Genomic DNA, 58,988 nt, shown 5'->3' with positions numbered 1-58,988 from the left:
TTCACTGTCTTGCAAGTGAACACTCCCCTGGATGAATTCTAGTCACCATCATCTGCCTGTTGTCCTCTCCAAGTAAGCCAGAGCTCCCGTCTTTTCCTCGGGCTTTAGGACGCGCGCGTGGTTGCCCTGCAACCTCAAATCCCTCACGAGTTAGTGACAAATTGTGAATTCAAAGGCTTTGTTTTCGGCTCTCCTTCTTAACTGCAAAGTGGGAGTGACACTCTTTCTGGCTCTTCACATCCTCAAGAGACCTCCTGGATGTAAAGGCTCCGGTGCCGGCAGGTGGTGCCCCAGGACGCAGTGGGCGGCACGCTCTCGGGGATCTCCTGGGCATCGTCTGGCAGATGTCGGCCAGGAAAATGGCCAGAGACACGGACGGGGGCTGGAGGACACCGACCCGACCTCCGCCGAGGCGGCTGCTCGGTCTCCTGGACTCCCTGGCTCAGGGCTAGTCGTGGGAGGGCGGGACCGCCCAGAGCCCCTCCCACCGCCTTGCCCCTGATTGGCAGGGCCTTCCTTGGGGCCAAGGTCCGGCACGTAACTCCACTCCCGGGGGTGGAGCTCCCGGTGAGTCAGGGCACAGGTGCCTGGCAGCAGGCGGCAGGCCAGGAGCCGCTCTGCGCCTGCGCCGCCTTCTCGCCCGCGCCTCCCGGCGGCGGCCCTAGGGGGCGTATTTCCGCCAGCCACGAGCCGGGCCACTGCGGGGACTCGCGGACTCGGACCTCCAGCGCCTTCCCTCACAGCGGCCCAGCTCCCTACAGGCCCGTGGCGGGGGGGGCGGGGGGGCGTTGGGAACCGGGCCGGGGCCCCATGGAGAGCGAGACGGGGTCCCGGGAAGCCGGGCTTGCCCCGGCATCCTGGCCCTGCTTCGTGCTGCAATGGAGACTTCAGGCAGCCGGGGCCCGCGGGGACGTAGGCACCCCGAGGGATGAGGGGACGCTGCAGTCCCTAGGCGTTGGGACCGTGCAGGAGCGTGTGCATGAAGCCAGCGCCGGGAGGGAGACCGAGCAGGCCCCGCTGCTTGTGGAGTTGGTGCTGGCGGTGGAAGACGCCATGGTGCTGGTCGAGGTCGTAGACGGGGCGGCGGCTGACAACCGTGAGGAGGCAGAGGAAGAGGGGCAGAGGGAGGGGGAGTCTCAGGCGGTGGGAGAGGAGGAGGAGTGTGAGCATGAGGAGGACTCGGGGGAGGAATCTGAGCAGGGCACGCAGTTTGAAGCGGACGACCAGGAGGCCGATGAGATGAAGACTGACCCCGAGGAATCTGATGAGGAGACCGGGACTGACGACGACGAGGAGACTGAAGACGACAGGCCTGAGGTGGACGATGACTCCGAGCAGGACGACGCCGAGGATGTGGCGATGGCTCACGAGGAAGAGGGGGAGGCTGAGGAGGAGGCCGTCATGTCTGAGACGGAGTACATGCTGGAGGAGGAGGCGAATCTTCAGGAAGAGGCACATAAGCCGGAGGAGGCCATGGAGGAGGGCCAGGGAGAGGAAGGCGCCAGGGAGCTGCAAGAGCAGCAGCAAGGGTCAGAGCATCCAGAGGCAGGGCCGAGTCCGTTGGAGTGCCCGCTGGAGGCTCTCGAGGCGCTGCGGGCAGACATGGAGCCCACCAATGGAAGAGGCAGGCGCTCCTTTGCTCCGTTCCAGCTCAGGCTGGGTCAGAGAAGGCACCATCGCCTGCAACAGCGAAGCGCCCACATGCAGGGCATCCGTGGCTTCTGGGCCAAGGCTGTATCCTTGCTGCTGTGGGGCAAGGACCCCAAGGTGACGGGGGTGGGGGGGACGTGGGGGGCTGGGGGTGGGGGGGCCGGAGCCAAGCGGGCCGTGAGGAGGGCAGGGGCGCTGTGGGGTATGGGCATCCCTCGGACAGCATTGGTGAACGCTCCCCGCCCGTCCCGGGGTGGGAGTGGCGACGACGCTCATGCCCCGGTGATCGCCACAGCCTTGGGAGCCCGCTTGAGGGTGGGCTCCTCCTGGGCTGGATCGTCCCCAGAGGCAGCGAGTGTCAAGTGCGCGGGACGACATGCGGTCCGGGTCACACGTGGGAGTGGCAGCAGGGTCTCCGCACTGGCCGCGGCTCCCCGCAAAGCCCCTTTTCGCCTCGGCACACTGCTGCAGCCAGGGGGCTGCGTGTGCCCACCTCTGACCTGGTCGCCCAGAGCCAGGGACGTGCGCCGTCCCGGGAGCAGCCCACTGTGCCTTGCCGTGGGGCCACAGGCATGTGCGGTGGACGGGGTGCGGGGAGGGGCGTGTCTCGGGATACACAGCTCCCGTCCCGTGGCAGCGCGCACATGGGCAGCAGCCCGAGGCCCAGCGGGCCGTGCTCGGTGCAGCCTGTGCGGATGGCCCGGGAGCCGGCGGGAGGGCAGGGGCGCCAGGGCCACGCTGCTGTGCGGGCCTGCGGTGTTGTTGTAGCTCTCGCATCTCCAGCCCCGGAAGGCTCCTTGACCTAAAGCAGTTTGGGAACCACCCCCAGCTGTCAGCCGTGATCAGTGAGCAAGATCTGCGCATGCTTCGCTTCATGACGAACCTGAAGGTCAGGCCCAGGGCGCGGAAGAGGGTCCTGGGTCGGGAGGCGACAGGCTAGGACACGTGATTGGCGAGCTGAGGCTGCAAGGGGGAGGCCTCAGCACAGAGGTGTCACCACGCTCCCCGGGAACCCCCAACCCCGTCCCCGTGTCCCCCATTTGTCGGCAGGTGCAGGAAGTCACCTTTCCCAGTGCCTGCCGCAGGATCCTGCTGTTCTTTGGCAAGAACTCCTACTTCCAGAACGAAGTCCTCGTGAAGGAGTATGTCGTCAGTGCTGCTGGTAAGACAGCTCGGCATGACTGCCTGCCGGCCTGCCTGCCTGCCTGCCTGCCGGCCTGCAGGCCTGCCTGGAAGCGGCGGGTGGACGGTGGAACCGGGTTCACCGTGCAGCACCGTCTCACGTGCCGGTTGCCCTGCAGGCTACAGAGCGTCGCACTCCACTCCCATCCAGTGGTCGCAGCACTACGAACGGGAGGCCTACCGCCGCCAGACCCACGACAACGGCCTTAACTTCTTCAACTGGTTCTGTGGCCACCACCTTGCCGGGTCAGGCAGGATCGCTGAGGTGGGGCCCTGTGACAGACTGGGTCAGTGAGCTCGCTGGGTCCCCCAGCTGCTCCGGGTGGGGATGTGAGTCCCGCTCTCTCTTTCCTGCCAGCTCATCATGGATGACCTGTGGCCCAATGTCCTCAAGTACTACGAGAGGAAGAAGGCGCCGGGAGAGGGAAGCCACAGGAGGACAGGTGAGGAGCCGAGGGTGTGGGCGTGGAAAGGGGGGATCTCGGGGGACTTTGGCTGACACACTGAGGCTGCGGGTGGCCCTGACGGGGAGTGACCCCAGGTCAAGTTGGCATCATCCCCCTGAACCCGGGAGGCTGGGGAAGGGCCGTGCCAAAGGGCTCGTGCCTGGGGAAGCTCAAGACATTGGGAAAGGGCTCTGTCATTGCAATGAGCCGTGCCAGAGAAACAAAGCCAGCCGAGCCGCACCGCCTGTGCGAATGGTCCTGGCGGGGCCCTGAACCCCGTCCTCCGGTGCCCGAGTACCGCCAGACGTGTGGGCACGGCCAAGGTGTCCCTGCCGCCCTTGACACCGTGCGTAGGCGAAACTTTGCAACGAGGCGCTAGGCGGGGGTGGAATCACTGCAGCGATCCCCTCGGTCTCCATTGGCGTCCCCTCCGCCGCCCAAAAGGCACACAGAGAACCCTGGCCAGCATGCCGACATTAAGGAGCACGAGTTTGAATTCCGTGGGCGCGTGCGTGGAGGAAACCTAAAGGCAGAACCCCCCGTGCTCGGGGCGGGGGCGCTGCGGGGGCCAGGAGAATCATAGCCATTGGAGCCAGGCCGAGAATCACTCGTGCGTCGGCCCCTTGGCCCAGAGACCATACAGACTTGTGTCATGGCCGCCTGGCTGTCTGTGTCTCTGCGTGTACCTGAGGCCCTGGGTGTTTCTGTCCCTGCCAGGGAGCTTCAAGATGCCGAGATGAATATGAGGCGACGGCACACTTGTCCACAGCCGTCGCACACATACAGATGGATGCCAGCGGTCAACACGGCTCTCCTGCAGAGGAGATCACTGAGGACGACGCTGTGGTGCTGACACGTCAGACACATGATGGGGCTCCAGGAGCCATGTAACTTTCATTAAAAGTTAGAAACACAAGATCCTGTGTGTGTTTGTGTTTGTGTGTATGCATCTCACTAATCAATCAATCAATCAATCAATCAATAAACAAACGAACGAGAATTTGAGTAAATAAAAATAACCAAGATGAGCTGGGCGTCTGAGTCCGTCTGCCTCTGAAGGAGACCCCAATTCTTTCCTTTCGGGACCCAGTGCCTGTACTGTTGCAACGGGGTGCACTACTTGTTTGGTGGCGGCCCGAGGCGTCCCATATGGTTCCAGTCAAGGAGGGGCAGGGAGCATAGAGGCCTCAGGGACTCAGCAGACCTCGCAGAGCGCACGAGGTCTGGCCCCCGATCCCCCTGAAGGTCCGCACACTCCACACCACCCTGGCTGTGTGGCTGAGGGTGGTGAGTGGCAGGAGAGCCTGTGGTGGATGGGGGACTGTGTCCGTGGGAGCCAGATCCTACCTGGCTCACTTAGGACTGCCTGCCCCATCGTGCAGGTCCAGGAGGGATACACAACCGCACAGCGTGGCGCAGGGGCCGGGGCACCGCCCAGTGAATGCGGGGCCCTCCCCCAGGCCTAGTAAGGAAGGGCTCCTGCATGGCCTGCCGCCTGCCTCCGGCCAGACTTCCTCGATTGATTGACTGACTGATTCATTGATTCATTGATTGATTTTTCCATTCATTCATTCATTCATTCATTCATTCATTCATTCATTCATTTTTTGGTAGATGAGTGCTTTTATTTCCAACAACAGAGAAAGAGCAGGTAACCTGAACAGCCACCCTCTATAAAACATAAAAAAATGCAAGGCAGAATCAACCCAAACCCTTGAAATACATAGCTGAGACCACAAGGTACTGCATATGGTCGGGATGATTTTCAAAGTACAGACTTGTAAACGCAGTGCAGAAAGTTTCTGTACACCCTTCATCCGTCTCCCTCAGAGGTGAACATCTCCTGACCACGCTCCAATGATAAAAACGAAGAGACCCACATGTGTACACTAGGACTAAACTACAGACGGCACTCAGATTCCGCCAGGTTTTCCAAGGAAGGTGCTTCTTCCGCTGGACACCTGTGTGTGATAGCACATTACACTTAGTTGTCACATGGCTTTCGTTTCCGTGACACTTCTTTTGTCTTTCCTAATTGTTGAAGATGTTGACAATTTTGAAGAATACTAGCAACCGATAAGTGTAGACTGTCTCTCAGTTCACTTGTATCTGATGCTTTCTCGTGTGTAGATAGGAGTTGTGCTCTCTTTTTGGGCAAAAACGCCAGGGATGGGAAATTGATCACGTCATACCCTGCTCTGTGCCTCCCAGGCAGACAGCGTGGTCAGCTCTCAAGGCTCTGGACTGAGAAGTCTCCTGATTCTTCCTCCAACGTTCCTCCAACAACGGCACTCATGCCTGTCCCTCCCGCTGAATAGATTTTTTTACAAAATCTCTTCCTTTTCTCCAACAACAACACATTTTCACCAATGCCCTAAGTTTCAGTGCGCTATTTATCTTTCGGCCCAGACGGAAGGATGTTATTCAATATGGATAATAGGGGTCATGATCTGAGCCTTGCTCCGGCTCCTCTCGTGGTGGCTGCTGTTCCTTTGCTCCTGGTGTGCACCGTCAAGGGAACTTTCCACGGCAAGGACTCTGTCCAATGCTGTCTGTGATGCATCTTGTAAGGTCGAGGCGAGAAAAGCCCTCAAGATGTTTCAGACTTCCCCAGGTTTTGTGGTCATCATGGGATTCACTGTCTTGCAAGTGAACACTCCCCTGGATGAATTCTAGTCACCATCATCTGCCTGTTGTCCTCTCCAAGTAAGCCAGAGCTCCCGTCTTTTCCTCGGGCTTTAGGACGCGCGCGTGGTTGCCCTGCAACCTCAAATCCCTCACGAGTTAGTGACAAATTGTGAATTCAAAGGCTTTGTTTTCGGCTCTCCTTCTTAACTGCAAAGTGGGAGTGACACTCTTTCTGGCTCTTCACATCCTCAAGAGACCTCCTGGATGTAAAGGCTCCGGTGCCGGCAGGTGGTGCCCCAGGACGCAGTGGGCGGCACGCTCTCGGGGATCTCCTGGGCATCGTCTGGCAGATGTCGGCCAGGAAAATGGCCAGAGACACGGACGGGGGCTGGAGGACACCGACCCGACCTCCGCCGAGGCGGCTGCTCGGTCTCCTGGACTCCCTGGCTCAGGGCTAGTCGTGGGAGGGCGGGACCGCCCAGAGCCCCTCCCACCGCCTTGCCCCTGATTGGCAGGGCCTTCCTTGGGGCCAAGGTCCGGCACGTAACTCCACTCCCGGGGGTGGAGCTCCCGGTGAGTCAGGGCACAGGTGCCTGGCAGCAGGCGGCAGGCCAGGAGCCGCTCTGCGCCTGCGCCGCCTTCTCGCCCGCGCCTCCCGGCGGCGGCCCTAGGGGGCGTATTTCCGCCAGCCACGAGCCGGGCCACTGCGGGGACTCGCGGACTCGGACCTCCAGCGCCTTCCCTCACAGCGGCCCAGCTCCCTACAGGCCCGTGGCGGGGGGGGCGGGGGGGCGTTGGGAACCGGGCCGGGGCCCCATGGAGAGCGAGACGGGGTCCCGGGAAGCCGGGCTTGCCCCGGCATCCTGGCCCTGCTTCGTGCTGCAATGGAGACTTCAGGCAGCCGGGGCCCGCGGGGACGTAGGCACCCCGAGGGATGAGGGGACGCTGCAGTCCCTAGGCGTTGGGACCGTGCAGGAGCGTGTGCATGAAGCCAGCGCCGGGAGGGAGACCGAGCAGGCCCCGCTGCTTGTGGAGTTGGTGCTGGCGGTGGAAGACGCCATGGTGCTGGTCGAGGTCGTAGACGGGGCGGCGGCTGACAACCGTGAGGAGGCAGAGGAAGAGGGGCAGAGGGAGGGGGAGTCTCAGGCGGTGGGAGAGGAGGAGGAGTGTGAGCATGAGGAGGACTCGGGGGAGGAATCTGAGCAGGGCACGCAGTTTGAAGCGGACGACCAGGAGGCCGATGAGATGAAGACTGACCCCGAGGAATCTGATGAGGAGACCGGGACTGACGACGACGAGGAGACTGAAGACGACAGGCCTGAGGTGGACGATGACTCCGAGCAGGACGACGCCGAGGATGTGGCGATGGCTCACGAGGAAGAGGGGGAGGCTGAGGAGGAGGCCGTCATGTCTGAGACGGAGTACATGCTGGAGGAGGAGGCGAATCTTCAGGAAGAGGCACATAAGCCGGAGGAGGCCATGGAGGAGGGCCAGGGAGAGGAAGGCGCCAGGGAGCTGCAAGAGCAGCAGCAAGGGTCAGAGCATCCAGAGGCAGGGCCGAGTCCGTTGGAGTGCCCGCTGGAGGCTCTCGAGGCGCTGCGGGCAGACATGGAGCCCACCAATGGAAGAGGCAGGCGCTCCTTTGCTCCGTTCCAGCTCAGGCTGGGTCAGAGAAGGCACCATCGCCTGCAACAGCGAAGCGCCCACATGCAGGGCATCCGTGGCTTCTGGGCCAAGGCTGTATCCTTGCTGCTGTGGGGCAAGGACCCCAAGGTGACGGGGGTGGGGGGGACGTGGGGGGCTGGAGGTGGGGGGGCCGGAGCCAAGCGGGCCGTGAGGAGGGCAGGGGCGCTGTGGGGTATGGGCATCCCTCGGACAGCATTGGTGAACGCTCCCCGCCCGTCCCGGGGTGGGAGTGGCGACGACGCTCATGCCCCGGTGATCGCCACAGCCTTGGGAGCCCGCTTGAGGGTGGGCTCCTCCTGGGCTGGATCGTCCCCAGAGGCAGCGAGTGTCAAGTGCGCGGGACGACATGCGGTCCGGGTCACACGTGGGAGTGGCAGCAGGGTCTCCGCACTGGCCGCGGCTCCCCGCAAAGCCCCTTTTCGCCTCGGCACACTGCTGCAGCCAGGGGGCTGCGTGTGCCCACCTCTGACCTGGTCGCCCAGAGCCAGGGACGTGCGCCGTCCCGGGAGCAGCCCACTGTGCCTTGCCGTGGGGCCACAGGCATGTGCGGTGGACGGGGTGCGGGGAGGGGCGTGTCTCGGGATACACAGCTCCCGTCCCGTGGCAGCGCGCACATGGGCAGCAGCCCGAGGCCCAGCGGGCCGTGCTCGGTGCAGCCTGTGCGGATGGCCCGGGAGCCGGCGGGAGGGCAGGGGCGCCAGGGCCACGCTGCTGTGCGGGCCTGCGGTGTTGTTGTAGCTCTCGCATCTCCAGCCCCGGAAGGCTCCTTGACCTAAAGCAGTTTGGGAACCACCCCCAGCTGTCAGCCGTGATCAGTGAGCAAGATCTGCGCATGCTTCGCTTCATGACGAACCTGAAGGTCAGGCCCAGGGCGCGGAAGAGGGTCCTGGGTCGGGAGGCGACAGGCTAGGACACGTGATTGGCGAGCTGAGGCTGCAAGGGGGAGGCTTCAGCACAGAGGTGTCACCACGCTCCCCGGGAACCCCCAACCCCGTCCCCGTGTCCCCCATTTGTCGGCAGGTGCAGGAAGTCACCTTTCCCAGTGCCTGCCGCAGGATCCTGCTGTTCTTTGGCAAGAACTCCTACTTCCAGAACGAAGTCCTCGGGAAGGAGTATGTCGTCAGTGCTGCTGGTAAGACAGCTCGGCATGACTGCCTGCCGGCCTGCCTGCCTGCCTGCCTGCCGGCCTGCAGGCCTGCCTGGAAGCGGCGGGTGGACGGTGGAACCGGGTTCACCGTGCAGCACCGTCTCACGTGCCGGTTGCCCTGCAGGCTACAGAGCGTCGCACTCCACTCCCATCCAGTGGTCGCAGCACTACGAACGGGAGGCCTACCGCCGCCAGACCCACGACAACGGCCTTAACTTCTTCAACTGGTTCTGTGGCCACCACCTTGCCGGGTCAGGCAGGATCGCTGAGGTGGGGCCCTGTGACAGACTGGGTCAGTGAGCTCGCTGGGTCCCCCAGCTGCTCCGGGTGGGGATGTGAGTCCCGCTCTCTCTTTCCTGCCAGCTCATCATGGATGACCTGTGGCCCAATGTCCTCAAGTACTACGAGAGGAAGAAGGCGCCGGGAGAGGGAAGCCACAGGAGGACAGGTGAGGAGCCGAGGGTGTGGGCGTGGAAAGGGGGGATCTCGGGGGACTTTGGCTGACACACTGAGGCTGCGGGTGGCCCTGACGGGGAGTGACCCCAGGTCAAGTTGGCATCATCCCCCTGAACCCGGGAGGCTGGGGAAGGGCCGTGCCAAAGGGCTCGTGCCTGGGGAAGCTCAAGACATTGGGAAAGGGCTCTGTCATTGCAATGAGCCGTGCCAGAGAAACAAAGCCATCCGAGCCGCACCGCCTGTGCGAATGGTCCTGGCGGGGCCCTGAACCCCGTCCTCCGGTGCCCGAGTACCGCCAGACGTGTGGGCACGGCCAAGGTGTCCCTGCCGCCCTTGACACTGTGCGTAGGCGAAACTTTGCAACGAGGCGCTAGGCGGGGGTGGAATCACTGCAGCGATCCCCTCGGTCTCCATTGGCGTCCCCTCCGCCGCCCAAAAGGCACACAGAGAACCCTGGCCAGCATGCCGACATTAAGGAGCACGAGTTTGAATTCCGTGGGCGCGTGCGTGGAGGAAACCTAAAGGCAGAACCCCCCGTGCTCGGGGCGGGGGCGCTGCGGGGGCCAGGAGAATCATAGCCATTGGAGCCAGGCCGAGAATCACTCGTGCGTCGGCCCCTTGGCCCAGAGACCATACAGACTTGTGTCATGGCCGCCTGGCTGTCTGTGTCTCTGCGTGTACCTGAGGCCCTGGGTGTTTCTGTCCCTGCCAGGGAGCTTCAAGATGCCGAGATGAATATGAGGCGACGGCACACTTGTCCACAGCCGTCGCACACATACAGATGGATGCCAGCGGTCAACACGGCTCTCCTGCAGAGGAGATCACTGAGGACGACGCTGTGGTGCTGACACGTCAGACACATGATGGGGCTCCAGGAGCCATGTAACTTTCATTAAAAGTTAGAAACACAAGATCCTGTGTGTGTTTGTGTTTGTGTGTATGCATCTCACTAATCAATCAATCAATCAATCAATCAATAAACAAACGAACGAGAATTTGAGTAAATAAAAATAACCAAGATGAGCTGGGCGTCTGAGTCCGTCTGCCTCTGAAGGAGACCCCAATTCTTTCCTTTCGGGACCCAGTGCCTGTACTGTTGCAACGGGGTGCACTACTTGTTTGGTGGCGGCCCGAGGCGTCCCATATGGTTCCAGTCAAGGAGGGGCAGGGAGCATAGAGGCCTCAGGGACTCAGCAGACCTCGCAGAGCGCACGAGGTCTGGCCCCCGATCCCCCTGAAGGTCCGCACACTCCACACCACCCTGGCTGTGTGGCTGAGGGTGGTGAGTGGCAGGAGAGCCTGTGGTGGATGGGGGACTGTGTCCGTGGGAGCCAGATCCTACCTGGCTCACTTAGGACTGCCTGCCCCATCGTGCAGGTCCAGGAGGGATACACAACCGCACAGCGTGGCGCAGGGGCCGGGGCACTGCCCAGTGAATGCGGGGCCCTCCCCCAGGCCTAGTAAGGAAGGGCTCCTGCATGGCCTGCCGCCTGCCTCCGGCCAGACTTCCTCGATTGATTGACTGACTGATTCATTGATTGATTGATTGATTTTTCCATTCATTCATTCATTCATTCATTCATTCATTCATTTTTTGGTAGATGAGTGCTTTTATTTCCAACAACAGAGAAAGAGCAGGTAACCTGAACAGCCACCCTCTATAAAACATAAAAAAATGCAAGGCAGAATCAACCCAAACCCTTGAAATACATAGCTGAGACCACAAGGTACTGCATATGGTCGGGATGATTTTCAAAGTACAGACTTGTAAACGCAGTGCAGAAAGTTTCTGTACACCCTTCATCCGTCTCCCTCAGAGGTGAACATCTCCTGACCACGCTCCAATGATAAAAACGAAGAGACCCACATGTGTACACTAGGACTAAACTACAGACGGCACTCAGATTCCGCCAGGTTTTCCAAGGAAGGTGCTTCTTCCGCTGGACACCTGTGTGTGATAGCACATTACACTTAGTTGTCACATGGCTTTCGTTTCCGTGACACTTCTTTTGTCTTTCCTAATTGTTGAAGATGTTGACAATTTTGAAGAATACTAGCAACCGATAAGTGTAGACTGTCTCTCAGTTCACTTGTATCTGATGCTTTCTCGTGTGTAGATAGGAGTTGTGCTCTCTTTTTGGGCAAAAACGCCAGGGATGGGAAATTGATCACGTCATACCCTGCTCTGTGCCTCCCAGGCAGACAGCGTGGTCAGCTCTCAAGGCTCTGGACTGAGAAGTCTCCTGATTCTTCCTCCAACGTTCCTCCAACAACGGCACTCATGCCTGTCCCTCCCGCTGAATAGATTTTTTTACAAAATCTCTTCCTTTTCTCCAACAACAACACATTTTCACCAATGCCCTAAGTTTCAGTGCGCTATTTATCTTTCGGCCCAGACGGAAGGATGTTATTCAATATGGATAATAGGGGTCATGATCTGAGCCTTGCTCCGGCTCCTCTCGTGGTGGCTGCTGTTCCTTTGCTCCTGGTGTGCACCGTCAAGGGAACTTTCCACGGCAAGGACTCTGTCCAATGCTGTCTGTGATGCATCTTGTAAGGTCGAGGCGAGAAAAGCCCTCAAGATGTTTCAGACTTCCCCAGGTTTTGTGGTCATCATGGGATTCACTGTCTTGCAAGTGAACACTCCCCTGGATGAATTCTAGTCACCATCATCTGCCTGTTGTCCTCTCCAAGTAAGCCAGAGCTCCCGTCTTTTCCTCGGGCTTTAGGACGCGCGCGTGGTTGCCCTGCAACCTCAAATCCCTCACGAGTTAGTGACAAATTGTGAATTCAAAGGCTTTGTTTTCGGCTCTCCTTCTTAACTGCAAAGTGGGAGTGACACTCTTTCTGGCTCTTCACATCCTCAAGAGACCTCCTGGATGTAAAGGCTCCGGTGCCGGCAGGTGGTGCCCCAGGACGCAGTGGGCGGCACGCTCTCGGGGATCTCCTGGGCATCGTCTGGCAGATGTCGGCCAGGAAAATGGCCAGAGACACGGACGGGGGCTGGAGGACACCGACCCGACCTCCGCCGAGGCGGCTGCTCGGTCTCCTGGACTCCCTGGCTCAGGGCTAGTCGTGGGAGGGCGGGACCGCCCAGAGCCCCTCCCACCGCCTTGCCCCTGATTGGCAGGGCCTTCCTTGGGGCCAAGGTCCGGCACGTAACTCCACTCCCGGGGGTGGAGCTCCCGGTGAGTCAGGGCACAGGTGCCTGGCAGCAGGCGGCAGGCCAGGAGCCGCTCTGCGCCTGCGCCGCCTTCTCGCCCGCGCCTCCCGGCGGCGGCCCTAGGGGGCGTATTTCCGCCAGCCACGAGCCGGGCCACTGCGGGGACTCGCGGACTCGGACCTCCAGCGCCTTCCCTCACAGCGGCCCAGCTCCCTACAGGCCCGTGGCGGGGGGGGCGGGGGGGCGTTGGGAACCGGGCCGGGGCCCCATGGAGAGCGAGACGGGGTCCCGGGAAGCCGGGCTTGCCCCGGCATCCTGGCCCTGCTTCGTGCTGCAATGGAGACTTCAGGCAGCCGGGGCCCGCGGGGACGTAGGCACCCCGAGGGATGAGGGGACGCTGCAGTCCCTAGGCGTTGGGACCGTGCAGGAGCGTGTGCATGAAGCCAGCGCCGGGAGGGAGACCGAGCAGGCCCCGCTGCTTGTGGAGTTGGTGCTGGCGGTGGAAGACGCCATGGTGCTGGTCGAGGTCGTAGACGGGGCGGCGGCTGACAACCGTGAGGAGGCAGAGGAAGAGGGGCAGAGGGAGGGGGAGTCTCAGGCGGTGGGAGAGGAGGAGGAGTGTGAGCATGAGGAGGACTCGGGGGAGGAATCTGAGCAGGGCACGCAGTTTGAAGCGGACGACCAGGAGGCCGATGAGATGAAGACTGACCCCGGGGAATCTGATGAGGAGACCGGGACTGACGACGACGAGGAGACTGAAGACGACAGGCCTGAGGTGGACGATGACTCCGAGCAGGACGACGCCGAGGATGTGGCGATGGCTCACGAGGAAGAGGGGGAGGCTGAGGAGGAGGCCGTCATGTCTGAGACGGAGTACATGCTGGAGGAGGAGGCGAATCTTCAGGAAGAGGCACATAAGCCGGAGGAGGCCATGGAGGAGGGCCAGGGAGAGGAAGGCGCCAGGGAGCTGCAAGAGCAGCAGCAAGGGTCAGAGCATCCAGAGGCAGGGCCGAGTCCGTTGGAGTGCCCGCTGGAGGCTCTCGAGGCGCTGCGGGCAGACATGGAGCCCACCAATGGAAGAGGCAGGCGCTCCTTTGCTCCGTTCCAGCTCAGGCTGGGTCAGAGAAGGCACCATCGCCTGCAACAGCGAAGCGCCCACATGCAGGGCATCCGTGGCTTCTGGGCCAAGGCTGTATCCTTGCTGCTGTGGGGCAAGGACACCAAGGTGACGCGGGTGGGGGGGACGTGGGGGGCTGGGGGTGGGGGGGCCGGAGCCAAGCGGGCCGTGAGGAGGGCAGGGGCGCTGTGGGGTATGGGCATCCCTCGGACAGCATTGGTGAACGCTCCCCGCCCGTCCCGGGGTGGGAGTGGCGACGACGCTCATGCCCCGGTGATCGCCACAGCCTTGGGAGCCCGCTTGAGGGTGGGCTCCTCCTGGGCTGGATCGTCCCCAGAGGCAGCGAGTGTCAAGTGCGCGGGACGACATGCGGTCCGGGTCACACGTGGGAGTGGCAGCAGGGTCTCCGCACTGGCCGCGGCTCCCCGCAAAGCCCCTTTTCGCCTCGGCACACTGCTGCAGCCAGGGGGCTGCGTGTGCCCACCTCTGACCTGGTCGCCCAGAGCCAGGGACGTGCGCCGTCCCGGGAGCAGCCCACTGTGCCTTGCCGTGGGGCCACAGGCATGTGCGGTGGACGGGGTGCGGGGAGGGGCGTGTCTCGGGATACACAGCTCCCGTCCCGTGGCAGCGCGCACATGGGCAGCAGCCCGAGGCCCAGCGGGCCGTGCTCGGTGCAGCCTGTGCGGATGGCCCGGGAGCCGGCGGGAGGGCAGGGGCGCCAGGGCCACGCTGCTGTGCGGGCCTGCGGCGTTGTTGTAGCTCTCGCATCTCCAGCCCCGGAAGGCTCCTTGACCTAAAGCAGTTTGGGAACCACCCCCAGCTGTCAGCCGTGATCAGTGAGCAAGATCTGCGCATGCTTCGCTTCATGACGAACCTGAAGGTCAGGCCCAGGGCGCGGAAGAGGGTCCTGGGTCGGGAGGCGACAGGCTAGGACACGTGATTGGCGAGCTGAGGCTGCAAGGGGGAGGCTTCAGCACAGAGGTGTCACCACGCTCCCCGGGAACCCCCAACCCCGTCCCCGTGTCCCCCATTTGTCGGCAGGTGCAGGAAGTCACCTTTCCCAGTGCCTGCCGCAGGATCCTGCTGTTCTTTGGCAAGAACTCCTACTTCCAGAACGAAGTCCTCGTGAAGGAGTATGTCGTCAGTGCTGCTGGTAAGACAGCTCGGCATGACTGCCTGCCGGCCTGCCTGCCTGCCTGCCTGCCGGCCTGCAGGCCTGCCTGGAAGCGGCGGGTGGACGGTGGAACCGGGTTCACCGTGCAGCACCGTCTCACGTGCCGGTTGCCCTGCAGGCTACAGAGCGTCGCACTCCACTCCCATCCAGTGGTCGCAGCACTACGAACGGGAGGCCTACCGCCGCCAGACCCACGACAACGGCCTTAACTTCTTCAACTGGTTCTGTGGCCACCACCTTGCCGGGTCAGGCAGGATCGCTGAGGTGGGGCCCTGTGACAGACTGGGTCAGTGAGCTCGCTGGGTCCCCCAGCTGCTCCGGGTGGGGATGTGAGTCCCGCTCTCTCTTTCCTGCCAGCTCATCATGGATGACCTGTGGCCCAATGTCCTCAAGTACTACGAGAGGAAGAAGGCGCCGGGAGAGGGAAGCCACAGGAGGACAGGTGAGGAGCCGAGGGTGTGGGCGTGGAAAGGTGGGATCTCGGGGGACTTTGGCTGACACACTGAGGCTGCGGGTGGCCCTGACGGGGAGTGACCCCAGGTCAAGTTGGCATCATCCCCCTGAACCCGGGAGGCTGGGGAAGGGCCGTGCCAAAGGGCTCGTGCCTGGGGAAGCTCAAGACATTGGGAAAGGGCTCTGTCATTGCAATGAGCCGTGCCAGAGAAACAAAGCCATCCGAGCCGCACCGCCTGTGCGAATGGTCCTGGCGGGGCCCTGAACCCCGTCCTCCGGTGCCCGAGTACCGCCAGACGTGTGGGCACGGCCAAGGTGTCCCTGCCGCCCTTGACACTGTGCGTAGGCGAAACTTTGCAACGAGGCGCTAGGCGGGGGTGGAATCACTGCAGCGATCCCCTCGGTCTCCATTGGCGTCCCCTCCGCCGCCCAAAAGGCACACAGAGAACCCTGGCCAGCATGCCGACATTAAGGAGCACGAGTTTGAATTCCGTGGGCGCGTGCGTGGAGGAAACCTAAAGGCAGAACCCCCCGTGCTCGGGGCGGGGGCGCTGCGGGGGCCAGGAGAATCATAGCCATTGGAGCCAGGCCGAGAATCACTCGTGCGTCGGCCCCTTGGCCCAGAGACCATACAGACTTGTGTCATGGCCGCCTGGCTGTCTGTGTCTCTGCGTGTACCTGAGGCCCTGGGTGTTTCTGTCCCTGCCAGGGAGCTTCAAGATGCCGAGATGAATATGAGGCGACGGCACACTTGTCCACAGCCGTCGCACACATACAGATGGATGCCAGCGGTCAACACGGCTCTCCTGCAGAGGAGATCACTGAGGACGACGCTGTGGTGCTGACACGTCAGACACATGATGGGGCTCCAGGAGCCATGTAACTTTCATTAAAAGTTAGAAACACAAGATCCTGTGTGTGTTTGTGTTTGTGTGTATGCATCTCACTAATCAATCAATCAATCAATCAATCAATAAACAAACGAACGAGAATTTGAGTAAATAAAAATAACCAAGATGAGCTGGGCGTCTGAGTCCGTCTGCCTCTGAAGGAGACCCCAATTCTTTCCTTTCGGGACCCAGTGCCTGTACTGTTGCAACGGGGTGCACTACTTGTTTGGTGGCGGCCCGAGGCGTCCCATATGGTTCCAGTCAAGGAGGGGCAGGGAGCATAGAGGCCTCAGGGACTCAGCAGACCTCGCAGAGCGCACGAGGTCTGGCCCCCGATCCCCCTGAAGGTCCGCACACTCCACACCACCCTGGCTGTGTGGCTGAGGGTGGTGAGTGGCAGGAGAGCCTGTGGTGGATGGGGGACTGTGTCCGTGGGAGCCAGATCCTACCTGGCTCACTTAGGACTGCCTGCCCCATCGTGCAGGTCCAGGAGGGATACACAACCGCACAGCGTGGCGCAGGGGCCGGGGCACTGCCCAGTGAATGCGGGGCCCTCCCCCAGGCCTAGTAAGGAAGGGCTCCTGCATGGCCTGCCGCCTGCCTCCGGCCAGACTTCCTCGATTGATTGACTGACTGATTCATTGATTCATTGATTGATTGATTCATTTTTCCATTCATTCATTCATTCATTCATTCATTCATTCATTCATTCATTTTTTGGTAGATGAGTGCTTCTATTTCCAACAACAGAGAAAGAGCAGGTAACCTGAACAGCCACCCTCTATAAAACATAAAAAAATGCAAGGCAGAATCAACCCAAACCCTTGAAATACATAGCTGAGACCACAAGGTACTGCATATGGTCGGGATGATTTTCAAAGTACAGACTTGTAAACGCAGTGCAGAAAGTTTCTGTACACCCTTCATCCGTCTCCCTCAGAGGTGAACATCTCCTGACCACGCTCCAATGATAAAAACGAAGAGACCCACATGTGTACACTAGGACTAAACTACAGACGGCACTCAGATTCCGCCAGGTTTTCCAAGGAAGGTGCTTCTTCCGCTGGACACCTGTGTGTGATAGCACATTACACTTAGTTGTCACATGGCTTTCGTTTCCGTGACACTTCTTTTGTCTTTCCTAATTGTTGAAGATGTTGACAATTTTGAAGAATACTAGCAACCGATAAGTGTAGACTGTCTCTCAGTTCACTTGTATCTGATGCTTTCTCGTGTGTAGATAGGAGTTGTGCTCTCTTTTTGGGCAAAAACGCCAGGGATGGGAAATTGATCACGTCATACCCTGCTCTGTGCCTCCCAGGCAGACAGCGTGGTCAGCTCTCAAGGCTCTGGACTGAGAAGTCTCCTGATTCTTCCTCCAACGTTCCTCCAACAACGGCACTCATGCCTGTCCCTCCCGCTGAATAGATTTTTTTACAAAATCTCTTCCTTTTCTCCAACAACAACACATTTTCACCAATGCCCTAAGTTTCAGTGCGCTATTTATCTTTCGGCCCAGACGGAAGGATGTTATTCAATATGGATAATAGGGGTCATGATCTGAGCCTTGCTCCGGCTCCTCTCGTGGTGGCTGCTGTTCCTTTGCTCCTGGTGTGCACCGTCAAGGGAACTTTCCACGGCAAGGACTCTGTCCAATGCTGTCTGTGATGCATCTTGTAAGGTCGAGGCGAGAAAAGCCCTCAAGATGTTTCAGACTTCCCCAGGTTTTGTGGTCATCATGGGATTCACTGTCTTGCAAGTGAACACTCCCCTGGATGAATTCTAGTCACCATCATCTGCCTGTTGTCCTCTCCAAGTAAGCCAGAGCTCCCGTCTTTTCCTCGGGCTTTAGGACGCGCGCGTGGTTGCCCTGCAACCTCAAATCCCTCACGAGTTAGTGACAAATTGTGAATTCAAAGGCTTTGTTTTCGGCTCTCCTTCTTAACTGCAAAGTGGGAGTGACACTCTTTCTGGCTCTTCACATCCTCAAGAGACCTCCTGGATGTAAAGGCTCCGGTGCCGGCAGGTGGTGCCCCAGGACGCAGTGGGCGGCACGCTCTCGGGGATCTCCTGGGCATCGTCTGGCAGATGTCGGCCAGGAAAATGGCCAGAGACACGGACGGGGGCTGGAGGACACCGACCCGACCTCCGCCGAGGCGGCTGCTCGGTCTCCTGGACTCCCTGGCTCAGGGCTAGTCGTGGGAGGGCGGGACCGCCCAGAGCCCCTCCCACCGCCTTGCCCCTGATTGGCAGGGCCTTCCTTGGGGCCAAGGTCCGGCAGGTAACTCCACTCCCGGGGGTGGAGCTCCCGGTGAGTCAGGGCACAGGTGCCTGGCAGCAGGCGGCAGGCCAGGAGCCGCTCTGCGCCTGCGCCGCCTTCTCGCCCGCGCCTCCCGGCGGCGGCCCTAGGGGGCGTATTTCCGCCAGCCACGAGCCGGGCCACTGCGGGGACTCGCGGACTCGGACCTCCAGCGCCTTCCCTCACAGCGGCCCAGCTCCCTACAGGCCCGTGGCGGGGGGGGCGGGGGGGCGTTGGGAACCGGGCCGGGGCCCCATGGAGAGCGAGACGGGGTCCCGGGAAGCCGGGCTTGCCCCGGCATCCTGGCCCTGCTTCGTGCTGCAATGGAGACTTCAGGCAGCCGGGGCCCGCGGGGACGTAGGCACCCCGAGGGATGAGGGGACGCTGCAGTCCCTAGGCGTTGGGACCGTGCAGGAGCGTGTGCATGAAGCCAGCGCCGGGAGGGAGACCGAGCAGGCCCCGCTGCTTGTGGAGTTGGTGCTGGCGGTGGAAGACGCCATGGTGCTGGTCGAGGTCGTAGACGGGGCGGCGGCTGACAACCGTGAGGAGGCAGAGGAAGAGGGGCAGAGGGAGGGGGAGTCTCAGGCGGTGGGAGAGGAGGAGGAGTGTGAGCATGAGGAGGACTCGGGGGAGGAATCTGAGCAGGGCACGCAGTTTGAAGCGGACGACCAGGAGGCCGATGAGATGAAGACTGACCCCGAGGAATCTGATGAGGAGACCGGGACTGACGACGACGAGGAGACTGAAGACGACAGGCCTGAGGTGGACGATGACTCCGAGCAGGACGACGCCGAGGATGTGGCGATGGCTCACGAGGAAGAGGGGGAGGCTGAGGAGGAGGCCGTCATGTCTGAGACGGAGTACATGCTGGAGGAGGAGGCGAATCTTCAGGAAGAGGCACATAAGCCGGAGGAGGCCATGGAGGAGGGCCAGGGAGAGGAAGGCGCCAGGGAGCTGCAAGAGCAGCAGCAAGGGTCAGAGCATCCAGAGGCAGGGCCGAGTCCGTTGGAGTGCCCGCTGGAGGCTCTCGAGGCGCTGCGGGCAGACATGGAGCCCACCAATGGAAGAGGCAGGCGCTCCTTTGCTCCGTTCCAGCTCAGGCTGGGTCAGAGAAGGCACCATCGCCTGCAACAGCGAAGCGCCCACATGCAGGGCATCCGTGGCTTCTGGGCCAAGGCTGTATCCTTGCTGCTGTGGGGCAAGGACCCCAAGGTGACGGGGGTGGGGGGGACGTGGGGGGCTGGGGGTGGGGGGGCCGGAGCCAAGCGGGCCGTGAGGAGGGCAGGGGCGCTGTGGGGTATGGGCATCCCTCGGACAGCATTGGTGAACGCTCCCCGCCCGTCCCGGGGTGGGAGTGGCGACGACGCTCATGCCCCGGTGATCGCCACAGCCTTGGGAGCCCGCTTGAGGGTGGGCTCCTCCTGGGCTGGATCGTCCCCAGAGGCAGCGAGTGTCAAGTGCGCGGGACGACATGCGGTCCGGGTCACACGTGGGAGTGGCAGCAGGGTCTCCGCACTGGCCGCGGCTCCCCGCAAAGCCCCTTTTCGCCTCGGCACACTGCTGCAGCCAGGGGGCTGCGTGTGCCCACCTCTGACCTGGTCGCCCAGAGCCAGGGACGTGCGCCGTCCCGGGAGCAGCCCACTGTGCCTTGCCGTGGGGCCACAGGCATGTGCGGTGGACGGGGTGCGGGGAGGGGCGTGTCTCGGGATACACAGCTCCCGTCCCGTGGCAGCGCGCACATGGGCAGCAGCCCGAGGCCCAGCGGGCCGTGCTCGGTGCAGCCTGTGCGGATGGCCCGGGAGCCGGCGGGAGGGCAGGGGCGCCAGGGCCACGCTGCTGTGCGGGCCTGCGGCGTTGTTGTAGCTCTCGCATCTCCAGCCCCGGAAGGCTCCTTGACCTAAAGCAGTTTGGGAACCACCCCCAGCTGTCAGCCGTGATCAGTGAGCAAGATCTGCGCATGCTTCGCTTCATGACGAACCTGAAGGTCAGGCCCAGGGCGCGGAAGAGGGTCCTGGGTCGGGAGGCGAGAGGCTAGGACACGTGATTGGCGAGCTGAGGCTGCCAGGGGGAGGCCTCAGCACAGAGGTGTCACCACGCTCCCCGGGAACCCCCAACCCCGTCCCCGTGTCCCCCATTTGTCGGCAGGTGCAGGAAGTCACCTTTCCCAGTGCCTGCCGCAGGATCCTGCTGTTCTTTGGCAAGAACTCCTACTTCCAGAACGAAGTCCTCGTGAAGGAGTATGTCGTCAGTGCTGCTGGTAAGACAGCTCGGCATGACTGCCTGCCGGCCTGCCTGCCTGCCTGCCTGCCTGCCGGCCTGCAGGCCTGCCTGGAAGCGGCGGGTGGACGGTGGAACCGGGTTCACCGTGCAGCACCGTCTCACGTGCCGGTTGCCCTGCAGGCTACAGAGCGTCGCACTCCACTCCCATCCAGTGGTCGCAGCACTACGAACGGGAGGCCTACCGCCGCCAGACCCACGACAACGGCCTTAACTTCTTCAACTGGTTCTGTGGCCACCACCTTGCCGGGTCAGGCAGGATCGCTGAGGTGGGGCCCTGTGACAGACTGGGTCAGTGAGCTCGCTGGGTCCCCCAGCTGCTCCGGGTGGGGATGTGAGTCCCGCTCTCTCTTTCCTGCCAGCTCATCATGGATGACCTGTGGCCCAATGTCCTCAAGTACTACGAGAGGAAGAAGGCGCCGGGAGAGGGAAGCCACAGGAGGACAGGTGAGGAGCCGAGGGTGTGGGCGTGGAAAGGGGGGATCTCGGGGGACTTTGGCTGACACACTGAGGCTGCGGGTGGCCCTGACGGGGAGTGACCCCAGGTCAAGTTGGCATCATCCCCCTGAACCCGGGAGGCTGGGGAAGGGCCGTGCCAAAGGGCTCGTGCCTGGGGAAGCTCAAGACATTGGGAAAGGGCTCTGTCATTGCAATGAGCCGTGCCAGAGAAACAAAGCCATCCGAGCCGCACCGCCTGTGCGAATGGTCCTGGCGGGGCCCTGAACCCCGTCCTCCGGTGCCCGAGTACCGCCAGACGTGTGGGCACGGCCAAGGTGTCCCTGCCGCCCTTGACACTGTGCGTAGGCGAAACTTTGCAACGAGGCGCTAGGCGGGGGTGGAATCACTGCAGCGATCCCCTCGGTCTCCATTGGCGTCCCCTCCGCCGCCCAAAAGGCACACAGAGAACCCTGGCCAGCATGCCGACATTAAGGAGCACGAGTTTGAATTCCGTGGGCGCATGCGTGGAGGAAACCTAAAGGCAGAACCCCCCGTGCTCGGGGCGGGGGCGCTGCGGGGGCCAGGAGAATCATAGCCATTGGAGCCAGGCCGAGAATCACTCGTGCGTCGGCCCCTTGGCCCAGAGACCATACAGACTTGTGTCATGGCCGCCTGGCTGTCTGTGTCTCTGCGTGTACCTGAGGCCCTGGGTGTTTCTGTCCCTGCCAGGGAGCTTCAAGATGCCGAGATGAATATGAGGCGACGGCACACTTGTCCACAGCCGTCGCACACATACAGATGGATGCCAGCGGTCAACACGGCTCTCCTGCAGAGGAGATCACTGAGGACGACGCTGTGGTGCTGACACGTCAGACACATGATGGGGCTCCAGGAGCCATGTAACTTTCATTAAAAGTTAGAAACACAAGATCCTGTGTGTGTTTGTGTTTGTGTGTATGCATCTCACTAATCAATCAATCAATCAATCAATCAATAAACAAACGAACGAGAATTTGAGTAAATAAAAATAACCAAGATGAGCTGGGCGTCTGAGTCCGTCTGCCTCTGAAGGAGACCCCAATTCTTTCCTTTCGGGACCCAGTGCCTGTACTGTTGCAACGGGGTGCACTACTTGTTTGGTGGCGGCCCGAGGCGTCCCATATGGTTCCAGTCAAGGAGGGGCAGGGAGCATAGAGGCCTCAGGGACTCAGCAGACCTCGCAGAGCGCACGAGGTCTGGCCCCCGATCCCCCTGAAGGTCCGCACACTCCACACCACCCTGGCTGTGTGGCTGAGGGTGGTGAGTGGCAGGAGAGCCTGTGGTGGATGGGGGACTGTGTCCGTGGGAGCCAGATCCTACCTGGCTCACTTAGGACTGCCTGCCCCATCGTGCAGGTCCAGGAGGGATACACAACCGCACAGCGTGGCGCAGGGGCCGGGGCACTGCCCAGTGAATGCGGGGCCCTCCCCCAGGCCTAGTAAGGAAGGGCTCCTGCATGGCCTGCCGCCTGCCTCCGGCCAGACTTCCTCGATTGATTGACTGACTGATTCATTGATTCATTGATTGATTGATTCATTTTTCCATTCATTCATTCATTCATTCATTCATTCATTCATTTTTTGGTAGATGAGTGCTTCTATTTCCAACAACAGAGAAAGAGCAGGTAACCTGAACAGCCACCCTCTATAAAACATAAAAAAATGCAAGGCAGAATCAACCCAAACCCTTGAAATACATAGCTGAGACCACAAGGTACTGCATATGGTCGGGATGATTTTCAAAGTACAGACTTGTAAACGCAGTGCAGAAAGTTTCTGTACACCCTTCATCCGTCTCCCTCAGAGGTGAACATCTCCTGACCACGCTCCAATGATAAAAACGAAGAGACCCACATGTGTACACTAGGACTAAACTACAGACGGCACTCAGATTCCGCCAGGTTTTCCAAGGAAGGTGCTTCTTCCGCTGGACACCTGTGTGTGATAGCACATTACACTTAGTTGTCACATGGCTTTCGTTTCCGTGACACTTCTTTTGTCTTTCCTAATTGTTGAAGATGTTGACAATTTTGAAGAATACTAGCAACCGATAAGTGTAGACTGTCTCTCAGTTCACTTGTATCTGATGCTTTCTCGTGTGTAGATAGGAGTTGTGCTCTCTTTTTGGGCAAAAACGCCAGGGATGGGAAATTGATCACGTCATACCCTGCTCTGTGCCTCCCAGGCAGACAGCGTGGTCAGCTCTCAAGGCTCTGGACTGAGAAGTCTCCTGATTCTTCCTCCAACGTTCCTCCAACAACGGCACTCATGCCTGTCCCTCCCGCTGAATAGATTTTTTTACAAAATCTCTTCCTTTTCTCCAACAACAACACATTTTCACCAATGCCCTAAGTTTCAGTGCGCTATTTATCTTTCGGCCCAGACGGAAGGATGTTATTCAATATGGATAATAGGGGTCATGATCTGAGCCTTGCTCCGGCTCCTCTCGTGGTGGCTGCTGTTCCTTTGCTCCTGGTGTGCACCGTCAAGGGAACTTTCCACGGCAAGGACTCTGTCCAATGCTGTCTGTGATGCATCTTGTAAGGTCGAGGCGAGAAAAGCCCTCAAGATGTTTCAGACTTCCCCAGGTTTTGTGGTCATCATGGGATTCACTGTCTTGCAAGTGAACACTCCCCTGGATGAATTCTAGTCACCATCATCTGCCTGTTGTCCTCTCCAAGTAAGCCAGAGCTCCCGTCTTTTCCTCGGGCTTTAGGACGCGCGCGTGGTTGCCCTGCAACCTCAAATCCCTCACGAGTTAGTGACAAATTGTGAATTCAAAGGCTTTGTTTTCGGCTCTCCTTCTTAACTGCAAAGTGGGAGTGACACTCTTTCTGGCTCTTCACATCCTCAAGAGACCTCCTGGATGTAAAGGCTCCGGTGCCGGCAGGTGGTGCCCCAGGACGCAGTGGGCGGCACGCTCTCGGGGATCTCCTGGGCATCGTCTGGCAGATGTCGGCCAGGAAAATGGCCAGAGACACGGACGGGGGCTGGAGGACACCGACCCGACCTCCGCCGAGGCGGCTGCTCGGTCTCCTGGACTCCCTGGCTCAGGGCTAGTCGTGGGAGGGCGGGACCGCCCAGAGCCCCTCCCACCGCCTTGCCCCTGATTGGCAGGGCCTTCCTTGGGGCCAAGGTCCGGCACGTAACTCCACTCCCGGGGGTGGAGCTCCCGGTGAGTCAGGGCACAGGTGCCTGGCAGCAGGCGGCAGGCCAGGAGCCGCTCTGCGCCTGCGCCGCCTTCTCGCCCGCGCCTCCCGGCGGCGGCCCTAGGGGGCGTATTTCCGCCAGCCACGAGCCGGGCCACTGCGGGGACTCGCGGACTCGGACCTCCAGCGCCTTCCCTCACAGCGGCCCAGCTCCCTACAGGCCCGTGGCGGGGGGGGCGGGGGGGCGTTGGGAACCGGGCCGGGGCCCCATGGAGAGCGAGACGGGGTCCCGGGAAGCCGGGCTTGCCCCGGCATCCTGGCCCTGCTTCGTGCTGCAATGGAGACTTCAGGCAGCCGGGGCCCGCGGGGACGTAGGCACCCCGAGGGATGAGGGGACGCTGCAGTCCCTAGGCGTTGGGACCGTGCAGGAGCGTGTGCATGAAGCCAGCGCCGGGAGGGAGACCGAGCAGGCCCCGCTGCTTGTGGAGTTGGTGCTGGCGGTGGAAGACGCCATGGTGCTGGTCGAGGTCGTAGACGGGGCGGCGGCTGACAACCGTGAGGAGGCAGAGGAAGAGGGGCAGAGGGAGGGGGAGTCTCAGGCGGTGGGAGAGGAGGAGGAGTGTGAGCATGAGGAGGACTCGGGGGAGGAATCTGAGCAGGGCACGCAGTTTGAAGCGGACGACCAGGAGGCCGATGAGATGAAGACTGACCCCGAGGAATCTGATGAGGAGACCGGGACTGACGACGACGAGGAGACTGAAGACGACAGGCCTGAGGTGGACGATGACTCCGAGCAGGACGACGCCGAGGATGTGGCGATGGCTCACGAGGAAGAGGGGGAGGCTGAGGAGGAGGCCGTCATGTCTGAGACGGAGTACATGCTGGAGGAGGAGGCGAATCTTCAGGAAGAGGCACATAAGCCGGAGGAGGCCATGGAGGAGGGCCAGGGAGAGGAAGGCGCCAGGGAGCTGCAAGAGCAGCAGCAAGGGTCAGAGCATCCAGAGGCAGGGCCGAGTCCGTTGGAGTGCCCGCTGGAGGCTCTCGAGGCGCTGCGGGCAGACATGGAGCCCACCAATGGAAGAGGCAGGCGCTCCTTTGCTCCGTTCCAGCTCAGGCTGGGTCAGAGAAGGCACCATCGCCTGCAACAGCGAAGCGCCCACATGCAGGGCATCCGTGGCTTCTGGGCCAAGGCTGTATCCTTGCTGCTGTGGGGCAAGGACCCCAAGGTGACGGGGGTGGGGGGGACGTGGGGGGCTGGGGGTGGGGGGGCCGGAGCCAAGCGGGCCGTGAGGAGGGCAGGGGCGCTGTGGGGTATGGGCATCCCTCGGACAGCATTGGTGAACGCTCCCCGCCCGTCCCGGGGTGGGAGTGGCGACGACGCTCATGCCCCGGTGATCGCCACAGCCTTGGGAGCCCGCTTGAGGGTGGGCTCCTCCTGGGCTGGATCGTCCCCAGAGGCAGCGAGTGTCAAGTGCGCGGGACGACATGCGGTCCGGGTCACACGTGGGAGTGGCAGCAGGGTCTCCGCACTGGCCGCGGCTCCCCGCAAAGCCCCTTTTCGCCTCGGCACACTGCTGCAGCCAGGGGGCTGCGTGTGCCCACCTCTGACCTGGTCGCCCAGAGCCAGGGACGTGCGCCGTCCCGGGAGCAGCCCACTGTGCCTTGCCGTGGGGCCACAGGCATGTGCGGTGGACGGGGTGCGGGGAGGGGCGTGTCTCGGGATACACAGCTCCCGTCCCGTGGCAGCGCGCACATGGGCAGCAGCCCGAGGCCCAGCGGGCCGTGCTCGGTGCAGCCTGTGCGGATGGCCCGGGAGCCGGCGGGAGGGCAGGGGCGCCAGGGCCACGCTGCTGTGCGGGCCTGCGGCGTTGTTGTAGCTCTCGCATCTCCAGCCCCGGAAGGCTCCTTGACCTAAAGCAGTTTGGGAACCACCCCCAGCTGTCAGCCGTGATCAGTGAGCAAGATCTGCGCATGCTTCGCTTCATGACGAACCTGAAGGTCAGGCCCAGGGCGCGGAAGAGGGTCCTGGGTCGGGAGGCGAGAGGCTAGGACACGTGATTGGCGAGCTGAGGCTGCCAGGGGGAGGCCTCAGCACAGAGGTGTCACCACGCTCCCCGGGAACCCCCAACCCCGTCTCCGTGTCCCCCATTTGTCGGCAGGTGCAGGAAGTCACCTTTCCCAGTGCCTGCCGCAGGATCCTGCTGTTCTTTGGCAAGAACTCCTACTTCCAGAACGAAGTCCTCGTGAAGGAGTATGTCGTCAGTGCTGCTGGTAAGACAGCTCGGCATGACTGCCTGCCGGCCTGCCTGCCTGCCTGCCTGCCTGCCGGCCTGCAGGCCTGCCTGGAAGCGGCGGGTGGACGGTGGAACCGGGTTCACCGTGCAGCACCGTCTCACGTGCCGGTTGCCCTGCAGGCTACAGAGCGTCGCACTCCACTCCCATCCAGTGGTCGCAGCACTACGAACGGGAGGCCTACCGCCGCCAGACCCACGACAACGGCCTTAACTTCTTCAACTGGTTCTGTGGCCACCACCTTGCCGGGTCAGGCAGGATCGCTGAGGTGGGGCCCTGTGACAGACTGGGTCAGTGAGCTCGCTGGGTCCCCCAGCTGCTCCGGGTGGGGATGTGAGTCCCGCTCTCTCTTTCCTGCCAGCTCATCATGGATGACCTGTGGCCCAATGTCCTCAAGTACTACGAGAGGAAGAAGGCGCCGGGAGAGGGAAGCCACAGGAGGACAGGTGAGGAGCCGAGGGTGTGGGCGTGGAAAGGGGGGATCTCGGGGGACTTTGGCTGACACACTGAGGCTGCGGGTGGCCCTGACGGGGAGTGACCCCAGGTCAAGTTGGCATCATCCCCCTGAACCCGGGAGGCTGGGGAAGGGCCGTGCCAAAGGGCTCGTGCCTGGGGAAGCTCAAGACATTGGGAAAGGGCTCTGTCATTGCAATGAGCCGTGCCAGAGAAACAAAGCCAGCCGAGCCGCACCGCCTGTGCGAATGGTCCTGGCGGGGCCCTGAACCCCGTCCTCCGGTGCCCGAGTACCGCCAGACGTGTGGGCACGGCCAAGGTGTCCCTGCCGCCCTTGACACCGTGCGTAGGCGAAACTTTGCAACGAGGCGCTAGGCGGGGGTGGAATCACTGCAGCGATCCCCTCGGTCTCCATTGGCGTCCCCTCCGCCGCCCAAAAGGCACACAGAGAACCCTGGCCAGCATGCCGACATTAAGGAGCACGAGTTTGAATTCCGTGGGCGCGTGCGTGGAGGAAACCTAAAGGCAGAACCCCCCGTGCTCGGGGGGGGGGTGCGCTGCGGGGGCCAGGAGAATCATAGCCATTGGAGCCAGGCCGAGAATCACTCGTGCGTCGGCCCCTTGGCCCAGAGACCATACAGACTTGTCTCATGGCCGCCTGGCTGTCTGTGTCTCTGCGTGTACCTGAGGCCCTGGGTGTTTCTGTCCCTGCCAGGGAGCTTCAAGATGCCGAGATGAATATGAGGCGACGGCACACTTGTCCACAGCCGTCGCACACATACAGATGGATGCCAGCGGTCAACACGGCTCTCCTGCAGAGGAGATCACTGAGGACGACGCTGTGGTGCTGACACGTCGGACACATGATGGGGCTCCAGGAGCCATGTAACTTTCATTAAAAGTTAGAAACACAAGATCCTGTGTGTGTTTGTGTTTGTGTGTATGCATCTCACTAATCAGTCAATCAATCAATCAATAAACAAACGAACGAGAATTTGAGTAAATAAAAATAACCAAGATGAGCTGGGCGTCTGAGTCCGTCTGCCTCTGAAGGAGACCCCAATTCTTTCCTTTCGGGACCCAGTGCCTGTACTGTTGCAACGGGGTGCACTACTTGTTTGGTGGCGGCCCGAGGCGTCCCATATGGTTCCAGTCAAGGAGGGGCAGGGAGCATAGAGGCCTCAGGGACTCAGCAGACCTCGCAGAGCGCACGAGGTCTGGCCCCCGATCCCCCTGAAGGTCCGCACACTCCACACCACCCTGGCTGTGTGGCTGAGGGTGGTGAGTGGCAGGAGAGCCTGTGGTGGATGGGGGACTGTGTCCGTGGGAGCCAGATCCTACCTGGCTCACTTAGGACTGCCTGCCCCATCGTGCAGGTCCAGGAGGGATACACAACCGCACAGTGTGGCGCAGGGGCCGGGGCACCGCCCAGTGAATGCGGGGCCCTCCCCCAGGCCTAGTAAGGAAGGGCTCCTGCATGGCCTGCCGCCTGCCTCCGGCCAGACTTCCTCGATTGATTGACTGACTGATTGATTGATTGATTGATTTTGCCATTCATTCATTCATTCATTCATTCATTCATTCATTCATTTTTTGGTAGATGAGTGCTTTTATTTCCAACAACAGAGAAAGAGCAGGTAACCTGAACAGCCACCCTCTATAAAACATAAAAAAATGCAAGGCAGAATCAACCCAAACCCTTGAAATACATAGCTGAGACCACAAGGTACTGCATTGGTCGGGATGATTTTCAAAGTGCAGACTTGTAAACGCAGTGCAGAAAATTTCTGTACACCCTTCATCCGTCTCCCTCAGAGGTGAACATCTCCTGACCACGCTCCAATGATAAAAACGAAGAGACCCACATGTGTACACTAGGACTAAACTACAGACGGCACTCAGATTCCGCCAGGTTTTCCAAGGAAGGTGCTTCTTCCGCTGGACACCTGTGTGTGATAGCACATTACACTTAGTTGTCACATGGCTTTCGTTTCCGTGACACTTCTTTTGTCTTTCCTAATTGTTGAAGATGTTGACAATTTTGAAGAATACTAGCAACCGATAATTGTAGACTGTCTCTCAGTTCACATGTATCTGATGCTTTCTCGTGTGTAGATAGGAGTTGTGCTCTCTTTTTGGGCAAAAACGCCAGGGATGGGAAATTGATCACGTCATACCCTGCTCTGTGCCTCCCAGGCAGACAGCGTGGTCAGCTCTCAAGGCTCTGGACTGAGAAGTCTCCTGATTCTTCCTCCAACGTTCCTCCAACAACGGCACTCATGCCTGTCCCTCCCCCTGAATAGATTTTTTACAAAATCTCTTCCTTTTCTCCAACAACAACACATTTTCACCAATGCCCTAAGTTTCAGTGCGCTATTTATCTTTCGGCCTAGACATGAAGGTTGTTATTCAATATGGATAATAGGGGTCATGATCTGAGCCTTGCTCCGGCTCCTCTCGTGGTGGCTGCTGTTCCTTTGCTCCTGGTGTGTACCATCAAGGGAACTTTACACGGCAAGGACTCTCTCCAATCCTCTCTGTGATGCATCTTTAAGGTCCATGCCAGAAAAGCCTTGTTCCGACTCCTCTCACAGTTCTGGAGTAGAAGGAAACTGAACCACTCTCTTTCAGCATACACAAAGATAAACTCAAAACGGATGAAAGATCTAAACGTGAGAAAAGTTTCCACCAAAATCCTAGAGGAGAATACAGGCAACACCCTTTTTGAACTTGGCTACAGTAACCTCTTGCAAGATACAACCATGAAGGCAAGAGAAACAAAAGCAAAAATGAACTATTGGGACTTCATCAAGATAAGAAGCTTTTGCACAGCAAAGGATACAGGTAACAAAACTAAGATACAATCTACAGAATGGGAGAAGATATTTGCAAATGACCTATCAGATAAAGGGCTAGTTTCCAAGATCTATGAAGAACTTATTAAACTCAACACCAAAGAAACAAACAATCCAATCATGAAATGGGCAAAAGACATGAAGAGAGATCTCACAGAGGAAGACATAGACATGGCCAACATGCACATGAGAAAATGCTCCGCATCACTTGCCATCAGGGACATACAAATCAAAAAACAATGAGATACCACCTCACACCAGTGAGAATGGGGAACATTACCAAGGCAGGAAACAACCAATGTTGGAGAGGATGCGGAGAAAAGCGAACCCTCTTACACTCTTTGTGGGAATGTGAACTGGTGCAGCCACTCTGGAAAACTGTGTGGAGGTTCCTCAAAGAGTTGCAAATAGACCTGCCCTACGACCCAGCAATTGCACTGTTGGAGTTTACCCCAAAGACTCAGATGCAATGAAACGCCGGGACACCAGCACTCCGATGTTTCTAACAGCAATGTGCACAATAGCCAAACTGTGGAAGGAGCCTCAGTGTCCATCGAAAGATGAATGGATAAAGAAGATGTGGTTTATGTATACAATGGAATATTACTCAGCCATTATAAACGACAAATACTACCCACCATTTGCTTCAACGAGGATGGAACTGGAGGGTATTATGCTGAGTTAAATATGTCAATCAGAGAAGGACAAACAGTGTATGTTCTCATTCATTTGGGGAATCTAAATAATAGTGAAAGGGAATATAAAGGAAGGGAGAAGAAATGTGTGGAAAATATCAGAAAGGGAGATAGAACATAAAGACTCTTAACTCTGGGAAACAAACTAGGGGTGGTGCAAGGGGAGGATGGAGGGGGATGGGAATTAATGGGTGACTGGTTCTGAGGGGGGCACTTGATGCGATGAGCACTGGGTGTTATTCTGTATGTTGGTAAATTGAACACCAATAAAAAATTAAATTATTAAAAAAAATAAATAAATAAAATAAATAAAAAAATAAAAAAATAAAATAAATAAAAAAACCTTGAATCCAAAAAAAATATTATACCTGAATAGACAAAAATGTATATATATGGACTAACTGGTCAGGCAACAAACCTAAGACTTATTTATAGTTGTCAACCTGGACTACAGTCCTTCTGCATCAGCTCTTGCTCAATCTGTTCTCCACACTGATAGGAGCACATAGAAAATGTATTTGTAGCAAAAAGAAAAAAAAGAAAAAGAAAGAAAATGAAGTTGTCAAAATGGCAAATGTCATGGATCACCATGAGCTGGGGAATTGCAAGTTGCAGCTTGAGTTTGTGCATGAATTACACTAGACTTTTTATCCAAAATGACAGTACAGACATACCTCAGAGATATGGAAGGTTTGGTTCCAGACCACTGCAACAAAATAAATATTACAACAAAGCAAGCCAAGTGAGTTTTTTGGTTTCCCAGGGCACATCAGAGTTATGTTTATACTTCTAGTCTATTAAGTGTGTCATAGAATTATGTCTTTTGTTTTTTTTAAAGATTTATTTATTTATTTATTTATTTATATATTTATTTATTTATTCATGAAAGACAGAGAGAGAGAAAGAGAGAGAGAGAGAGAGGCAGAGACACAGGCAGGCGGAGATGCAGGCTCCATGCCAGGAGCCTGACGCGGGACTCGATCCCAGGATCGAGTGGGCCAAAGGGAGGTGCCAAACCTCTGAGCCACCCAGGGATCCCCTTAAAAATAATGTGTGCAACTTAATTTAAACGTGCGTTAGGCTAACAGTCGCTAACTATCGCTGAGTTTTTAGTACGTCACAATCATTAAAAACAGATGACCATAACAAATATAGTAATACTGAAAAAGTTTGAAAGGTTGCACAATTAACAAAATGTGACACACACAGATACATGATGAGCAAATGGTATTGGAAAATTGGTGTGCAAAAGTTTCTTATCTTGATGAAGTCCCAATAGTTCATTTCTGCTTTTGTTTCTTTTGCATTCCTGGATGTATCTTGCAAGAAGTTACTGTGGTGAGTTCAAAAAGGGTGTTGCCTGTGTTCTCCTCTAGGATTTTGATGGAATCTTGTCTCACATTTAGATCTTTCATCCATTTTGAGTTTGTCTTTGTGTATGGTGTAAGAGAAGGGTCCAGTAGTGAAAGGGAATATGAGGGAAGGGAGAAGAAATGTGTGGGAAATATCAGAAAGGGAGACAGAACGTAAAGACTGCTAACTCTGGGAAACGAACTAGGGGTGGTAGAAGGGGAGGAGGGCGGGGGCTGGGAGTGAATGGGTGACGGGCACTGGGGGTTATTCTGTATGTTAGTAAATTGAACACCAATAAAAAATAAATTAAAAAAAAAGAAAATTGGTGCTTGTTAGACATCTCAACACAAGATTGCCAGAAAAGTTCAATTTGTGAGGAACACAATATCTGTAAAGCACAATAAAAAGGAGTGCAATAAAACAAAACCTGCCCATAAAGTATATGAAGTATATGCCTACCTAAATGATCAGAAAGTTGTGGACTCTGATACCTGGCTTCTTCTACCTTAAATGCCAGGAAAATTACAAATTCCGGATCCTTTATCATAAGGTAACACCACATAAATGTCTCAGGTAAGAGACCCAGTTGAATATCACAATTCCATCATATTTTCAATGTTTTCCAAAGCTTTGGAAAGTATGAGTTGGAAGACTGTCCTAAATCTCCCCATGGTAGTAGAATAAGAGTTCAATATCACTACACAAATGCCGGTAACAGTCCAGTCAGAAGTTAACAGTTTAGTCTCAGATGTGCTCAAAAATCACCATGCCAAGGATATGGTAGCTGCCCAGCACGGAGGAGCTTGTGCAATCATTGGAAAATGCAGCTTCTGAATAGATTGGATGAGACAAATAGTGTCTAATTATACCTTTAAAAAGACAAGATAATCACACCCTATTGGCCATTTTATGGGACTGACTTATCTCCAAGATTGGGAAGTTGGTTTAATGAAGTGTGGGAAACTCTACTTGAATTCGTTCTTTCCTGCCTGTTATTCTTGTTCTATCCTATATTCTTCTCTTCCTTTACAGTTCTCTTCCCACCCAAATCTTTTCTCCACAGTCCTTGACTGGATTTTTTAATATGTGGACTTCATGAAGTTTCAGCCAGGAGAACTGTGAGAGATCGGAATATGCCACCCCAAAATATACCACCCTGGCATGAGTACTAGCTTGAATTGAAGGCAATGGAGCAAAGGTAGACATAGGATGAGTTCTCTGGCCTCCCCCATCTGCCTGAAGACAGATCATAAATCTCTTTTGTGATCCTGTCCCTGCCACGCTGTCACACTTACCCCCGGAGAAGAGCCGGCACTGAAAAAGAGCCTATGTGGGCAAACCTTACTAATGAGCCTTTGTCTACCATGAGTTAACCAATATATTTGCCTTTCCATAACCTGTCACCCTTTGAAGCTCAAAGTCCCTTTCATTTGTCTTGTCACTTTTCTTTAAATTGGATCCTCTTTTGCTCTAATGATGCATAAAAGCCTCCAACCTCAATGGTTTGCTGCTTGTTTTGTTTTTGTTTTGTTTTGTTTTGTTTTGTTTTGTTTTGGTCTGGTTTGGTTTGGTTTGGTTTGGTTTGGTTTGGTTTTGGTGTGTGTGGGTGGGGGGGAGAGGAGGTCCTCTTCTCTCTAAAGCTCCCCCTCATGAGATAAACCTTTAACATTAATTAAACCTGTATGCCTTTTCTCCTGCTAATTGCGTGCTGTCAGTTTACTTTGTAAATCTAGACATTGAACAAGAGGATAGAGAAAACATTTTCTTCTCCTACAGGATCAACCAGCCAATCCCATTAAACTAATTAGTTTGGCAAAAAGTCTTCAAAGGTATCAGAGCTTGGTCATCAGGAATCTTGTTTCCTATAAGTATCTGATTAAGAGTACTCAGTGAGGGTATTTTCCATATCTCTCTTGCCACTTTATTTGTGCTCTCTTTCCCACTGGAAATAGTCATTATTGCCTTCAAATCTAATCTCATTAGGGAACAAACTTTAAGAAACATCTTTAAGGTTCTAGTCCTCTATGTCTACACTCATTACCCAAATTTGTATTAGTCAGTCAGAAACACTGTGCTAGTAGGATGTGTTTACGGAAACAAAGAGGGGGTGGGGAGAGAGAGATTTTAAGAATTGGTTCACATGATTGTACAGGCTAGCAAGACTGAAGAGACCAAAATGGTTCACATGATTGTACAGGCTAGCGAGACTGAAGAGACCAAAATCTGTGGGCACGCTGGAGACTGAGGGAAGTCTGCACCCAAAAGTAGCCTGGAGGCAGAATGCCTTCTTCTCTGGGGAACCTCTGCCTTTTTTCTTTAGGCTTTCAGCTGACTAAAGGAGACTTGCTCGTTTAATGGGTGATCATTCAGAGTCTACTGAGGTAAATGTAAAAACTAAAAATGTAAGAAAGGTAAATGTGTAATCATAACCAAAACATTCCTTCACAGCAACATCTAGGCTAGTGTTGATTAAACAGCTGAGTACCATGGCCTCCTCAAGATGACACATAAGATTAACCATGACCACATTCATCTTGATAAGTGAGGTTTATGGAGGAGGTTGACCTGGGAAGAGGATTATGCGACGTGTACTAAAACCTGGTTGGCAGAAGCAAGCCCAGCATGTGGAGAGATTTGCTACAGTAAGATGTCATGAATACAAAGCCAAAGCTGAGTTTCTGGTGGGAGTGTGAGACAAGTCTCTATGTTCTGTCTCCAAAGCCTGTGTGCAATTGCATGATCACTTAAGTACCCCCCTTAGAGAAGCAACAAAAGATTACGTGTTAACCCCAAAGGTGAAGATGAATTGTAGTTGACTTTTGACGCTTTTTTTACTGACTGAGCAGACCTGGTTAGCCAAGTCTGTAACTCCAAGCCATTTAGTACTCATGTCATTGTGAATGCATTTGATTAGGGACCATATCTGGTTAGAGTTGCTGTAATAAAGGGAACATGTTTTTGTTGTTGTTGTTGTTTTTGTTTCGTTTTGTTTTGTTTTTCAACAGCTACTTCCAGTTGTTAGCATGGCTTCAAGTGCAGGACTTACAAAGGAATTGGAGGTTGAGATTTAGGAATCCGTAGCCTTCCTTAACTAAGTGAGCTGTGACAGGCTATAATTTTTTAGTGCCTTGTTTCAATCAGTTCTATGGAGTGTTGACCTTCTGCATCAGTAAGCGAAGGTTCATTGGTCCCGCTGGGTGGAGCCCACCAGTACTGTAGAGCCATAGTTTTACTCCATGAAGTTACCTGCTGGGTGAGTAGGCAAAAAGGGTCAGTTTCATGGATGAACCAGGAGAGACACATGTTTTAGCAAAATCAGGTGCATTTTCATAGTTAAGAGGATGATTACTCCTTTAATTAGTCTTTCTTTTTTAAAATAATAAATTTATTTTTTAATTGGTGTTCAATTTGCCAACATACAGAATAACACCCAGTGCTCATCCTGTCAAGTGCCCCCCTCAGTGCCCGTCACCCATTCAACCCCACCGCCTGCTCTCTTCCCCTTCCACCACCCCTAGTTCGTTTCCCAGAGTTAAGAGTCTTTATGTTCTGTCTCCCTTTCTGATATTTCCTACCCATTTCTTCTCCTTTCCCTTCTATTCCCTTACACTATTATTTATATTCCCCAAATGAATGAGAACATATAACGTTTGTCCTTCTCCGATTGACTCATTTCACTCAGCATAATACCCTCCAGTTCCATCCACATTGAAGCAAATGGTACGTATTTTTCATTTCTAATGGCTGAGAAATATTCCATTGTATACATAAACCACATCTTCTTTATCCATTCATCTTTCGATGGACACCGAGGCTCCTTCCACAGTTTGGTATTGTGGACATTGCTGCTAGAAACATCGGGGTGCAGGTGTCCCGGCGTTTCATGGCATCTGTGCCTTTGGGGTAAACCCCACCAGTGCAATTGCTGGGTCGTAGGGCAGGTCTATTTGTAACTCTTTGAAGAACCTCCACACAGTTTTCCAGAGTGGCTGCACCATTTCACATTCCCACCAGCAGTGTAAGAGGGTTCCCCTTTCTCCGCATCCTCTCCAACATTTGTGGTTTCCTGCCTTGCTAATGTTCCCCATTCTCACTGGTATGAGGTGGTATCTCCTTGTGGTTTTGATTTGTATGTCCCTGATGGCAAGTGATGCAGAGCATTTCCTCATGTGCGTGTTGGCCATGTCTATGTCTTCCTCTGTGAGATCTCTCTTCATGTCTTTTGCCCATTTCATGATTGGATTGTTTGTTTCTTTGGTATTGAGTTTAATATGTTCTTTATAGATCTTGGATACTAGCCCTTTATCTGATAAGTCACTTGCAAATATCTTCTCCCATTCTGTAGATTGTCTTTTCATTTTGTGGACTGTTTCTTTGGCTTTGCAAAACCTTCTTATCTTGATGAAGTCCCAATAATTCATTTTTGCTTTTGTTTCTCTTGCCTTCATGGTTGTATCTTGCAAGAAGTTACTGTGGCCAGTTCAAAAAGGGTGTTGCCTGTGTTCTCCTCTAGGATTTTGATGGAATCTTGTCTCACATTTAGATCTTTCATCCATTTTCAGTTTATCTTTGTGTATGGTGAAAGAGAGTGGTCTAGTTTCATTCTTCTGCATGTGGATGTCCAATTTTCCCAGCACCATTTATTGAAGAGACTGTCTTTCTTCCAGTGTCGAATATTAGTTGAGCATAAAGTTCAGGGTCCACTTCTGGATTCTCTGTTCTGTTCCATTAATCTATGTGTCTGTTTTTGTGTCAGTACCACACTGTCTTGATGACCATATAATTAGTCTTTCTGAAAAGTTGTTCGCAACATTTCTCACAGGATGTTCTTAAAGACTGAGTGCTTTCTGGGATTGTGGAGGTTTGGGATCCACGCCCAACACAATGACACAATGTTGCTTATTTTTTGGAGCCAAAATGTACAGTTGATGTGGTTTAGGGGGGAAAAAGTCTGTGTGGCCACCAAATTCCTGTGTGCAGCCGGTCCCCATCCCTGGCAAAGATCAGGTCCCTGACACTGATGCAGAATGTAAGGCTGCCTCTAAAGGAGAATCCTGTCATGGATTGCAATGTAATCATAGTAAATATTGGAATTGCTCCAATGATTTACCAGAGATCATCCAATCTCGAACCCTTCTCTCCCCCAGGACCCAGGATAACCTCTCTTATTATTCTCAGGATTCACGCTTAAGTGGGAACTTGACTGGTATGTTTGGTCTAGGAGGAAGGCAGCAGCACTTTAGAGAGTAATTTTGATTTAGGCTGGATGAGGTATTGTTGTAGAATTAACAGGCAACATTTGTCTCTGATTTTGTCTTTCATGAGTTTATGAGCAAAGGGGGAAAAAACAGACTTCACTGCACTTCTAGGGTTTCATTTTGTTCTTTTTTTTATAAATTTATTTTTTATTGGTGTTCAATTTGTCTACATATAGAATAACACCCAGTGCTCATTCCGTCAAGTGCCCACCTCAGTGCCCGTCATCATTTTGTTCTTCGTTTTAAACAAACAAAGAAACAAACAAGCAGATAAACAGAGACCAACAAACAGAACACGGCAGATAGATATTGTGTCAGTAACAATGGGAGTTTTCTTTGGAAAGTTTGGTCTCTTGAATTGTATCCGCATTAGCCATCACTGCCAGGAAGAGGAACTGTATCAGGCGCCCCCAATGAGAAACAACTGCTTGGACTCACGACTCATTTAAGCTTCCACTAACTTGCCTGTCTGCCTGCCTGCCTCAATGTCCACCCAGATAAGCCCACTCTAACTAACATCCTCAGCTGACAGAGATCAGGAGATCTTTGGCCTGAGCTACTACTTTGCACTGCCTGCACCATTATGAGGATTTTAATGGACTTTAGTGGGATAGGTAACCAAGTCATAGAAAGCCACATCAATGAATTAAGTCTATATCAGGGTACCCTGACATGTACCATGTCTACCTGATCTGGGAAACAGAGGCAAAAGAAAACTCAAGTTTCCTTACTATTTACAGTCCACTGACAAGTCCTTAAATGTTTCAAGGCAGAGTGACCTTCCTCTAGGAACTCAGCTGCCTGCATGTCAATTCCTGTGTAAGGGCAAAAGACAGTCCATAGCCCAACCCCCAGGATCCTGTAGGCCTCCTTTAACATATAAAAGTTCCTTTGGAGACTTCCTTTATCTCTACTCCCCAAAATATATGTTGGTGATCATCCCCCAAGCGTTTGACCCAGTGATATACATCTGAAAGGTCTCATCACTAAGGGTTTATTAGACAGTAATAAATGACACTTTCCCAACAATAGCTAGTCCCTCAAGGTCTGGAATCTTTGCTTCCAAAATAACTTACTTATGCTCTCCCTAACCTTTTCCTCACTTGAAGTATATAACAGGTCACTCCTCATGACCCCAGTGCAGCTCTTTCTGCCCATGGGTCCTGTCCCCATGCTTCAGTAAAACTACCTTTTTGCACCATAGTTGTCTCGGAATGCTCTCTTGGCCCATAGTCCCAAATCGTAACATCTTTCCTACATCGTTTGGCACCCAAACTTGGGGCTTTGAGTCTTTTCACCTGGACTCTGAGCTCTGGTGTAAACTTGGTGGTACTTTCTCTTCTCTTCTCTTCTCTTCTCTTCTCTTCTCTTCTCTTCTCTTCTCTTCTCTTCTCTTCTCTTCTCTTCTCTTCTCTTCTTTTCTCTTCTCTTCTCTTCTCTTCTCTTCTCTTCTCTTCTCCTCTCCTCTCCTCTCCTCTCCTCTCCTCTCCTCTCCTCTCCTCTCCTCTCCTCTCCTCTCCTCTCCTCTCCTCTCCTCTCCTCTCCTCTCCTCTCCTCTCCTCTCCTCTCCTCTCCTCTCCTCTCCTCTCCTCTCCTCTTCTCCTCTCCTTTCCTCTCCTCTCTCTACCATACCCTACCCTACCCTACCCTCCTACCCTACCCTACCCTACCCTACCCTCCCTTCCCTTCTCTTCTTCTTTACTCTCATTTCAGGGACTTTCCAGGGAGTACAGTCTTATGGTCTTATTGGAACACTTTCACATTGATTGCTCAGGCTACAAACTTCTACCCCAAGACTACTCGGTGGGGAGGAGAAAGCCTGCCTTTTGGCTGGAAGCGAGTACCGTGGCTGGGATGATAATAAGACTTACATACTTGATGCTCTCTCTCTATTCCTTGTCCTTATACAAAATTGTCTGTCTGGGGCACAGGACAGCCACCTAAATCACCAGGATACCTGCCAATCTTAGGACTCCTGTGTGAGGTTTCCTCCTCATTTGGTCCAATGTGATCCCTTTCACATCCCTGGTCTAGCTGGTTCTGACCACAGGATATCCACTCAGAGCTGGCTAAAACCAGTACTGGATTGAATTAAAACCTGACTAGGGACCATTTCCTAGAGAGGTTGGCTGTAAAGACCACAGGTGTTGGAATGTCCTTTAGACCATGATGGATTTCTAATTCTACTGTCTTCTGTCAATGTCCTCTACTAATAACTACTAAAGCTAGAAAATTGGGTGATTTCTCCTTATAAAAGTTTCCCAATATTTTCCATGGGCTCTTGAAGGCAAGGAAAAGTAAGGCACAACCCTCCTGGCCAGGCAATAACAAGGCCTTCTGGCATGGATTGGGTGGTAGTTCAGTCCATTCACCAGGCACCCACCTGTAGCCTGGGATGCAATGGGGAAGACCTATGGGGACTTTTATGGCAGGATGCCTTCACGGTAAGGCAGGATGGTGATCCATAGCAATTTTTGGTAAAGACACACGTCCAGTTGCTTTTGACACATGGAACCTCTGACCTATCCTTCCTGGAATGCCACGTGGGAGTTGGGAGGGATTTTTGGTAATAGACCTTCTCTACTTCTCTAGGAGCATGACCTCAGTAGGCTTCTTCCTCAGTCCCCAAGGACTCTCTCTTGGGATGCCTTTTAGCCCCCGGGAAACAAGTCAGGTTGCAAAATTTAGGAAAGGACTGATCTCCTGTAACACAGTAGCATTTTTGGTTAGATCCCTTCTGCAGGCAACAGGGCTCTAATTCATGATCTGGACCTAAGGGCTTCTTGTAGAAGCCCTTGTTTGGTCAGTAACCAGTCTAGTAAACTCCCTCCTGACATACTGGATGATAATTATCTAAATAGGCCCCCTCCTGATAGATCCCAGGTTGGAGAAAGCACAGGCCATCCACAATGAAGGGGACACTGGCGCTCTGGCACTCTCTCTCCCACCCTCCCTCCCTCCGCCCCCCCGCCCCCATCTCTCTCTCACTGTTCTTCCTCCTAATAGATGTGGGGGCTTCTCCCTAATTTCCAGGCTAATGGCTATAATTGGAGCCAACTGTGGTTAGTCTATCTTGGGATAGGGACTTTGTGGAATATTCCCAAGCAACTGCCAAAACTCCTCTTGTTTCAGGGAAATTCCCTGTCTTCTCTGGCCTGATATGGACCACATATTTTCACTTTGGTGGAAAACAAAAACAAAAACAAAACAAAACACACCACAAACGACATCTACCACTCTGTCAGAGCTGATGAGGTTTTGAAACCAGACCCTCTTTCTCTGACTTCTGGCAGCACTCTGCCTCTTCTGTCTTCCCCTTCCCCTCCTCTTGTTTCTGCGCCACTTTGGTTGTGGCCTGCATACATCGCTCACTTCAGATTTCCCCACTGGTGCCCCAGGTAAAAACTGACAATGGGGAGTAAATTGACCTTTTAAGTGGACCCAGGTGGAATATATTTGCCCTTTAAACTAATTTAGGTTTGCTGGTTTAATTAAAATAGACATGTCTTTAGAGTTATCAGCATTAAATATGACACTTGTATTCTATCTAGATTTGCTGAAGATCAAATAAGCTTGTGTTATCTGCATTGCAATTTGTTAGCACACTTAAAGTGGTGGTTACTCTGATCTGCCTCAAAGTTTTCATGGGTAATTGTCAAGATAGCTTTCAAAGTATTTGGTAATCTGAAACTTTAAAGTTTTGCTTGGATGATAAATGGGACCAAATTCATTGGACATTTAGGTCTTTCCAAATAGAACAAAGTGCTAAAGCATTGATTAAAGGATGTAAGATTTGTGCTTTTGACTTCGTATTGTAAACACACTAAGGATATTGGAGGCTATTGGCAAAGATGCTTTGTGCTTAACTGATTCATAAATTTGCCATCTAGGGCAGCCCCGGTGGTGCAGCGGTTTAGCGCTGCCTGAAGCCCAGGGCGTGATCCTGGAGACCCTGGATCAAGTTCCACATCAGGCTTTCTGTATGATGCCTACTTCTCCCTCTGCCTGTGTCTCTGCCTCTCTCTCTCTCTCTCTCTCTCTTTCTCTCTCTGTCTCTATGAATAAATAAATAAAATATTTTTAAATAAATAAATAAATAAATAAATAAATAAATAAATTTGCCATCTAAAGAGATCTGGGATAACTGTCCACAGCTGGTTACTACTTGGTTTTCACTGGAGACTAAGGTTTCTAAGAGTTAAACTTCTGCTAATTAAGACTGATGGGCATCAGAGAAGCAGCTCTGTATGTGTAAGAACAATCAAAGGAAAGGGAAGACACTCTTGTTGAAGGTAAAAGAAAGTAGTTTTGTCCTGAATGAGACTGGTTGTTTGGAGAGAAGTGGTTTGGGACAAAATCTGGATATAAAAAGGTTTTTGTGAAGGGCAATCTTTGGGAAGGAATTTTATGTATGGTCAGGGCAGCACTAAGATCAAAATGAATGGATTTAAAAAGTACAGTGGTATAAGGTTGAAAGTCTGCTTTCTCTGTGTTAAAAATACAAAATTTTCTTGAGTTGTGGGTTTGCTCTTGATATGAAAATGTAAACAAAGTTGTTTTCTTTTCCCTTTGTCCTCCCAGAAAAAACAGTTTCTGTTTTGCCTTTATCGGGTCCTTGGTGATCTCTAATCTGGTTTAGGCTATGCTTTAAAACTTTCTAAGGCTTTTTTTTTCCAATAAAATTTTTATTTATTTACTTGAGAGAGAGACAGAGAGTGAGCATGAGTGGGGCAGAGGCAGAGGGGGAAGGACAGGGAGAGGCAAGCTCCCCGCTGAGCAGGGAGCGGATTGGAGCTCCATCCAGGACCTGAGCCAAAGGCAGATGCTTAACCAACTTAGCCACCCCGAAACGTTCTAAGGTTTTTAACAAGCTTCCCCAAGATTTAAATCACAGGTGAAGTCTCCTTGACTAATCAGGCTTGTTTATTTGGCATGTTACGTTCTTGTATAAAGTCATCACTTGGTATACTGATTATTGAAGTGTTATGTGTCACAGAAATAACTGTATTTCCTTGTCAGTTGCATCATAATGAACAGACCATCAACAATGGCCATTTCTGAGTTTTTGTCATTTATAATTGTTTCTATTCTCTTGCAAAATGACTTTTATCTTCAAGGGGATTCATAAAAGGACTTTGGGACAAATATAGGTATTTGATATCTTTAAGACCAAACCTGAAATGGGTAAGAATTTTCCAGAACTAATTAATAAGCTGCATTCAAACTGAACAAGAATTAGTAATATGGGACTAAATGAACTAGGAAGAAGATTACAGTTTTGTAGCTCTTGCTTGAAACATTGCTGGCTGTCTGTTTACACTTCCAGATTAAGGAAAACTTCTCTTAAGCTATCTGTGATGTACAGAAACCTGATAATTCATTTGTGAACAAATGGAAGCATTTAACTTTTCTCTCTACCTGAACCCCCTGAGATCCGAAAGGTCTCAATAATTTTTCTTTCTTCCATGGCAATCATAGTCATTTGCATAAGCTCTCCAGGAATCTGTTCTCTTTGTAACAGGACACCACTGGAAACATTGGTTATTCTACAAGACTTTGCCTGGAATGTCATATTTCAGAGAGACAGACATAAACTCATATATGACTACACAGTTTATGACTTTATGAAACCTGGAGCCATAAAGCCCCCTTGGAACTGTTGGCCTGATACCTTGTGTGCAGAGTTCCCAGCAGCCTCACCAGGTGAGTAAAGAATGTCACTTTCTGGCAGGTGCAGCAGGAACCTCAGGATACTTTGGGAGCCTTGTGAACACAAAGCCGCCCAAGTCTACAGGTATTGCAGGCATGTCTGACAGCAAGCACTTATCTTGGCTTCTGGCCTACAGGGGCTACTAAAAGTTCAATCTAGATTCCTTGTAAAAGTTCCAGCAAAACAGACTCTAAAAGATCGATATGGGCAGTTGTTGAACTTATGTAAATGATTAGGTCAGCTTTGTTAAAATTCTATTTGTTTTGCAAACAAATTAGTCTCGAGTTGGCTATCTCTGAAAATAAGGATGATTTTAGACAGAAAAATTAAGTTTCAATAACACATCTTTGCAGATGTTAAATCCTAGTTAAGATTGTCTTTAAAAGTTTGTTGTTTGCCTACACTAGACAACTTGAGGCAAACTTCAGAGAAATTGCCACGATAGCTCACGTATACACAGTCCTCTTGTTTGTTACTCTGTGGGGATAATAACACCGCCCCATGGGCATATGATTATTTGAAGAGCTGAAAATGTGATTGACTCCCCAACAATCGTATGATTCAACTAGCACCTTGACTAAATCTGTGTGGCTACGATGACAAAAATCACTCCTCAAAAGCCACTGCATACCCCACTCCCTAGGGTTAACTATGGACTTCTGGAGATAATGGATGACCTCTCCTTCTTTATGATTGGATTGGATGATGCACTTGGGGATGCCCTTATTTCTTGAGACAAGTTTTCTCCCACTTGCCAGTGATTCCTTGTAACTAAGATATTGTTAAGGATAGACCTCAAACAAAGAAGATTCCATGATGGTTTTATCCCTCAGCCACTTCTGTTGATACAAAAGTGCTGAGTGGAGGCTTTAGCCAAGCATACAACATCCCTCCTGGTGGAAGGATCCTCAAAGCTCACTATGAGACAGTCCATGACTCTAATGACTTCACCTCAGGTCCAGAATGTCTTAGATACCAGAGGCCACCAATGGATGATGAGAGGCCGACTTATTAAATACTAGGCTGTGCTCATAGATATGCCTGAGATACTGTCAAACTTTAAACCCAGCTACCTTTATGTCTGGACCTGACCTTTGTACTTCTATAGAGCATAACTGTTCACAGGTTATTGATCTTGTTTATTCTAGTCGACCAGATTTAAAAGATTCCCCTATCGAAAATGCAGATGACAACCAGTTTACCAATGGCAGCAGTTTCATGGAAAAGGGAATAAGAAAAGATGGGTAAGCTATAGTTGGTCTAACTCAGACTATTGAGGCCAGAGCAAATAGGAGCCAGGAAAGCAGAGTTAGTTAGTAGTGCTCACTTGTGCTTTGCAATTTTTAAGACAAAGCCTTAAAAAATATTTGTACTGACTCCAAATATGCCTTCCTCATCCATGGAGCAATTTAGAAGAAAGGGGATCATTATCAAGCCAGAATTCCCTAATCAAATATTAAGCCTGAAAATACAACTGTTCTCGACCCTGTACACTTACCTGAGGAGGTAGCTGTAAACCACCTCAAAGGACAGCAGAAAGGATATGACCCTAGAATGTAAAAAAAACAATTCAGTAGACCACATGGCCCAAGCAGGCAGCACAAATAGGCAAATATTCTGTCTTTTACCAATCTTACCTCCAATAAGGTCCATGAGGGCAGTCTATTCAGACCAAAAAATTCACATAGCCCAGGAACAAGCATATTCAGAAATGCTTTATAATGAGGGGAAATTTTTTATACCCAAATAATAACCAGGGAAAGATAATACAGGGAGTACTCCATTCATTTGGATAAAAAGGCCACTGGAGTGACAAAAACTTTGCTAAGAGAAATTGCCCCTGGATTTGGACTCCTTTGATCCCTATACAAATTCAAAAGATGGCCCTACAAGACTGACTAGCCCTTGATATCTTAAGTGCAATTCAAGGAGGCCTAGAATTAGATGACTGACTCCTAATGGGACGCAGTGGTTCTGTGACTCTAACTTGAGTCACAAGTTCCTTCCCCCGTTGGTGGATAGGCCACTGAAACCTGGATTTTGCCTGGATGCATGGATGCACTGTTAAAACCACTGCCAACTGAGCCAACCTTCCAAATTTAAAATGATGGTAGACACGGCTGTGTCTCATTTGTATGACCACCTAACATCCATTTTTCATCCTTCTTTTGGACTAGAGTGATGTAGGAGAGACGTTAGGGTTGAAATCCAGTGGCCAAGAAGGAATTCTTGAGATGTCTTTGGTGCAAAAAGGTGGTTTTATTGAAGCTGTCCCACAGGACAGGCCCTGTGGGAGAGCTACAATAGGATATTAAGGGGTGGTTATTATATAGTTGGGAGTTGGGAGAAGTTAGGAATACCATAAATCTCTGAGGAATTTTGGAAACAGGTTTCCAGGACCTTGAGGGGGCTAGCTATTGTTGGGGAAAGGTCACTTATTACTGTCTAATAAGCCCGTAGTTTTGAGACCCTTCAGATGTATATCGGTGGGTCCTATGCTTAGGGGAATGATTGCCAATATGTGTCTTGGGGAGAGGAGATACCGGAAATTTCTAAAGGAATTTATAATGTTAAAATACACCTACAGGATCCTGAGCGTTGGGCTAAGATTGCCTTTTGTCCTTCACAAAGTATTAACATTCAGGCAGCTGGTTCCTACAAGAGTGTCACTCTGCTTGTTTCAAAGACTTGTCAATGGACTGTGAATGGTAAGGCCATTTAATTTTTCTTTTGCCTCTGTCCCCCACATCATTTCCCCTCTGAATTATTTTGACCATTAAATCTTCAAGTTGGCTGGGAGTGGAATATCATCTTCTATAACTTCTTCCTGCTGAATAGGGGTCTAGAGATGTCACCACCTATGGTCTGTTTAGAGATGATAGGTAGATGATAGATGATAGATAGATATAGATAGATAGATAGATAGATAGATAGATAGATAGATAGATAGATAGGTAGATAGCTGTGTGTGTGTGTGTCTGTGTGTGTGTAAACCTCAGTGTGCACATAGCAGCTGCTTTTCTGTGGTAGAAACTAGCTGAAAGCAGAGAATGGAGCAGATTGCAGAAAACCTGGCTGTTGCTTTTCGCTGTCTGCCACAATAGGTTCAAGCCTCTGCGATGGCTTTTCTGGGACATAAGGGAGTAAGAGACTGAGTCAAGTACAGACACCCGATAACCAGGCTGCAGTTTTTTGCTGAGTGCTACAATAAACTCTAGCCTGCACCCCCACTGTGCACCCCCACTGTGCTACTGCTTTTCAGGGATGGGATGGTGCTGGCCATGCCCCAAGCCTCTTATCTGGGATAGAGGAATGGGTCTGCACCTTACCAGGCCCTATAAAACTTGGAGTTTGGAATCCCAGCCACTGGCCAGAGATAAAATACAGATCTGTGGCTCTGGATGTGCTGACAGGCTAGGCACAGGCAGGTTAAAGGTAGTGAACTGACAAAAGCTAGGGACACAGGAGATTGTTTGCTTTCCCAAGAGGGCTTCCTGAACAGCAGTGGCTGGAAATTCCATCCCCAGGGACAAGAGGGCAGGGTGATGCCATCGACTACGTACTTCACCACCACTCCCTCGTCCTGCCCACCAGCGCAGTTTGGCTTCGGAGGCAAACACAGCACCTCCAAGGAAGGCTGGAAACCACTATGCTAAACCCCACACCTTGACCTGGCATCTTTAGAAGGACAAGTCACCTCCTGAACAAGTCCAGCAGACCTCTCTCACAGAAAACCAACGTAGGCTTGCATCTAGCAAATCTATGGAGCAAAGAAAGGTCCAAAACATCAGACGAGGGGCAGGGCAAGATGGCGGAGGAGTAGGGTCCCCAAGTCACCTGTCCCCACAAACTTACCTAGATAACTTTCAAATCATCCTGAAAACCTAGGAATTCTCTCTGAGATTTACTTATTTATTTTAATTATTTTTATTTATTTTTCATTGGAGTTCAATTTGCCAACATATACCATAACACCCAGTGCCCATCCCATCAGGTGCCCCTTCAGTGCCCGTCACCCAGTCACCCCAACCCCCCACCCACTACCCTTCCACTACACCTTGTTCATTTCCCAGAGTTAGGTGTCGCTCATGTTTTGTCACCATCACTGATATTTTCACTCATTTTCTCTCCTTTCCCCTTTCAGTATTTTTTATATTCCCCAAATGAATGAGACCATATAATGTTTCTCCTTTCCAGATTGACTTATTTCACTCAGCACAATATGCTCCAAGTCCCTCCACGTCGAAGCAAATAGTGGGAATTTCTCGTTTCTAATGGCTGAGTAATATTCCAGTGTATACACAGACCACATCTTCTTTATCCATTCATCTTTCAGTGGACACCGAGGCTCCTTCCACAGTTTGGCTATTGTGGGTATTGCTGCTATAAACATCGGGGTGCAGGTTTTTCACTTCATCTGTATCTTTGGGGTAAATCTCCAGCAGTGCAATTGCTGGGTCATAGGATAGTTCTATTTTTAACTCTTTGAGGAACCTCCACAGTTTCCAGAGTGGCTACACCAGGTCACACTGCCACCAACAGTGCAAGAGGGTTCCCCCTTCTGCACATCGTCGGCAACATTTGTTGTTTCCTGCCTTGTTAATTTTCCCCATTCTCACTGGTGTGAGGTGGTATCTTATTGTGGGTTGGATTGGTATTTCACTGAAGCCCAGTGGTGTGGAGCATTTTCTCATGTGCTTGCTGGCCATGTCTATGTCTTCCTCTGTGAGATTTCCGTTCATGTCTTTTGCCCATTTCAAGACTGGATCGTTTGTTTCTTTGATATTGAGTTTAATAAGTTCTTTACAGATCTTGGATACTAGCCCTTTATCTCATATGTCATCTGCAAATATCTTCTCCATTCTGTAGGTTGTCTTTTAATTTTGTGGACTGTTTCTTTGCCTGTGCAAAACCTTCTTATCTTGAAGAAGTCCCAATAGTTCATTTTTGCATTTGTTTCTCTTGCCTTCATGGATGTATCTTGCAAGAAGTTACTGTGGCTGAGTTCAAAAAGGGTGTTGCCTGTGTTCTCCTCTACGATTTTGATGGACTCTTGTCTCACATTTGGATCTTTCATCCATTTTGAGTTTGTCTTTGTGTATGGTGTAAGAGAAGGGTCCAGTTTCTATCTTCCGTGTGTGGCTGTCCAGTTTTCCTAGCACCATTTATTGAAGGGACTGTCTTTTTTCCAGTAGATAGTCTTTCCTCCTTTGTTGAATATTAGTTGATCATAAAGTTGAGGGTCCACTTCTGGATTCTCTGTTCTGTTCCATTGATCTATGTGTCTGTTTTTGTGCCAGTACCACACTGTCCTGATGACCACAGCTTTGTAGTACGACCTGAAATCTGGCATTGTGATGACCCCAGCTATCGATATCTTTTTTAATATTCCCCTGGCTATTCGGAGTCTTTTCAGATTCCACACAAATCTGAAGATGGTTTCTTCCAACTCTCTGAAGAAAGTCCATGGTATTTTGATAGGGATTGCATTGAACACGTAAATTGCCCTGCGTAGCATTGACATTTTCACAATATTAATTCTTCCACTCCATGTGCATGGAATATTTTTCCATCTTCTTTGTGTCTTCCTCAATTTATTTCAGAAGCGTTCTGTAGTTATTAGGGTATATATAGATCCTTTCCCTCTTTGGTTCGGTTTCTTCCTAGGTATCTTATGCTTTTGGGTGCAGTTTTCAATGGGATTGACTCCTTAATTTCTCTTTCTTCAGTCTCATTGTTAGTGTATAGAAAGGTCACTGACTTCTGGGCATTGATTTTGTATCCTGCCACACTGCTGAATTGCTGTATGAGTTCTAGCAATCTTGGGGTGGAGGCTTTCGGGTTTTCTAGGTAGAGTATCATGTCATCTGCAAAGAGGGAGAGTTTGACTTCTTCTTTGCCAGTTATTTCTTTTTGTTGTCTGATTGCTCAGGCTAGGACTTCTAGGACTATGCTGAATAGCAGTGGTGAGAGTGGACATCCCTGTCTTCTTCCTGATCTTAGGGAAAAGGCTCTCAGTGTTTCCCCATTGAGAATGATATTTGCTGTGGGCTTTTCATAGATGGCTTTTAAGATGCTGCGGAATGTTTCCTCTATCCCTACACTCTGAAGAGTTTTGATCAGGAATGGATGCTGTATTTTGTCAAATGCTTTCTCTGCATCTATTGAGAGGATTACATGGTTTTGTTTTTACTCTTGTTGATACGATTTATCGCATTGATTGCTTTACGAGTGTTGAACCAACCTTGCATCCCAGGGATAAATCCCCTGTGGTCATGGTGAGTCATCTTCTTAATGTAATGTTGGATCCTATTAGCTAGTGTCTTGTTGACAATTTTTGCATCCATGTTCATCTGGGATATTCATCTATAATTCTCCTTTTTGGTGGGGTCTTTGTCTGGTTTTGGAATGAAGGTGATGCTGGCCTCATAGAATGAGTTGGAAGTATTCCATCTCTTTCTTCTTTCCGAACAGCTTTAGTAGAATACTTATGGTTTCTTCTTTACACGTTTGATAGAATTCCCCTGGGAGGCCATCTGGCCCTGGACTTTTGTGTCTTGGGAGGTTTTTGATGACTGCCTCAATTTCCTCCCTGGTTATTGGCCTGTTCAGGTTTTCTATTTCTTCCTGTTTCAGTTTTGGTAGTTTGTGGCTTTCCAGAAATGTGTCCATTTCTTCCAGGTTTCCTCATTTATTGGCATATAGCTGTTCATAATATGGTTTAAAAACCGTTTGTATTTCCTTGGTGTTGGTAGTGATCTCTCCTTTCTCATTCATAATTTTATTAATTTGAGTCTTCTCTCTCTTGTTTAATAAGGCTAGCTAATGGTTTATCTATCTTATTCTTTATTTCAAAGAACCGAATCCTGGCTTTGTTGATCTGTCCCACAGTTCTTCTGGTCTCTATTTCATGGAGTTCTGCTTGAATCTTTATTAAGTCTCTTCTTCTGCTGGGTGTAGAATCTATTTGCTGTTTTTTTTCCTCCATCTCCTTTAGGTGCAAGGTTAGCTTTTGTATTTGAGTTCTTTCCAGTTTTTGAATGGATGCTTGTATTGCGATGTATTACCCCTCAGGACTGCGTTTGCTGTATCTCAAAGAATTTGAACGGTTGTATCTTCATTCTCATTAGGTTCCATGAATCTTTTTAATTCTCAGGACTGCGTTTGCTGTATCCCAAAGAATTTGAACGGTTGTATCTTCATTCTCATTAGGTTCCATGAATCTTTTTAATTCTTCTTTAATTTCCTGGTTGACCCTTTCATCTTTTAGCAGGAGGGTCCTTCACCTCCACATCCTTGGAATCCTTCCAAAATTCTTCTTGTGATTTATTTCTAATTTCAAAGCATTATGGTCTGAAAATATGCAGGGGACGATCCCAATCTTTTGGTATCGGTTCAGACCTGATTTGTGACCCAGTATGTGGTCTATTCTGGAGAAAGTTCCATGTGCACTTGAGAAGAATGAGTATTCAGCTGCGTTTGGATATAAAGTTCTGTAAATATCTCTGAAATCCATCTGGTCCAGTGTATCATTTAAGGCTCTTGTCTCGGGCAGCCCTGGTGGCGCAGCGGTTTAGCGTCGCCTGCAGCCCAGGGCGTGATCCTGGAGGGCCGGAATCGAGTCCCACATCGGGCTCCCTGCATGGAGCCTGCTTCTCCCTCTGCCTGTCTCTCTCTCTCTGAATGAATTAATGAATGAATGAATGAATGAATGAATGAATGAATGAATGAATAAATAAATAAATAAATAAATAAATAAATAAGGAAAGAAAACTTTAAAGTTCTTGTCTCTGTATATTGTTGTGCTTGGGAAATCTGTCGATTGTAGAATGCGCTAGATTGAAGTCACCAAGTGTAAGTGTATTATTATCTAAGTATGTCTTAACTTTGCTTATTAATTGATTGTTATACTTGGCAGCTCCCACATTCGGGGCATAAATATTGATGATGTTACATCCTCTTGTTGGATAGATCCTTTAAGTATGATATAGTGCCCCTCTTCATCTCTCACTACAGACTTCGGGATAAACTTTAGTTTATCTGGTATAAGGATGGCTACCACTGCTTTCTTTTGAGGACCATTTGAATGGTACAGTGTTCCCCAACCTTTTATTTTCAGGCTGTAGGTGTCCTTCTGCCTAAAATGAGTCCCTTGTAGACAGCAAATAGATGGGTCTTGCTTTTTTATCCAGTCTGAAACCCTGCCCCTTTTGGTGGGGTCATTAAGCTCATTCACGTTCAGCGTTACTATTGAAAGATATGGATTTAGTGTCATCATGATACCTATTCAGTCCCTGGTTTTGTGGGTTGTTCCCTTGGACTTCTTCTTTCTATTACAGAATCCCCCTTAGGATTTCTTGCGGAGCTGGCTTGGTGGTCACATACTCTTTCAGTTTCTGCCTATCTTGGAAGCTCGTTATCTCTCCTTCTATTCTGAATGAGAGCCTTGCTGGATAAAGTATTCTTGGCTGCATGGTCTTCTCATTTAGGACCCTGAATATATCCTGCCAGCACTTTCTGGCCTGCCAGGTCTCTGTGGAGAGGTCTGCTGTTAATCTAATATTTCTCCCCATAAAATTTAGAGATTTTTTTGTCTCTTGCTGCTTTAAGTGTCTTCTCTTTGTCTTTGGAATTTGCAAGTTTCACTATTAAATGTCAAGGTGTTGAGCAGTTTTTATTGATTTTAGGGGGGTATCTCTCTATTTCCTGGATCTGAATGCTTGTGTCCCTTCCCAGGTAGGAAAGTTCTCAGCTATGATTTGTTCAAATACGTATTCTGGACCTCTGTCCCTTTCGGCACCCTCGGGAGCCCCAATTACATGTAGATTTTCCCTTCTGAGGCTGTCATTTATTTCCCTTAACCCATCCTCATGATCTTTTAATTGTCTCTTTTTCCCTCAGTTTCTCGCCTTGCCATCAACTTGTCTTCTATGTCACTCACTCATTCTTCTACCTCGTTAACCCTCATGGTTAGGACCTCCAGTTTGGATTGCATCTCACTTAATTGATTTTTAACTTCTGACTGATGAGATCTAAATTCTGCAGTCATGAAGTCTCTTGACTCCTTTATGCTTTTTTCTCGAGCCAACAGTATCTTTATAATTGTGCTTCTGAATTGGTTTTCTGACATTGAATTGTAATCCAGATTTTGTAACTCTGTGGGAGAGGACTGTTTCTGGTTCTTTCTTCTGAGGGGAGTTTTTCCTTCTAGTCATTTTGCTCAGTCCAGAGTGACCAAAAGCAAGTTGTACTGGAAAAAGGAGAAAAAGAGAGAACAGAAAAAAGAAAAATAAAAACGGAAGAAGAAGAAGAAGAAAAAATAAAAAAAATGGGGTGGGGGGAACAGAAGACAAAGAACAAGGGGGAGTATCCTCTGATTCTATATACTGTAAATACCTCGACTTCCCCGGGACTTTCCGGTGCTGCTTGGTCAATAACTTGCTTTTCCCTCTTCCCTCTAGCTGGTCTTCTGGGGGAGGGGCCTGCTGTGCTGATTCTCAGGTGTGAGTACCTGGGGGAGCTTCTCAGCCCCCTGCCTGGTACACGGCTCATTGGGAGTTGTTTAACCTGTTCATCCTGTGAGGCCACCGTGAGGCTCAGTGGAGGTTGTTTATCCTGTGAGGCCCCAGGAGGAACAGTGGCAGCGGCCAGCTCTCCAGCCCTGGAGTCCAGCCCGGTAGTTACTGCTACCGCAGCTCCCAGTCCGCAGGGTTCTGGATTCTCCGGGGGCGGGGCCGCTGATCTGCACTGCTCAGGGTAGTGGCGGCAGGAGTGTCCTTGCTGTCCTGTGCCCTCCCGGCCTCTGCCTGTCCCGCGGGGAGCGCCGGATCCTGGGCTGTGTCCTCCGGCAGCCTGGGCTCTGGGGCCTGCACTGTTGGAATCCCCCTCCCTGGCGATACAGCCCTCTCCACGCGGAGCCTCCGAATTCCTCTCAGGTGGAATTTATAGGTTTTCAGGATGATTTGAAGGTTATCTAGGTCTCACTCTGAGATTTAAAGAGAAAACAGCTGGAACGCTCCAGAGAGAAGAGTTTTTGCTTCTAACGAGGTAGGAAGGCGGAAAAAAATTAAAAAAAAGAATCAAGCGGGGGGTGGGGGGGGAGCCCCCCACGTGGAGCCTGGCTAAGTCCGGGTAGCAAAAGCCTCCCGGGACAGGGAAGCCCAGTCCCTGAGAAGCAGGAACTTTAAAAATCCGCACCAGGTTTGTCCCAGATGGAAAGGCGATTAGTAGGGAACTTGGGCAGAATTGCAGGAGGGGCAGTGGAGCCTCCAGTCTCCCAGAGTCCCTAACAGAGGAAGTGCACCCTGCGGGAGAGCGTTCTATAGACTGTGGGCTGAGCTCGGTAAAGGGTTGGATGGAGTACGGGCCGGCGGGCCTCGGGAGAAGCTCAGGCAGAGGCTCCCGACGGAGGGGACTGTGCCCTGCTGCTTTCGGGAGCCGCGCCCTGAGAATATGATTCCAGCAGCACAGGCCCCAGACAGCAGGGCACCGGGGAACTCAACCTAGGATCCGGTGCTCCCCCCTCCCTGGGACAGGTGGAGGCAACGAGGGCACAGGTCAGTGAGGATTCTCCTGCCCCCCGCGCCCGGGCGCCCCTAGCTGTGCAGATCAGCACCACCCGCCCCCGGAAAATGAGGCCAGTGTGGACTGGGAAATTGTAGTAGTTACTGTGGGAGCTGACTCCAGAGCTGGAGAACTGGCTGCCGCCAGTATTGTTGTTCCTCCTTGTGTCACCCTGTGCCTGGGGCGGAGTGGGGTCGCCAGGGAACAGCGGCCTCAGAGAATAAACAGCTCCCACTGAGCCCTGCACCTGGCATGGGGTGGGGTAGCTACCTGGGTGCACACATCTGAGAATCAGCACAACAGGCCCCTCTCCCAAAAGACCAGCTGGAAGGACAGGGGAAGAGCAAGTTCTTGGCGGACCAACACTGGAAAGCTCCAGGGGAAGTTGAGGGATTTACAGTTTATAGAACCAGAGTATACCCCTCCTTTTTAATTTTTTTCCTCCCTTTTCCAGGAAAGCATTAGATCAGACCGTAAGTTTCCAATTTTTTCTCTTTTCCCACCTTAACTACAATATTTTACCACCTCTTCATTTTTAAGATTCTTCCTTTCTGACTTTCATATTTCTACAGTTACAGACCTTGATGTATTTTCCACTTCTAGATTACCTTCAACATACTCAGTTTAATTTTGGGAGATATGCAAGATATGTTTTCTTTGTTTTGTGTTTTTGTTTTCGCTGCCTCATTTTGCTCTACAATGGCAGAAGTTAATACCTTCTAAAACATGACCCAGTATGCACCCAGAACCAAGTATTATACCATGCTGTTTCATTCTGTGAGATTCCTCATTCCCATTCTGCCCCCCCCCCTTTATCTCATCTATGCTTTGGTGGTCAATGTTGGGGCCCTCTACAAGTATTTCTGGTTTATATAAATTTGGGACTGAGCATCTTCTAATAATACAGAACTTAATATATCAGAAACAAGAGAATCACCCTCCGGACCCCTACATTCTCCCTCCACTACAACTTCTTCACCACCACCATCTCCCAGTCCCGCCCTCCCCACCTTTTTTTCTTATTCTCTTTTTCTTTTTCTATTCTTCTTTTTCCCTCCTTTTTTCCCTTCTTTTTTAGGTTCATGGCCTTTTATTTTTTACTACTTTTTTTTTAAACTTGTTTTTCACTTTAGTTGTCCTTTCATTTTATTTTGTCTGATCTGTTTTCAATTTCTGGTCTCTGACCCTCGGCAGAATCATCTGGGTGAAATTTAGTCAGGTCATGGTTGATAGTCTTGACACCGCCCGCTCATACAGCCACTCTGCACTGAGAAAAATAACTAGAAAGAAGAACTCCCCCTGATGAACATAGATGCAAAAATTCTTATCAAGATACTAGCCAATAGGATCCAACAGCCCATTTACCTGGATTATTCACCACGAACAGGTGGGCATTATTCCTGGGATGCAAGGTGGCTCAACATACACAAATCAACCAGTGTGATATGCCACATGCGTAAAAGAAAGGACAAGTGCCATATGATCCTCTCAATAGATGCAGAAAAAGTGCTTTACAAAATAGAGCATCCTTTCTTGATAAAAACTGTCCACTGTGTAAGGCTAGAGGGAACATATCTCATTTGCATAAAAGCCATATTAAAAAAAACTCACAGCAAATATCATCCAAAACAGGGAAAAACTGAGATCTTTTACCCTAAGTTCAAGAACACGACAGGGATGTCCACTCTCACCACTGTTGTGCAACATAATGCTAGAAGTCTTAGCCTTGGCAATAAAAATTTTAAAAAATAAAGAAATAAATAAAAACTTAAAAAACCCACAAAGAAATAAAAGGCATCCAAATCAACAGAGAAGAAATCAAACTCTCCCTTTTTGCAGATCACATGATTCTCCATGGAAAAATCCTAAAGGACTCCAGCAAAATATTGCTAGAATTCATACAGCAATTCGGCAAACTGGCAGGATACAGAATCAATGCACAGGAATCAGTGCATTTCTGTGCACTAACAATGAGACAGAAGAAAGAGAAATGAAGGAATTGATCCCATTTACAATTCTACCAAAAACCATAAGATACCTAGGAAGAAACCTAACCACTTTGGTAAAGGATCTGTACTCTGAAAACTGTAGAACACTTAAGAAAGGAATTGAGGAGGACACAAAGAAATGGAAATTCCCATGCTCATGGGTTGGAAGAACAAATATTGCTATAATATCTATACTACACAGAGCAATCTACACATTCAATGCAATCCGTATCAAAATACCATCAGCATTTTTTCATAGAGTTGGAATAAACCATCCCCAAATTTGCGTGGAAACAGAAAAGACCCAGAATAGCTGAAGGAATGTTGAAAAAGAATCCCAAAACTGGAGGCATCACAATTCCTGACTTCAAGCTGTATGACAAAGATATCATCATCAAGACAGTGTCCTACTAGCACAAAGACACACAGATCCTTGGAACAGAATATAGAAGTCAGAAATGGACCCTCAACTCTGTGGTCAACTAAACTTTCACAAGGCAGGAAAGAATATACAATGGAAAAAAAGCCAGTCTCTTCAACCAGTGGTGTTGGGAAAGTTGGACAGACACATGCAAGAGAATAAAACTGTACCACTTTCTTACACCAAACACAAAAATAAGTTCAAAGTGGATGAAAGACCTAAATGTGAGACAGGAATCCATCAAAAATTGCAGAGAATGCAGGCAGCAGCCTCTGTGACCTCAGCCATAGCAAAGAAATGGATGCAATTGATTGCCTCTCCAGAGGCAAGAAGAACAAAGGCAAAAGTGAACAATTGGGACTTGATAAAGATTTAAAGAAGAACAAAAACCCAACAAACTTTGTACAGAAAAGGAAACAGTCAACAAAACTAAAACTTTTTTTAGTTTTAGATATTCGTAAATGTCGTATCAGATAAAGGGCTAGCATCCAAGATCTATAAAGAACTTATCAAAATCAACACCCAAAAAACCCAAATAATCCAGTCAAGAAATGAGCAGAAGACACGAACAGACATTTCCCCCAAGAAAACACACAAATGGCCAACAGGCGCATAAAAAAGAACATTCCGCATCACTGGGCACCAGGGAAATCCAAACCAAAACCACAATGTGATCCCACCTCACACCACTCACAAGGGCTCAAATTAAACTCAAAATTAAACTAAGGGGCACATGTATGTTTATAGCAGCAATCTCCACAATAGCCAAAATATGGGAAGAGCTAAGATGTCCTAATCAACAATCCAATGAATGGATAAAGGAGCTGTGGTATATATCCATTGTGTGTGTATACTCAGCCATCAAAAAGAAAGAAATTTTGCCACTTGCAATGGAATGGGTGGAACTAGAAGACATTCTGCTAAGCAGAATAAGTCAGTCAGAGAAGGGCAAATACCATACGATTTCACTCATATGTGGAATTTAAGAAACAAAACAGATGAACATGGGGGAGGGGAAAGAAAAATAAAACAAGATGAAAATTGAGAACCAGGCAAACCATAAGAGATGCTGAGCTTTAGGGAACAAACTGAGGGTAGCTGAGGGATTTGGGTGAGAGGATGGGCTAACTAGGTGATGGGCATTAAGGAGTGAAGTAGTGGCACTGGGTGTGGTGTGCAACTGATGAATCACTTAATGCTACTTCTGAAACTAATAACACGGTATGGGGGCGGGGCAAGATGGCAGAAGAGGAGGGGTCCTCAACTCACCTGGTCCCACCAACTTACTGAGATAACTCTGAAATCATCCCGAACACTGACAACTCCGACCTGAGATTTAAAAAGAGAACAATCAGAATGCTCCCGAGAGAAGGGAGCATTTGCTTCTAGCAAGGTAGGAAGGTGGAAAAAAATAAAAGAAAAATAAAAGAAATAAATAAAAATAAATAAATAAATAAATAAATAAATAAAATAAAAATAATAAATAAATAAAAGAAATAAATAAAAAATAAAAAAATAAATATAAAAAATATAAAAAATATAAAATAAAATGAAATAAAAATATAATAAAAAATATAAAAGAATATAAAATATAAAAAAATAAAAATAAATAAAAAAAAATAAAGGTAGGAAGGTGGAAAAAAATAAAAGAAAAAAGATCAAGTTGGGGAGGGGCACCACGAGGAGCCCAGATAAAGCTTCCTGGAGGGACAGGAAAGCCCAGCCCTGGAGAAGCAGGAACTCTGAAACTCCACCGTGGACTTTTCCCCCGAGGGAAAAGTGCTTAGCAGGGGAATCAGGTAGAGATAAGTGCTTAGCTTCCTTTCCTTAGCAGGAAGGGCAGTGAAGCCTCCAGTTTCCCAGAGACACGAATACAGGAGGGGCCCCTGGAGGGAAAACACACCACAGACTGGGCAGATCTGTACAGGGCTGGCGGCACGTGGCAGGGCATCTGGGAGAAGCCAGTGGGTTAGGCGGGCGGCTCCAGACGGAGGTGTCTGTGCCCTGCTGCCTTGGGGAGCCACGTGCCCCAGAGGCGCCATCCCAGCAGCACAGGGCCCTGGATCCCAGGGCACCGAGCAGACAAAGCCCACGATCCTGCTCTACCCCTGAGACAGGCGGAAGCAGGGAGGGCACAGGACAGTGGGGACTCTCCTGCCGCTCGCTGGGTGCCCTGCAAGCTGTTCGGATCAGTGCCCCCCACACCGCCCCGGAGGTGTCGCACTAGTCCAGTGCCAACTGGAAGACTGCGGTAGTTACTAGCAGGGAGCTGACCCCAGAGCTGGAATTCTGGCCACCTCCATTGTTGATTTCCTCCTTGTTTCCCCCTGTGCCTGGGAGAGGCAGCACTACCAGGGAACAGAGGCCTCACAAGGTAAACATCTACCACTGAGCCGGCAACTGGCAGGGGGCGGGACAGCTCTCCCAGGTGCATGCACGCACATGTGAGAATCAGCACAGCAGAACCCTCGCCCAGAGGACCAGCTGGAAGAACAGGGGAAGAGCAAGTTCTTGACCAAGCAGCACTGGAAAGCTCCCGGGGAAGTCGAGAGATTTATGGTATATAGAACTAGAGGGTACCCTCCCTTCCCCCCACCCCTTTTCCCAGTACAACTCGTTTATATATCAGACGAAAAGCTTCCAATATTTTTTCTCTTTTCCCACCTTAAATACAATATTTTACCACCTCTTCATTTTTTTCTTCCTTTTTTGACTTTCGTATGCCTACAATTACATATGCATTTGTCTTAGATATATTTTTCACTTCTAGATTCCCCTCAACAAACTCAATTCAATTTTGGGAGATATGTGAGATCTTGTTTTGCGCTTTTTGTTTTCTCTGTCTTGTTTTGTTCTACAATGACAGAAGTTAATGCCTTCTGAAACATGACCAGCATGCACCCAGAACCAAGTGGTATAGTGTGCCGGTTCATTCCGTGAGATTATATTCTCTCTTCATTCCCATTCTGGCCCCCGCTTTTTATCTTGTTTATGTTTTGCTGGTCACTGCTGGGGCTTTCTACAAGTATTGCTGGTTTATATACATTTGGGATTGAGCATCTCCTAACACATAGAACTTAATACAATTGGAACTAGGAGTATCACCCTCCAGAACCCCTAGGGTAGACTACATTCTCCCTCCACTACAACTTCTTCACCACCACCAAATCCCCATCCACCCCCTCTTTCTTTCTTTTTCTTATCTTT

At 51.6% G+C, this 58,988-nt stretch overlaps 4 protein-coding genes and 1 long non-coding RNA gene across 5 annotated transcripts; all 5 read left to right on the top strand.

The window, feature by feature from the left end:
- Window positions 1-1,247: 1,247 nt before the first annotated feature.
- LOC144309520 (testis-specific Y-encoded protein 3-like) lies at window positions 1,248-4,018 on the top strand. The gene is made up of 6 exons (XM_077890602.1): window positions 1,248-1,734; window positions 2,462-2,539; window positions 2,701-2,812; window positions 2,952-3,097; window positions 3,191-3,275; window positions 3,996-4,018. The coding sequence occupies exons 1-6, from the start codon at window positions 1,360-1,362 to the stop codon at window positions 4,016-4,018; spliced, it is 819 nt and encodes a 272-aa protein (XP_077746728.1). The 5' UTR covers window positions 1,248-1,359.
- Window positions 4,019-13,081: 9,063 nt separating this feature from the next.
- LOC144309529 (testis-specific Y-encoded protein 3-like) lies at window positions 13,082-15,834 on the top strand. The gene is made up of 6 exons (XM_077890611.1): window positions 13,082-13,550; window positions 14,278-14,355; window positions 14,517-14,628; window positions 14,768-14,913; window positions 15,007-15,091; window positions 15,812-15,834. Exons 1-6 carry the CDS (start codon window positions 13,176-13,178, stop codon window positions 15,832-15,834), a joined length of 819 nt encoding a protein of 272 aa, XP_077746737.1. The 5' UTR covers window positions 13,082-13,175.
- Window positions 15,835-18,983: 3,149 nt separating this feature from the next.
- On the top strand, window positions 18,984-21,758 carry LOC144309524 (testis-specific Y-encoded protein 3-like). The gene is made up of 6 exons (XM_077890605.1): window positions 18,984-19,470; window positions 20,198-20,275; window positions 20,437-20,548; window positions 20,692-20,837; window positions 20,931-21,015; window positions 21,736-21,758. Exons 1-6 carry the CDS (start codon window positions 19,096-19,098, stop codon window positions 21,756-21,758), a joined length of 819 nt encoding a protein of 272 aa, XP_077746731.1. The 5' UTR covers window positions 18,984-19,095.
- Window positions 21,759-24,899: 3,141 nt separating this feature from the next.
- On the top strand, window positions 24,900-27,676 carry LOC144309527 (testis-specific Y-encoded protein 3-like). Its single transcript, XM_077890609.1, has 6 exons — window positions 24,900-25,386; window positions 26,114-26,191; window positions 26,353-26,464; window positions 26,608-26,753; window positions 26,847-26,931; window positions 27,654-27,676. The coding sequence occupies exons 1-6, from the start codon at window positions 25,012-25,014 to the stop codon at window positions 27,674-27,676; spliced, it is 819 nt and encodes a 272-aa protein (XP_077746735.1). The 5' UTR covers window positions 24,900-25,011.
- A 14,884-nt stretch (window positions 27,677-42,560) lies between these two features.
- LOC144309509 (uncharacterized) lies at window positions 42,561-55,655 on the top strand. Its single transcript, XR_013375473.1, has 3 exons — window positions 42,561-42,802; window positions 45,397-45,517; window positions 55,212-55,655. It is a non-coding gene; the product is annotated as an uncharacterized LOC144309509 (long non-coding RNA).
- The last annotated feature ends 3,333 nt before the right edge of the window (window positions 55,656-58,988 follow it).

This window comes from Canis aureus, unplaced genomic scaffold (assembly GCF_053574225.1).
Source record: "Canis aureus isolate CA01 unplaced genomic scaffold, VMU_Caureus_v.1.0 NW_027326476.1_RagTag, whole genome shotgun sequence".
Classification (NCBI taxonomy): Eukaryota; Metazoa; Chordata; class Mammalia; order Carnivora; family Canidae; genus Canis; species Canis aureus.
This window is presented reverse-complemented; position numbering and strand designations above follow the sequence as displayed.

Bases quoted from the DNA above. Each gene is read 5' to 3' on its own strand.
- LOC144309520 (XM_077890602.1), top strand. From the start codon at position 1,360: ATGGCTCACGAGGAAGAGGGGGAGGCTGAGGAGGAGGCCGTCATGTCT. The intron at 1,735-2,461 runs GTATCCTTGCTG...GACCTAAAGCAG, and splicing joins GTGGCTTCTGGGCCAAGGCT to TTTGGGAACCACCCCCAGCT. The intron at 2,813-2,951 runs GTAAGACAGCTC...GTTGCCCTGCAG, and splicing joins GTATGTCGTCAGTGCTGCTG to GCTACAGAGCGTCGCACTCC.
- LOC144309529 (XM_077890611.1), top strand. From the start codon at position 13,176: ATGGCTCACGAGGAAGAGGGGGAGGCTGAGGAGGAGGCCGTCATGTCT. The intron at 13,551-14,277 runs GTATCCTTGCTG...GACCTAAAGCAG, and splicing joins GTGGCTTCTGGGCCAAGGCT to TTTGGGAACCACCCCCAGCT. The intron at 14,914-15,006 runs GTGGGGCCCTGT...CTTTCCTGCCAG, and splicing joins GGTCAGGCAGGATCGCTGAG to CTCATCATGGATGACCTGTG.
- LOC144309524 (XM_077890605.1), top strand. From the start codon at position 19,096: ATGGCTCACGAGGAAGAGGGGGAGGCTGAGGAGGAGGCCGTCATGTCT. The intron at 19,471-20,197 runs GTATCCTTGCTG...GACCTAAAGCAG, and splicing joins GTGGCTTCTGGGCCAAGGCT to TTTGGGAACCACCCCCAGCT. The intron at 20,276-20,436 runs GTCAGGCCCAGG...ATTTGTCGGCAG, and splicing joins GCTTCATGACGAACCTGAAG to GTGCAGGAAGTCACCTTTCC.
- LOC144309527 (XM_077890609.1), top strand. From the start codon at position 25,012: ATGGCTCACGAGGAAGAGGGGGAGGCTGAGGAGGAGGCCGTCATGTCT. The intron at 26,465-26,607 runs GTAAGACAGCTC...GTTGCCCTGCAG, and splicing joins GTATGTCGTCAGTGCTGCTG to GCTACAGAGCGTCGCACTCC. The intron at 26,932-27,653 runs GTGAGGAGCCGA...TGTCCCTGCCAG, and splicing joins GGGAAGCCACAGGAGGACAG to GGAGCTTCAAGATGCCGAGA.